This window comes from Myotis daubentonii, chromosome 17 (assembly GCF_963259705.1).
Source record: "Myotis daubentonii chromosome 17, mMyoDau2.1, whole genome shotgun sequence".
Lineage (NCBI taxonomy): Eukaryota > Metazoa > Chordata > Mammalia > Chiroptera > Vespertilionidae > Myotis > Myotis daubentonii.
The window spans coordinates 19,614,579-19,670,791 of NC_081856.1; the positions used below are offsets into that span (position 1 = coordinate 19,614,579).

Sequence of the window (56,213 nt, forward strand, 5' to 3'; positions counted from 1 at the left end):
GTTTAATCCCCAGTGGACGGTGTACAGAAGGCAGCTGATCAAAGATTCTCTCTCATCATTGATGTTTCTCTCTCTCCCTTCCTCTCTGAAATTAATAAAAATATATTTTAAAAAATAATCTCATCCAAAATTTAACATTTTACACAATTATTAACACAAAATTAATCATGGAGTTAATTGTAAAATATAAGATTATAAAACTCCTAGGTAAAAACCCCCCACAATTTATTGTTTAATACTTCAAAATTAATTTGGATGTATGAAGATGCTTCTTCCCTTGGGACCCTTTAAACAACTTGACTAATGGATTAATAAGAATAAACCATTATAAGACTAAGTTGTTAAAAACTTAGCATTTATTTAAGAGTTCATACAGAGTAAAGTTGTATTTATGTTCTGAAGGAGGCATTATGGTGGGACAAATAAAACAATTTAAATATATACATATATAATGTATATGTATTATATATGTATATATACATACATATATATTTAAATACGTGAAGTTGTGTCTCATTGGATACATGAGAAAGTAGATGGTTCCTGTGGAAAGTTTTTTTTTCCTCAATTACAGTGCTTGTTATCTGCATATCTAAAACTAGATTAGAAAAATGTCACAATAAATGTCCTAGACCTTCAGCCTTCTGGACTATGAACGTGTCACCAGAGTCAAAGAACATTTCTAGATATACGTCCAACAACATATATTATGGAAAGATGAAACCTTTGTGAAACATATCTTACCTTTGGTCAATGATTTACCTTTTGTCCATATATTGATAAATCAGTCACTTCTAAATTAATAGTGAATTTCACTAACCATATGCATTGTTAACAAGGAAAGAGAATAAGAGCTACTATTATATAATAACAAAAGCCAGTGCCTATTAGCGATAAGAGTATAGTGCCCACTTTTTTCAACACTTGCCACTTGTTACTGACACATGCTCACACATACCACACTGACACATCCTTCATACTGTTTCCCACACAAAAAAAGATTTGCATAAGATCAAGTTTCTTTTTCCCAGTGCTTTCTGCAGCTGTTTTCCCTTAATGTGTTAGATAAATCATCTGGAATTAAAGATTTGTCTTTTGTTGCAGAAATCTTGTTCCAAGGTCCCTTTCATCATTTACATCATATTAATTTCATCTAGGTTCCATTTCAGCCAGGCAGACAGAGGGGCAGCAGTTGGAATGAACATCATTCGTTCAGGGAGTTCAACCAGGAAAAGGAGAAGATATGGCGAGCTGGCTCAGAATCAGCTCCATTCCCACTCCCTGAAGCTGCAGCCTGTCCCTGGAGGGCAGGATCCTCAAATCCAATCTGCAACAGAAGAAAATCTGAATGAGAGGAGGAAGAGGCTAGTTCTTTTGGGGTTGGTCCAGCCACTTTTCTACTGAGGAGAAAGGATCATCATAATAATAATTATCTAGAACATAATTATTATTAGGGATGGAAAGCAAGCTCAGGTTATTTTGGCCATGGTCAAGAGCCATGAAAAATTCACACACATGATCCAAAAAGAGGCAAAAGTAATGCATGCAGTGGGAAGTTCTTGAGAAAGAGTCCAGGCTATCCATACTTTTATTTTATTTTATTCATTTTTTACAGAGAGGAAGGGAAAGGGATAGAGAGTTAGAAACATCGATGAGAGAGAAACATTGATCAGCTGCTCTTGATCCCACTGGGGATGTGCCCGCAACCAAGGTACATGCCCTTGACCTGAATCGAACCTGGGACCTTTCAGTCCACAGGACCAGGCTCTATCCACTGAGCCAAACCAGTTAGGGCGATCCTACTTTTTTTAAAGGCCACTTTTACATTATTTACTGAAAGGAAAGTTGCTATGAAGCTAATGGGAATTTGGATTTAGAAAAATCTGCAGAATAAATAAAATCCTGTTTTAAATGACATTGCTACATCACATGATATTGCAGGACAAATCTCTGCACTACTAAAGTAAGAATTTCTACTAGGATGTGAATATATATAGCATAATTTTTGCAAAAATGCAAGCTTAATTTTGAGCAAATCATGAATGAAAGGACTTGTTTTCTTTAGACCATAAAAATTTAATAACATCAATACTTCTAAAGAATTATCTGTCTTTTATAGATACCACTATAAAAAACACTTCTCTTTTATAGATAATTTTGAAGTAACTTTACAGTTATTTGTATGGAAGATAATACAATAATCAATAAATAATAATACAAGAATAAACTCCATATTTCACATATTTACAACTATAAACCTACTTTTGCCACACCCTGTATTTATCTTGTTTTGAGTTTAAACTATAACTTTGGTGAAATGAGAGACAATTATAAAGACTTCTTGTTGAGATGCAATTTGATGTATAAACTCAAACTCCTTACACTTAAAGGGACCATGACAAACTCAGGTCTTCCTAGGAGAACTACCAAAGACAGGCTTTAAAACACCATTGATTTCAAAGCAATGAGGTAGGCACATGCATTCAATTTAGATACTCCTTTTGATTTTATGAAGCTGCTATATGAATGGACAGTACCTATCATAGGCAAAGCAGAACTTGGATAAATACTACTATGTAGTAGTTTTGTTGCCACTCAAAATACTTTCAAGTGAAAAATGAGTGCTTGTCCTGCACTTTACCAGATTTTTACCCTAAATATATGTTTTTGGGTACTATTTCAAGTTCAGAAAAATTATCCCAGGTCCTTATGACTTTGGAATTATCAACCCATGGCTATGCTGATCCCTAAGATGATGAAATCTTATTAGCCACAGTAGAATAAAACGGAGGCATGTGGTTTTCTATGAAGGAACAGTTGAGACATCAAGTGCAGTTGGGCTTTTACAAAAAGGTTGCTATTGGATTCTTTTGGTATGAGCTGGCTACCTCAATGTGCTTGAAGCTGAGGTGGAATGAACATCATTTTGACAGAATCTGTGCCTATTTATACACATCAAATTCGTCTCCCCACCATAGTCACCTTATGCTCACAAATCCTTAAAAACAAACAAACAAAAAACACAACCACTAAGTAACCTGGGCATGTAATTGATGTGTAAAATACTTTTTCCTAATCATTCTGAAGGAGTGAATATGAATTCTGCCTGGAGGAACAGACCATCAAGTCCATTTTGTAGCTTCTTTTCCTCGACAATTTCTAATCTAAAAAACTACCACAGTAGCTTTTCTAAAATATCTAAAGGATGATGCTAGTTCGGTAAGGTATTTTCTGCAAAGGGATATAGTCTTTGAGAAACTGCTGGTTGCTAACAAACCATTTGGGACTGCTTTCAGAATTTCCATATATTTTTTGTGCTTTTCTGTACTCGAGTTTAAAATCTTTCATTTTAAATGTTGTTAGTTGCTAATACCCTACAGCCTTCAAAACTTGATACTAAACAGTTTGCTGCTTTCACACCCTCATGTTCTCAGTCAGTTAGGAGATTTCCTTCCAAACAATATGGACCTTATCTTTCAGATAAGCTGTCTTTCATGGAAGAGAGGCCAGGGCCAGAGTGGGGGCCAAGAGCATAGGTTATCCAGAATATCTTTGGGAGAAAAATATTTAAAAATCAGGGGCAAGGATGTGGAGAAAAAGAAACTCTTTTGCTGTTGATGGAAATGTAAAATGGTGTAGCTATGTGGAAAATAGTAAGATGGTTCCTCAAAAAATTCAACAGGAAATGACCATATCACCCAGCAATTCCATTTTTGGTTATATACTCAAAAGAAATGAAAGCAGGGGCTCACACACTTGTGTTTATAGCAGCCCTATTCACTATAGTTAGGAGGTGGTAGCAACCCAAGTGTCATCACTGGATGAATAAACAAAATGCGGCATGTACATATAATGGAATATTATTCAGCCTTAAAAAGAAGGGAAATTCTGGCACATGCTACCGAAACAGAAATTTTTAGGGGTGAAAAAAGACAGGTTTAGGAAATTTTAGAAATTAAGGTGACCATAGAAGAAGCACAGGGCTGCAGAGCAGCAGAAGGTATATTTCCATAGAATAGGAGAGCTGAAAAGCTGCAACGGGTACATTTCCATAGAATGAAGGAGCTGGAAACAGCAGAGGGTCTATATTTATAAAATAAAGGAAAGGAAACCCCTCATCCAGAAGAAGAAGAAGAAAGCCCAAAGGAAATAGGAAAACAATAAGGGAAGAGGGGAGGAAAACCTCACATGTCCCATGTGTGGTTTGACCTTGGAGCTCAGGAGTTACTAGAGTAACCAGTCTAAGGGGATAGTGACCAATCAGAGGGGATATCAAGGCACAAAGATGTACAGCCTTTATAAACTGTGGAAACAGGGACTCGGTGGGACTCTTCCCCCTCCCCATGTGGGAGTCTCTACTTGTTCTTTAATAAATTTCCACCGTTGCTATACCACCTTCTGTCCATGGACAATGAGCCCGGGAACCATCCTGCCCAGAGGAACACCGCGTGTTCTGGTCCAAAAATTCCGTTTCACTACAACATGGATGAACCTTGAGGACACTGGCTAAATAAAATAAGCCCATCAGAAAAAGACAAATACTGTATGATTCCACTTATATGAGATATCTAAAGAGGCAAATTCATAGAAACAGAAAGTAGAATGGTGGTTGACAGTGGCTAGGGGTAGAGGGCAATGAGGGGTTGTTTCAGTTTGGGTACAGACTTTCAGTTTTGCAGCATGAAAAAGTTCTGGCGATTAATTGTACAACAAAGAGAATATACTTAACACCACTGAAATGTAATTTAGAAATTGTTAAAATGGTAATCTTTATGTCATATATTTTACCACAATTATTTTAATTAGGAGACTTCACATTAAAATCTGAATTTGTAGGTTCTCTTGACAAAATGGAAATGTAGCACCCAGAAATAACCTGCATGGAGTGCTGAGCAGCGCTGCTCCTTTGAACAGAGTCTCTCTCTCTCTCTCTCTCTCTCTCTCTCTCTCTCTCTCTCTCTCCCTCTCCCTCTCTCCTGCTTTGCTTTCCTCAGTGCTCACAACCCCCTTTGCCTCCCCAATGCAAGCCTGGTTTCAGTGGCTACTTATCATTGTGCTTGTACAATTGCTGTGCTCAGATCAGAGTTAAGAGGAAAGCAAATTATATCTTGTATTATGCATCTGTCAGCATTTTCTTTTACTTGACCTGCTCTTCCATTAATGTTACCTTCTTAGTCAGAAGGGCAACACCAGCTTGTTGCTCTTAATAGAAGGCTAGGTTTAGTAGGAAGATGTCAAAGAAAAGAGAGTAAAATGCTCAGTGGAATATTTGACTTGATTTTTATGCTAAGTGTGATGAATTTTTTTTTAAAGCCAACATGTTTCTTGTGGCAAGATTCTTGAAAATCAAAGTATGAAATGCTTTCATTGTTCAATGAGGCCAGTTGTGTTCCTGGGCATTTAGCATAGGTGCAGATTGGTGAACATGCTCTTGCTTTGGCTTGTGGGCAATGCATTTACCTAAATGGTCCACCAACTGAACAAAAGTCAACAGATGCTTTCCTGACATTCATTCTGGCACAAGTCTGGGTAGCCACATTAGGAGGAGGATTATTATATTTTATATTTTTGACCAACCCAAAGTAAAAGGGTGAGCTCTGCCAGGTCATTTTGATCAGTAATCAGTGCCCTCAGGCTGCCTCTAAGCTTCCTAAGACTCCAGCCCTTCCCCTGAGGGCAAGCCTCAGCCCTTCCCCAAATGATCATCCCCTATATGACCCATGATCCTGATCCATTAAAATGTATCAGTCTTGTGTCCCCTTCCCTCAGGTTTATCCAAGTCTAGTAATTAATCTGACTGACTGAATTGCAAGTCACATATTAATGGGTGACAATGGCTTGATGTACACTCCGGCAAGATAACATTTTGCCTAGAAATGTCCATGTCTTATCCTATGAAACTCGTTACTTTGTCTTGTGCTAGACAAATAGGTCACACAGGTTCTCAAAAGCTGTGGGAGGTGATAGTATTATTATCCCCAATTTACAGGTGAGAAAACTCAGTCTCAGAAAGGTTGAAGAACTTGCTCCAAGTAATTCTAAGATAAAGTGCTGAGAGTTGTTAATAGTGACCACAAATTCAAAGAGAAAGGGGTTTCTGGTGTTGTTGAGCAGATGAGACTCAGGATGGCCCACTCCACCCTGGAAATCAGCTAGAGAGGCAGGATGGCCAGCAGCATGGGGTGCAACTACAGGATAGAAATGCTCTCATTTGCAATAGACAGTCCTATCCCTGCAAGCAGTGGAGGCCAGAAACGCCCTCTGCCCTCTGGAGGCTGTGCCAATGTGTCATGAATAGTGAATCAAAGCAAGGGAACCTTTAGTCACACTATTTTCGCTTCAGTCACATCAGCCCAGGTGAAGTGGGGATTCACCCACTTTCCCTAGATGTGGACTTGGCCTCTATTGTGCTGTACACACACACTCCATAGGGAAAGACGAGGCATCATTGCGCACCAAGCTCCAACTGCTCTGTGATCTTGAGCAAGTCACTCATCCTCTATGATCCCTCAATATAAAATGGAGAAGCTTAGCAATTCCTTATGCACAGGGTGGTTGAGAGGTTTAAGTGAGAGAATCTCTATGAAAGACTTTGTAAATGATAAAGCAATATGTACACACTAGTTTCAGCCATTGCCACACAGAATTGGCTTTTTAGATGCGTTAACAGTATGGTGGATTAATTCTTATTTTTGTGGGCTGTAGTGGGGACAAAGGCATTTCATAGAAATCACTGAGATACATAAATAAGGATAGGAAAAAATCCACAGGACATACAACACTGATATCGGTCTTAGATTTAATGAAAACAATAAAACAATTTAAAGACACAGGAAGCAAAACTCAATTAGCAATGTCATAACAACTTCCCCGGAGAGCTCTCTCTGGTACCTGTGTCACAGTTTTCATGGAATAGTACAGCTGTAAGCATAGGTTGCCAGGGGAAATGAATTCATTACATTGCTCACACATAATTTACATTATATTTTCCTTTTTAAAATGGATGCATCCATTTAGCTTCCTATTAGAGTGACATTTACTAAGGATGCTATTTGATCCTGAGAAATTTAGTCTATATTTTTAGTAAAGGTTTGTTGTTGTTTTTTTTGTCCTTCTAGAAAAGCCCCCAATTGACAATTATTAGGATGTCACTTTTCCAGCAAGGCTTAAAAAAAAATCCCAGAAAAAGAAAATTGCAATTATAGGATATAAATGAAAGAGCATTAATAATGTTAATGTAATGGCCTCACTAAAGCTTACTTGTTTAAGAAAAACCTTACTCTCTTCTATAATTTTTCTATGTAAAAATGCATGTATTTCATTATTATAATGTCTTATGATTTCCAGGGTTATTAAATCCAGGACAAAGTTAAGCAGTAAATGCAGGCCAGTCCTGACCACTAGTTAGTTTTCTATCTATTTTTTAAAGGTCTGAAATTCCAGCACAGTAAAGACACAGGGCGTATCAGTGAGTTGTAAGCTTGAATCTCCTAATTCAATCACTCTCAGTAGGGATTTCTATTAGAAAACAGTTCGACAACCTGAATTTCTCAATTAAATTTAGAGAACATAGTTACATTTTCATTCATTTCTGCTGTTCTGGAAAATTAAAGAGATCATTTCAAAAAACGCAGAACCTAGAGTCACACTCGTGGGAAATCATGTTTTTGATCTCCTGCTTTATTTTGTTAATGTTCTTATAATAACTTGTGAAATTAATCTTTCTCAGAAAAGAAGCCTTCCAGGCCTCTAGCCTCAGGGATCTGTCACCTCTCAGTCTCTGGTAGCAGCTGGAATTGATATTTGCCCTTGAAATCAAAGATCTGGTCTCAAAGGTTATTCGCATGAAAATGGTTTTATCTTTTTTGAGAGTGACACCTTGTGGAGACCCAGGGCTCCCCAAGGATACTTTGGCCTATTGCTCATTCTAATTTAGGAAAACATGAATATTTTCAAGGGGACTGAATCTTGGGATGATGAAAAATTTGATAAGGTCTTAGGTCTCTGGACACATTAGTTTCTGAGAGCCTAGGAACTAAACCCTGAGCTTCAAGAAGACTAAAGAATCTTTGTTAGCTCCCAAGTGTCTTTTTTAACCATTTAAACCATAGGTCTTTCTCTTTCCTTACCTTTCCTTTTCTTTTCTCCTTTCTTTCTAAATTGTTTAAAAAATTTTCCTCTGGAAGTACCTTTATAGAGCGTGGGTCAGGAACTAAGATGGCCATGGGCTAGTTTTCTTGGTGACATTTTTCATACTGGCCTTGATCTCCACACATCCTTCTGCTATTTTAGAATGAAGAGCTCACAGGTGTGGGTGACCCACATTGTTCCTCAGGTTCTGTCTCTGAGCTTATGATATGTAGAGAGGAACACTTAGGACAGAAGGGACAAACTGCACCTTCTTAGATTTGGAACCTTGGACCTTCTTCACTAAGAAAACAAGCCTGGTTCTGGATGTCCCTGGCTCTTGACAGGGTCACCTCTGTGGAACAGGTTTAGACAAGACAAGGAGTGAACTAGAGTGCAGGTGTGCCGTGAAAGTGTACAGAGACATTAGCTCATAATGCAATTTACATCAAAGCTAAAAATAGGAACCCACAGACCAGTGACAACTGATCACCAGATTGCAAAGTTCAGCCTAGTCACTTAAAAGCATCGGGAACCTCAGCCATCCCAGCCTTTGCTCTATTTGACTTTGTGCATGGCTGGAGGGGGAAGGGGAGACAGACTTGTTAGATTTAGGCCATGAGGCCTTCGCTATGGCCAACCATTGGGAATGCCTTGAGGATTGTCAGCACCTTCCTCCTCCAAGTTCCATTCCACCTGCCCCCTGTCTTTTCTAGCTGCCTTAAAAGATAGTATATGTGAATGAAGACCCCTCTTTATAGCCATTCAGGTAGGCAGATAGAAAAAGAGGAAAGGTAGAAAAGAAGTTATCTTTTTTTTTTTTCACATTTACCTAGGCATTAATTCTTTAAGAAAATATAACAATATAGCAATGCTAAATGTGAATACACCTAAACAGAGTTTCAAAATTGATAGAACTTAGAAGATAAGTGGATAAATCCACAATTATAGTCAGATATCTCAAAATCCCTCTCTCAGCAATTGATAAAACAAGTTAAATGGAAATCGGTAAGGTTATAATTCACTTGAACAACACTACAAATCAACTGACCTAATTGATATTTGTAGAACACACCACCCAACAACAGAAAATACAGTGTTTTCAATTGCACATGGAACATTCACTAAGTTAGATCATATTTTGGGCCATAAAACAAATCTTAATACATTTGAAAGGATTGGAATCATATAAAGAATACTCTTTCTTCACAACAGAATCAAAACAGAAATTAAACAGAAATATGTCTAAAAAATCACCCAATATCTAGAAATTAAATACTATTCATCTAAATAACACAGGGGTCAAAGAAGAAAGCAGAAGGTAAATTAGAAAATATTTTGAATTAAATAAAAATACAACATATTAAATCTTGTGGGATGATCTAAGCTGAAATTAGAAGAAAATTTATAGCATTATGTGGTTTTATTAGCAAAAAAGAAAGATATTTAAAATCAATAATCCAAGCTTTAACCCTAAGGAACTAGAATGAGAAAAGATAAATAAAGTTCAAAGTGAGCATAAGAATAAAAATTATAAAGAGCAAGAATGAATGCAGTAGGAAATATACCAAAAATAGAAGAAAAAAAAGCCAAATAAAACCAATCAAGTGGAGGACTTAACTTACCTGTTCTGGAGACTTCTATAAAGTTATACTAATCACAACAGTGTGATACTGGTAGATGGACAAGCATACAGGTCAATGGTACAAAATAGAGAGTCAAGAAGTAGATCCATACATATGTGGTCATTTAAATTTCTACAGTCATTAAGTGAGGAAACCATAGTCTTTTTAACCAATAGTGCTGAAACCAATGAATATCTATATGGAAAACAAACAAACACACAAAAACTGAAAACCTTTATTCTTACTCCACACATATGAAAATTAACTTAAAATGATCTTAGATCTAATTTAAGAGCTAAAACTATAAAAAATTCTAGAAGAAAACATAGGAGAAAATCTTTTGATTTTGAGGTAAGCCAAGATTTCTTAAATAGGATACAAAATGCATGAATCAAAAGGAGAAAAATGATAAATTGGACTTCATTAAAACTAAAGGTGTTTGATCTTCACAATACATTATTAAGAAAATTAAAAGGCAAGCCATAGACTGGGGAAAAATATTTGCATGCCGGGAGCCGATCCATCCTTGCTGTTTCAAGGGACCTGGCTTATATGGCATACTGTTCTTGATATGTTTGCTCACCTTCTTGGCACTATGTGTTTTAACCAAGGTCACCTCTCTGAGAAAGGTTGTTTCCCCAGGTAGGGATTTTCCCCTGAAGTTAGGGAGGGAATAAAACCTCTTAACTAAGTGCCAGGCAGGTAATTAATCACTTTAACTACGAGCAATCATGCTTAAGCTACATAATCTTTACTCCCTGGAATGGAGATAAGAAACGCCCTAACCTATGTAATAGAGATTGATAGGATTGAATCAACTGGTATAAATACAGATGTAACAAGACAGAAAGAGACAGAACTTAGAAGACAGAACCAAGAGAGACAGAACCTAGGCACAGAACCTACACAGAACGTTCTCTAGAGACAGAAGAACTTCGCTGGAGAGAACATGGCAAAAGATCCTGGACAGAAACTGGCCTCAGAACCTAGAGACAGAACCTAGCGAGAGAACATGGCAAAAGATCCTGGACTGAACCTGACTACAGAAATTGGCAAGAGAACCTGACTAGAACCTGGTGACTGAACCTGGCTGGAGAACCTGGACAGAACCTGGCTGGAGAACCTAGCGAGGGAACATGGCCACAGAACCTGGCTGGAGATCCTAAGCAGAACTTCGCTGGAGATCCAGACCAGAACTTGGCTGGAGATCCTGGCTAGAGATCCTGGCTAGGCTGCTGATCAACTGAACGCTGCCTCTGTGTCATTCCTTCTTCGCCTACTCCGTCCACACCTTTGGGGACCCCTGGACCCGCTGGGGCTGGACCCCAGCATTTGCAAAACATTTTTGGAAAGATAGTTTTATCCAAACTACATAAATGATTTTGTGAGGGCCCGGATAGCTCAGTCGGTAGAGCATCAAAATACATAAATGATTTTACAATTCTCCAAGATGACAAACACTGAATAAAAAAGTCAACAAAATATGGGAACAGATAGTTCATTAAAGTAAATTTAAAAATGACTTAGAAGCACATGAAAAGATTCTAAACATTTTTAGTCATCTGGAAAATGCAAATTAAAACTACAAGAAGATACCATACAGATCCATTAGAATGGCAAAAATGTAAAAGATTAGCACAATACCAAGTTCTGTCTAGGATGTGGAGTAACTAGAACTCTCTTACATTGCTGGGAGAAACACAAAATTGAATAGCCAGTATGGAAAAGTTTGACCGTTTCTGATGAAGTTAACCATGAATTTACCACATAATCCAGCAATTCCATTCCAAGGTATTTACTGAAAGACACATTCACAAAGACTTATATTCATAGAAGTGAATGTTCATAGAAGCCTTACCTATAAAGAGCAAAAATTGCTAACAACACAACAATCATGCATCAAGTGATGAATAAATAAATTGTGGTATATCCATTTGATAGAATATTGCACATGATAAAAAGAAATGAGCTTCTGATGATACATGCAACAAATGGAGAAATCTCAAAAGCATTATTTTTAGTGAAAGAAGCTAGTCACAGAAGTCTACAGAATGCATCTTTTCATTTATATGACTCTCTAGAATTGGCAAAACTATAATGACAAGCAAAAAATCAGCTGGGATACAGAGAGTTGACTAACTGCAAAGACACATGAGGGAGCTTTTTGGAATAACAGAAATATACTATATCTTAATTGTGGTAGTGGCTATACAATGCTACATATTTGTAAAAAGTTCTTTACATAAAATAGGTACATTTTAAAAAATCATATCTGTCATCTATTGATTCTCCTAATATTTTGTGACCGTCTCTAATGTGTACAGTCTGTCTTTGCTCTACTGGGCAATGGATTCTAAAAATGTCTTTTGGTGGACTGCAGAGTTGAGTCCTCACAGGCTTTTATGGAATTTATGGCATCTAAAGGGGGAGTAAGAGCTGTGTAAGCATTCTGTTAAATGGATGTTGGAAAAATAGTTTGGGAAATGGGGATTTATATAAGAGCTTCAAAACAAGAAATATATTTTAGAAAATGCAATGGGCTATAAATTTTAGTGAGAATCTTTTGTTATTATTGTCACTCAGAGTGATTTGTATCAGTCCTAAGTCCAGAATACTCCCAATAAAAACATCCTGAAATAATTTATTAAAATTTTTGTACTAACATTGTGTAAATAGATGAATTTTCTCATTGATAGTTACTTTATTTTCCTGGTTAGCAAACTGAGCTTCAAAGAAATACCCCAAGAGTCAGGTGTAGAAGCAGAAAGGCTGGGACCTAAACTCTTTTTCCTAATTTCATTGATCTTTTCAGTGCCTCATACCTTAGCAGAATGTCTGACCAACTTATTTGTCTATTTTCAGACTCGAAGAATGGAATGTAACAAATGGATATTCTATTCTTCAAAACAAAAAATAGCTATAAAGTTTTTTGGGACTTGTATGACTACAAATTCATGCTCTGGTAAAATATATGAGCTGTGGTTCTTTATAGAGGCAGAAGTTTTAATGTCAAAGTCCCTATTTCCAAAGTAATTAGCTGTTTGTGGAGTGTGTGTGTGTGTGTGTGTGTGTGTGTGTGTGTGTGTGTGTTTAGAGGGTGAGATGGGGTGGTCTTCTGACCTTGAGGTAGCTGCCATGGTCAAGCTCAAGTATCAGCCAGAGCAGCTGCAAAGTTAATCTACCAAATAAGGAAACATTTATTTGGAAATTCCTGCTCCCTAAACAGATCCTATTAAATGGTTTGGACAAATTCTTCCACCCAAGGCCACTAAACCTCCCTGAGAAGAAAGAAAGGGGAACAGAAACATTACTGCTCCCACTCTGAAAAAATCTAATTGCCATTGACATTCCCATAAAATACCCAATTGTCCATGGGGGTCGGATGGGAGTGGAGGCAGTCCCTGTGTTAACACCCAGGTGTAATTTTCATGTAAGTAGTGTAGGAAGAGGAAGGGCAGCAGATGGAAGCAGATTGAACCAGGCATCCCCAGGAAGTGAGGCTCATAGACACTGCTTTCCAAGAGAAGCCAACCTGTATCAAAAAGTCTTCCCCACCATATTATTGTCCTGTGTTCTGAGGTTAACTAGGCCCTGGGGTAATTTTTTTCAAAGTAAAATTTAAAATTAACACATGACATAGGTCAAATATCATTTCCACCAAATTCTTTGCATTGACTGAGTATATAGCAGTCATGGCCCAGAATGGTGGAACTTAGAGGGCAATTTTGTAGCTAAAGACCAGTTCATGTAAGAGGCTTTGCATAGTTCGACCTGTGACCTCCTTCACAAGATTTTCTGGGAGGAATGGGGAGTGAACAGTTTCAAAGTGAATCCTGCAGAAGGATGTCTTCTATGAGATCTAACTTGATATAGGGCTGAATTCAAACCTAGTAGAGAAATTATTTTTTCTTTGAGAATGAGAATGGGAAGGCAACAATGCTCTTCTAATCTATAAAAAGCAAAGTCCCCATTCCCTACTGGTGGAGGGAATTGATTTCTAGTTCTTGCCATGACCAGCTGCTAACACACAATCTGCCTATGTGATTAGGTGAAGAGAGAAGGTGCATGATAAAGTAGAGATTGCATGAAATCACAGGCAGCAAAAGTAAAGGCAGGTGAATGGCCATGAGGAAAGCACCTGGTAATAGAACACTGGTCTTAAAAGCTTTGCAGTCTGGCTGATGAGGTCTGAAGTGAGTTTACAGATGAGCAAGTGAGCTGACATGCTTCTGAGTTTCTGAGGCAACCTCATTCCCTGACATGGGACCAGTGAATCAAGGAGAACTTTATATCACACTGTAACTGTTCAGGGGAAGACTAATGATGAAGTATGAAATTCCAACAAGCTAACGTTGCATTGGACAAATACTAATTTAGTGAGGTGATGAAGGTGTATCAGGCCTGCAAAAAGTTCAGAGGACAGGAGTCTGATACTTTGATGAGGTCTCTATCGATCTGTTCATATCTTTTTTCATGGATCAGAGAGTGGTACTCCATCATAAAAAGATTTTCTTCTCTATGTGACAGGCCCTTTCTCAAACACCGAGAACTACACAAGCACGGTTCTTTACAAAACTGAATGTCAATTCACCCTACCTCCCCTCATCCCCACTTGCCTCACCCTCATCCCACCAAACAGGCACATGAATGTCAGTGTACATGACATGGGCTCAGTGGATGGCAGACAAGAAGCATGACTCTCCCCCTGCAGACTCAGAGAAGTATTACAAGGATGTATGGCAACCAAGCCCAAAACCTGACTTCTCAGAATGTAAGCTAGACTCTTCAGACAATTATTCAGATCCACATTAGATTATTCCAGTAACACATGGAGTTTTCTCTCTCCCCTTTTGCCCCACTGAGTCCATGGCTAATATGTCCTCCCACTACTCTTCCACATAAACAATGACAGCAGGAGGAGGTAAGCACCTGAGCAGACTATAGGGGCACAGGTTTCTGGCTAACTATTAACCAGTGGGGGCAGGTCCCACTCACACACAGTTAAAGACATGACAGGAATCCACAAAGATCCCACTGCCTTTGCTGAGAAGACAGCTAATGAGGCAAAAAGGAACTGTATGATGGGAACTTCCAGAAGAGTTGATGTCAACCCTGTAAAAAGTCAATGAGCCCGAAATAGCTGAGGCTTTTCAGCACAGTCACCCTGAATTGCTTCTGAGCTATAGGCACAGGGAGCTGGGTCTCAGGTCCAGCAGGGTCATTTACTAAAAGTTCATGGGGTTTGAATCTTTAAATATAATTAATTAAACTGGTAACATTTAAAGGAGTAAGATGTCAGTCCCTGAGCAAACCTCCCAACAGTAATCAAGAAAAGGATTGACTATGAGAGAGGTGTCTTAAAAATAACCTGCTGTTTGTTGGCTTTATGACTTTTCTCTGGTTCTAATTCTTTATGGCTGGTATGTGAACATTGATCTCTGACTCTTCACTCATTCAGATCTCCCCTGGCTGCAATCCCCCTGACATTGCTGTACCCAGGGAACCTTTATCTTAGGGCTCCCTCTCCCAGGACAGACTGTAGAGGCTGAGGGTTCAAAGACAACTGAGAAATCACCTAGTCCAACTGCCCACTAGACCACGAATTGCCTATGTATCCCCAACAAAAGTCATCTGGCCACCTCCTGGGCCCCTCTGGTGTAAGCAGATAAAATGCTGCTACTTAATCTATGGAAATTCCCACAGCATCATGGATGCCTTTTGAAACTGTTCCCCCCATTAATGGACATTTGGAGGGCCCATTGTTACTGGATTACTGAATAATTGCCCACGGAGTCACTTCTGAATCAGGATTCCCTCCATGCAGGATTAGATAATGGAGCAATTCTCCTCAGGAAGCTGCCATGGGGTGATTGCACTGTGGGAGCTCCATGCCACAGTATTGTCTAGGAACTTGGATCTTTTTAGGTGGCTGAGCCTCAAGGTGGGGAGAAATTCATCTCTGGGCCTACAGAAGAGAAACATGATAAAAGAAACTACATGAGATGTTAGTCAAGGGAAAAGAAAATGTTTCCTACCCATTAAAGTACAAATCAAGCACTGAATCTGACTCCAGATGTAGTGAAGTATAAGAAAAGCCAAAAGTGCTAGGCAGATTGCTAACTCCTGTGAGGAAACAAGAAGAAAAACTTCACTGATATTATCACAAATAGTTTTCCCAACATCATTCAGAAGGACTTTTCATTTTGGTTCAGAGCCCTATTTTGTGCTCCTCACAGGGTCTGTTCAGAAAACAGCTCCTCCTCACTCAACTTCCACTAAAGATGTAAGAATTCCCACAAACTTTCTAAGAATAATCAAAGTCCACTCCATTTTTTAAACCTGAAATCCACTTCAAAAGTTTTCCTCAAACCAAACATTTATTTTTGTAATTTTCATCTGTGAAAATAAATATATGGCACAAAAGCCTGTTTGTTACTTTTAATTTTCCAAACTCATTTGGTTTTTTATCTCATGAAATGAAGATTCACTTGAGCAGATACAGTCAAGATAGTAGCTAATTTTCTAATTTTTGAAAAAATGTTGTCTGTTGTTGGTAATCACCTGATGACCCAGGAGCATGGAACAAGAGAGTATTTGTTTGACAGCCCCCTTGTCTGGGTGACACTCCCATCCACACAGCATTTAAGAATGCCCAAGAGTATTGAGTAACCATGAACATTCTTCCTCACGAAGAAATTGTAGCTTTCTTCTGGGGAGTCTCTGAGCCATGCAAACATCTAACCAGTGTTAGGAAGAAGACACTGATGTCAATCTTTCATTATAAGAAAAAGGAAAAAAATAAGTAAGTGTCCCTTTTTATAAAATTCAATGGAAGAAAACCTGTGCTTTTCTGCTCCCAGGAGCACATGCTTAGGGAAAGCACTAGTTTAATCAAGCCAAGACTATCTTTGTCTAGCTGTAGCCAGCACACTCCCAGAATCCATGAATCACGGGTTATTTTCCAGAGCAGTCTTAGAACTCAATTCAAACATACTCTGTGAGGGTTGCTGGGAAGGGCACAAAAGCAGGTCATTAGTCTTTGGAAGCCCAAGGAGGACATAGAGTAAGCTGAGCAAGGGCAAGTGGCCTTGCAACGGGAACAGGGACACCAGCCAGTCACTGCAGGAAAGCAGCTTTCAACTGCATGCCTAAGGGCCAGGCTCTCTGGACACCCTCCCCTGGGAAGCCAGGTGTGAGGTCACCACTCATGCACAGAGTGAGGTCAAATTGATTTTTATTTTTTGTTTTATGTAAGGTTTAAAAAACAGGTCAACATGAGGCTTAAACAATACGCCAGGGTTGGGGCTGAGCTGTTCCTGAGACTTTCCCAAGGCCATGGTTTCTGTCTGCCCCTTTGGAAGCCCTGGTTACTAGCAGGACCCTGGGTGGCACAGGGGAGCATTCAGACACAAGAGCATCAACACTAACCTGAGAAGTAGCTGCAGGTGAACTAGTTTCCTTACCACTCACTGCTGCTCTCTCACTGGCTGCAGCTTCTGCCACTTCTGCCTTCTGCGCACTCGAATCCTCAGAACCAGGAGGCCCTATGTGCCCCAGACCTTCGCTCACTGGGGTAGAAGGTGGGTTGGTGGTAGCTTTCCGGGTTTGGCCTTTATACCAACTAGGGTAAAGCAAGGGATCCGCAGTGTCCGTGGCTGTAGGGACTGGAGTTTCAGACTCTGTGGCCTGCAGAGAGCCAGTGGATACAACCTCCCCCTTAATCAGGACAGATACATTCAGAAGTAAAACAAGAAAAAGAAGAAGAGGGGAAAAAGGCAGTCGATTTTAGTTCCCTTCAGGTTTTACAATTGTGAGCTATGTGTGCAGTGCGTGCTTCAGTGCATGCTTTAGTTCACCCCACCCTTGGCAAGCGCTAAGGGCAGAAACGCCAACAGTACCCTCTGCATAGCCTCTGCAGTTCCCCTCTTCTTTTCTGGGCTTGTCTTTCACAAGATGGTAGCCTGACCAGGAACCCTAAAATGAAGGTTACTTACAAAACATTTCATATGGGAGAAAGGTCAAACTATTGACCAAGTTAATTTTTAATATATGTGGGCCCCCAAACCTCTTTTCTAAAACCAGCCATTGAGCTTATTCCCATTTATCACCCCTCTTTCAGTTTCAGTGCAATTGGTATACTCAGGTTTTCAAAACTTTAGGAACTATAAATAACAGTATTTTAGCCTGGTGGTCTGTGGAGGCAGAGCATAGATGATATACTTCCACCCCCCAGTTCTCGCTCTAAGGTTTTGTTTATGTAGGTAATTTCAATCCACTGTGAAAGCAGGTGCAAAAACAGGGCTCATTTGTGATGAGTCTGCATTGTCCACAAACTCAGCAGGTTGGGACCTGTCTGCTGAAGGTATCATGCAGTCAGCATAAAGGCTGGCCAGTGACATCTTAGAAATTTAAGGTCAGCCAATCAGGTACAACATTTGGGATGAGCTAATTGGCTTAGAACATTTTTAAACAATTCTGTCAACACATAATCTTATTAAATGACATACAAGAAAAGGAGGCTTCATTTGCATACTGAACAAAAGTTGTATTTCAGGGTAAGGAAGAGGGACATAAACTACCATAGCTTCTCTATTCACTTTCTATATTATCCATAAAAAAATGCAGAGTTTCAAAAGTACCATCATTGTTATTTTTCACCCTAAATTACATATTTTCACCCTATACCTTATATCTATATTCAGAGCAGACCTAATCTTCATGAAATTGGCTCTCTATGAATATGTCACATATACATAATTTCCAGACAAAGATTGCCTCAAATTTGAGGGTGTTATTAATGGCAAACCATGTCAAACCAGTTATAACAACTGATCTGTTGAATAAGCTACAGGGGCTTTTCTCCCAGACATTGTGACTGTCCTGAAATCTTTTGTCTTCCACATACAAATGTCTGGCATAAAGTTATCTTTTCCTCAATGCAGAATAAGTTGTTTAGGCTGTTGGTCAAGGAAGCACATGGGCATGTCCTGTAGGGAAGAACTCATGAACGGTTACCTGTGTCAATTGGGCATCTGCAGCAGGTGGCAGGGCTGGAGGTGGCTCTGGAGAGGAAACAGGAAGTGCTGCTGGGGCAGCCTGGACCTCTGAGGCCAGCTGAGAGAGCTCCAAGGCTTTCTCCAGACTTTCATCTTCTTCTGATGGCTCTGTTCCAACATGTTCTACCTCTTCGATTTTTACTTCTTCTTCTTCTTCTTGTACTTCTTCCTCTCTGTCTCCTCCTCCTTCCTCTTCTCCTTCTCCCTCTCCTTCTCCTTCTTCTTCTTCCTCTTCATCTTCTGGTAAGGTAATATATTTTTAAATCATTACAATGACCACTACAGCCATGAAAACAATTAATGGCCAGGGCTAGGGAAATCGTCTCTAACAGAACTTGACTATCGCCCAAGTATGCCATCATGCTGGAGTTTTTTGCTTCTAGTTAAATGTGGACAGGACAAATGTGAAGGGGACCAAACCATCACCATCTTCCTTGCTCCCCTCCTCAGTATGATGTCTAGTCCTCACCACACCATGCACCATTCCCCTGACCCCCAGAGCCTGTTCACATTGTTACCACGCACTGTCACATCTACAAGCTCCTGAAAGGTTAGGATTGTCACTTATTTATCTCCATCAAATCAAATGAAAATGCAACTCTCTTCTTTATCTAGTCTTATTTTAATTTCTTACTTCCTTTGTACAGTGAATGCTGACTTTTGCCACAATTAATGTCATCTTTTCCTAACCTGTCACTCTTAATATTCCCTCAGACAATAAGGAGAGACGATATTAATTTTTCAAAAGATCCATTCGGAAAATTTGCTTCTAAAGTTATATCTGTGAACACTAATACAGCTTCCTGGCATTAACAGTAGTCTAGCTGAGGTGCCTCATCACCTAGATGGGCTAGGATGGGTGAAGGCCATCAAAGACTTGATCAGCTCCAAGGTTATTTTCCTCTTTTCAGTGATTTCATTAGGATGAATTTCAGGAGTGGGGTTTCTGGGCCAAATGGTAGGGATGCATTTATAACTCATGGAGTACATCTGGTCACGTGGTCCAAGTATTATTACCAGGTTGTGACTTATTCTTGACTTGCTACTATTCTTGCCCTTGAAAGTTTGATTAAGTGGATGAACTACACTATCTATCCATATGTCTTCTATGTTTTATTTTTATCTCATCTCTAACCTTGCACCTGACAACATCTTACATCATCGTGGCTAACACCTTGTGGAGGGTTGAAATTGAGATTTCATCATCAGCATCAACTATTAAGTGTTTGACTACCCAGAGTCAAATGCCCAATAATGGCATTATAATGGGCACTGTGATATGCAAAGCTAAATTAACACTGTCAATAAACTATATGATTTTGTAATGAAGTAGAGCTTCATATTAGATTATAATCCTTGTAAAATTGTCACCATCCATTCTGAAAGTGACTCTGAATCCACCTTTTCTCCCACTGAACTCTCTGCAGCTTTCACACACTTGCAATTTTGGCCAAATGGTCACAAGAATAACAAACCTCTGTAAAAATCAATTTCTCGTATTATTTTCTCTTCTCTATTGAGGTTGACTGTGAAGTGGTTCATGTTCTCATAACCATGCTCTATTTTCTCCATCTGAAATGCCTTCGATGCTTCAGAAATTCTGCAACAAAGACAAGTTGCTACTTTGTGTCACTGTTTACAGTTTTGATAGCCTTGGATAAAGATGAAAAATATTGCATTTTTCCTTAAAATGAAAATTACTTACTTTTGTAACAGGGTTTTGGCATTCTGTGAAAGCAAACAAAAGACAAGTTTACTTAAATTCTTTTCATCAAACATGATGTTGAGACTTAATTCTTTCCTTTGCTGACTCTGAAAATCTCATAGTTTAAATTTTAAATGCCATAAATAACTGCTCCGTTATACCAGAACCATCTTATATTTAAGCAATGTCATGGTCCCTTAAATATATGCTCATGAAATTGTTTCAGCAGATGGAGACTAAGCACACGATGAACTTATATTTTAGTTGGTAAAATAGATCAGAATGAGATGTACATAGCAAAAACGTGATGACAACCACTTCTCCAACACCCATCTGCTTGGTTAGTTTCCTCTGATGCAAAAGGAGACTTACCTGCAGAAACACTGCCATTTCTGGCTCATCCATGAACTGGATTCCTGACTCGACCAACTTTGATACATTCTCCAAATGATCAGAATACTTTTTGATCAGAGCACGGACATGTTCCAGTTTTTCCCCTTGAGTTCGGGTAATGACTTGGGTCATCTCATTCTTCCTCTCCTCCAGGATGCCATACAGGTAATCAAACTTCTCACAAAGTTCCTGTTTCTGTTTTTTGCAGCATTCCTATTAGTTGGGTTAGCTAATGTTAGAAAGTGTTTGAAAGAATGTCTATTTGGAAAAAGCACCTGGACATTTTGGGAGATAAGAAACTTTATTTATGTAGGATACTTTTCCCTTAAGCTATCACTTACAGATACCTACTGTGTTGATACTTTGAAAATCCCACTTTTATCCAATTATGTGGCCAATCCAAAAGTAATCAAATTGGCTAAATGGATCAATTATCTTTCCATATTCTGTTCTTTATAAATGGATAATTTTATAGAAATTAAGACAGGTTTTATTTTAAATTATATATTGGTTATATAGCTTATAGGTTTATATTTTGCTTTGGAGTGTGTGTGTGTGTGTGTGTGTGTGTGTGTGTGTGTGTGTGTGTATAAGGAAAAAACTATGGTACTTCCTAGTTTGTACCCTCAGTCTTTCTCTGTCCTGTCTATACTGCTGCTGTTGCAGTTCAGTCATCCCATGTAGATTCTGAAGCTTCCAATGGCCTCAGCATCTGGGATTTCCTCTTCAAGCCAACAAACATGCTGCTGTCAAATTCATTTTCCCAGGATATAGTGCTTTTTCTCTGTTATGACTCCCAATTGTCTAAAGAATAACACTTTAACTTTACAACTGGCTTTCAAATCTTTTTATTACCTGATTCCAGCTTTCCTTCACCATATATTACTCTTCTCCACCACATACCATGCCCGTGTCCAGCAAAAATGAATCACTCACTTTCTTTTCTCATATTCTCCATCTGTTTAGAATGTTCTGCCCCAATTCACAGTTGCAAATGCTAAACTATCTTGAAGACTTGTTGAAATACCACTTCTTCCTTGAAGCTTTCTTTGATCTCTATGGTTGAATGTCATTTTTTAATCTTCTGAAATTCCATAATACTTATCATTTGTGGCATATACTTGCATTCAGGTTCTCTATTTATCCAATATTGTCTTAAGAGAGTGAAATATTGAATCTAGTCTTGGATTCCTGGAGGGAAAGGCTGTACGGGAAGTCAGCCTTGTCCACTTGCACTGTGTGACTAAAGCATCTCCAGTACCAACCAGCTCCCTTTATACTCTGAGTCCGTGTTTAAATCCAGTTAGGCCTTTTGTTGTTTCAAACTCCAGTAAGCATGATGTGTGTGTGTGTGTGTGTGTGTGTGTACCTGTCTCCTTGGACCTGACCATCTGGGTCCAGGACCTTTATGGCTGAGAGCAGGTTTTGAGCCATGATGATCCAACCTAGCTCTCCTGCCTAGTGGGTGCTTCCTAGACCCAGTCAATTTATCTCTGATATATCCGACCTTTGTACGATCCTTATTACCTGTTCTTTTATTTTACTAAACATTATTCTTTTTGATATCGCATATTTCTTTCTTTACATGAGTTTCTTGAAAATCTAAATGATAATCTCCTTGGGAATAGAATCCGGGTCTTCCTAGGACACATACTACCTTGGACAGATGTTCAATAAATATCTGCTGAATAGATTTTTTAAAATCAAGTTTCATTTTCCCCCAATTTCTCTACTATTCTCAGACTAAGAGGAGAAAAGGAATGACGTAAAGCAAATGGTTAATTATGAAGATGCTCCACAAATGAGCAAGCAATACATCCTTCACTCCACTGCCTCCGTTGGATAATATAGTTAGTTCTCATAATAGTATTGCTGTCATCCACCCATCTATTCATTCATTTAACAAATGATTCTTAAGTATGTCATTTGTGCCAACCACTGTGCAAGGCTCTGGGGACCTAACAATGACTTAAACATAATTCCTGTTGTCAAGGAGCTCTCAGTTCACTGAATGAGAAAGACTATGGACCAATAATATAATATAACCTAGTAGGCTGAATAATTGAAATACATTAAGGATTTATATCAGGCTTCATAGAAGCATAGAGGTGGGGCTTTAATCAACCCTTTGTGTGGGTGGGGGATATCTGAGGGGAACAGGACGAGGGTGGTGATATTAGCTCAGGAAGTGATGCCCAAATTTGGCCAAAAAGATGAACAGGAGTACAGGAGGGGATGAAAATGTGTAGTCTTGGTAGCTGTCAAAGTAATAGTACAGGGGCCCACACAGCATGTCCAGACATGTAAATTGCTGGACTTACCAAATTCCCATCCATTTCCAGCCCTTTAGCTTAAGATTTAGACTATTATGCAGCCTAGGAACTGAAGCCTGTTAGTAGCTTCCCAATCAAACTTTCTTTCTCTGTCTTACCTCCTGTTCTAAGCTTACAAGCAACTATGTGCCCACTGCATTCCTGAAGTACACCTTTGATGTTCAGATGCTGTACTGCTTACTGTGACTATATGATGGTTTCTAGCTTATTTTTCTAAAGTGAATTGTGCACTTAAAACATTCAGAATAATGAGTATTATATTAGTATGTGATAGTAGCCGAATGTATTTGTTTCATAAAAGTTTTCTCCGATATGATTTAATATGTGTGAGAAATTTGTGGAAGCCGAATTCTTTTCAGTGAGGCTAATGAAGTCATGTGTCATGGCTAGTGTATTTGCTCAGGTCAAAGATTAGATCACTTAGTTGGCCCATATAATTGTTACTTAGTGGCTTAAGTGGAATACCATGTGTTATTTTATTTCTATTCTTGTTTTTAATGATTTTCACTTTATTGATTTTTTATAAAATTGCTATCATTTTAATAGCAACTACATTTGCTTATACTTTACAGTTTAGGAAATGCTACCGCATGGCTAGACTTTCAGCAGCTCACTTTTCCCCAGGCACTTATTGATGTCTAAATGATCTTGTTATTCATGTGTTTATTATCTATCTCTTCTACTAGAATAACATCTTCCTGAAAAGCAGGTGCCTCTTCCGTTTAGTTCACCAATATTTTCCCAGCATTACCTGTGCAGACAATGCCCACATGAGAAATATGGTGTGAATGATTGAGTGAATGAATGAAATCTAGGAATGGTCAATCCTCATTCAAAAGTTTCTATTTTGTTCTGTCCCAAAGAAATAGGAATTTAACTGGATATCCCAAGCCTCTTCTTAATTCAATGCTCAAAAGAAAAAAGCCAGAAATAGCTATGCAACCCCAAGGAAACCATTTTACCTCAGGATAATTTTTTTTCTTAATCTGTACATTAAAGGATGGGATTAAATAGTTGCTCAGATCCCTTCTTTCTCTACAGTTCCAGTATTTTACAGTTTATGAAATGCCTCTTTATATCTAAAATGCCTCTTTTGATTCCTGGCAAGTTTCAAAGTGGTCATTTACAGCACTGAGATATAAATTGCATGCTCTAGCCCTGCAATGTCAGCTTGGCAATGTGCCATGGTCACGAAAGGAAAAAACCTGAGACAGTTGTGACCACTGCTCTTACCATGTGAGAAGCATGGCTTTGTGACCAAAATAGAGCTGAAGATAAGCTTTTAGCCCCACCACTTGTCACTGAGCAACTGGCTCTGCCAAGCCTCCCAGTGTTCGTATGTCTGCCACGTTCCTCCATTCGAGATACACTGTTTGGAGCTGCAGCTCTGGGTCTATAAGTGCCCACTCAGCTTCACTTGAAATACAGAACTTCAAAATTCCCTTCAATAAGCAAAATTAAAGGTGTAAAAAGTAGACAGTAGATTAATAATACTAGAGAAAGAACTCTATTAAGGTAGGAAGATTCTCTCACGGAAATCAAACCCAACTCCTCACTTATAAAGGCCCATTGCAAGAACTTGGAAGAAGTCCCAAGAGTGCAGACCAGGATGAGAGCCCAGGTCTCTGCTAGGCTGCACTAGAAAAGAGACCAACACAGTAGAAAGACACTGTGTCTCCAGGCACATGGGCTGGATTTCACCCCCTCTCCAGCCATCTGGCCTCTGTGCTGTGTTCAGGGAAGAACTCGATTCAATGGCCTTGGGCCTCAGGACTCCTAAACTCATGCTTTTTTTTCTACCATATTGTATCACCCCCACTTCATGTTAGAAAAATAATGTTATAATTTATGAAAATTCTAATGCTTCCTCCTGGAGTTCTTGGCATTAGGGGTTTTGTGGATTAGTTCTGATCATTTAAAAGCTCCTTGAGTAAACTCCCTGAAGGCTGAGGGCCAGGTGAGCCCATCCTGACTCAAGCCCCATGGTTCAGTAAAAACCATGAGACCAAGGCAAGCTGAGCAGATTTCAATTCAGTCCCATGTGCTCTGGGTAGTCAGTATGTTTCCCGGAAGAGGTTCAGTCTCCCTTGCTTACCAATATTTCAAATTACCATAAAGCTTCCTAGATAAAGATAGAACTTCCATTCATTCTCAAATATTCCCTCTGCAGGGAGTTGCTTCACCCTCCTATCATAATTGGACTCATAGATAGAGAGCAGGCTGACAGCTGTACAGGATTGGGGAGTAGGGGCTGGTGGAGTAGAGAGATTGAACAAAAAAGAAAAAACTCGTGGACACCGATGTGTGGTGATTGCTGAGGGGAGGTTGGGATGTGGGGAGGTGTAGAAGAGTGTAATGAGGGATAAATGGTGATGGATGAATTGAGGTGGTGAACACACAATACAGTGTACGGATGATATGTTGTAGAATTGTGCATCTGAAACCTGTATAATTTTGTTAACCAGTGTCACCCTCCCCCCAAAAAATACAATAAAAATCAAACTCTGAAATCTGTTCTCTTAAGCACATGTTATATTGCTGTTTGAATACTGCCTTAAAAATTAGAGCATGCTTATCAAAATGATTCTTATTATAGTCATGGACAATGCTTAAAAGCTGTTTGGGTAAAATCACTATTTTGGAAATACAGTGGAATTTTCTCACTGCAAAATTATTAGAGAATTTTATTAAAGTTGACATTTTTCAGATATTGCAAATGCTCAAAATCAAGTATTTATTTTTCAATTTGTAGCTGTTTCCCCCAGACAGGTATCCAGGAAAACGGGATTATTTCTAGCCTGCCTGCCCACTATCCTCAGGAAGGCCAATATTAATTGTCTGCTCTCTTGGGGTCCAGTGATATAGGATAAGTGCCATTTACAAAGACTATATGGGGGAGGTTACATTTTCTAGAGATGAAGAATGAAAGTCAAGCACATTTTTCTGGAAGCAGAGAGCTCCTGAAGTACACTTCTCCACTCCCACTAGCAGCCCCCCTCCTCAGTCCCAGCCGGGTCCCACAGCATTTCAGGGGCTGGTAAGGTGAGGGAAGGTAGCCCCAGACCTTGCCCTTGCAATCCAGAGCTCTGGGAATGCCCCAGACTGAGCCACATCAGCCAGGATGGCTAGAAGGACAGAAGGTTCTTTCATCCGTCATCAGAACACAGCAACAGGGAAAATGCCACTCCCCTCACACAGCTCAGACTGCCCTTCTGTGACTATGCCACTCTCATCATCAATGGGAACTCACCTCAACTGAACACATTACTTTTAAAGGGCAACAAGGAGTCCACAATGTGATTTCTCCTAAGCTCAGCAGCTCGCCAGGACCAGTCCAGGGCCAGGTGCCTGGCCAGGCCAGCTCTGCAAGACACTGCATGATTAGGGACAGAATTAGACATGTAAAGGGAATGGACACTTGACCAAAGGGCAGATGTCAGGCTCCTCGTGGGGAGAGGCAAGTAATTAGGGAAGGACAGAGCCCACTCCAGGGGCTGCTCCATTTCCTGTCCCTCAGGGGTTCCTCACCAATCAGAAAGGGGAATTCTTTAACAACAGTTCCCCACCCCCTGGTCCACAGCCACCAAAGGCTTTCCAGCAGGTGGTGAGCACAGCCTGAAAGGGAAACAACAACCCCAGGCAGAACCAGGGACACAGGAGCTCTGGGACCCTGACCTGGGTACAGAATTCACCTGCTTGGCAAGGTAGGACAATTTCACTCTGAGCCAAGGACCCTGTGTGCTTCACTAGCTGGCTTCTGGGCCAGCAGGAAGTGAGCCGCTGGTGCTTTGCCCACTGATAAGGTCCTACCTGTACAGGAGAGCACCTTAGTGATTACAGGCGTACACAATGTGGCCATTTTGTGGCAGCATCTCTGTCCTCGGGCCCCTTCACAGGGGGATATTGGCATCAAGTGGGAATCCTAAAATCAGATATTTCCATGGGGCTCTGAGCCAATCCCTACATTTCCTGATAAGCCACCTAAACTGATCTGAAGGAACTGTGCTTATCTGAGCCATATTCACTCATTCATTCACTCACTCTTACTTATTTTATTGGATATTAAAATGTCAGGCTTGCTTTAGAAAAATGTAGAATGCAGAAATATATAAGGAAGGCATTGAAAATCATCTATGGTCCCATTATTCACTGCTCTTAACCTGGAGTTTTTCCCCCTATGGATGTGGGGTTATTTTTTAATGTATACATTCCATACTGTTTTATATACCACTTTTTCATTGGATTTTCTTAAGATAAAACTCCAGAGTTGAAATAAACAGGTAAAAGAGATGGGCACTTTTAAGACTCCTGCCCCCCTAGCCATTTTGGCTCAGTAGATAGTCTGCCTGTGGACTGAAGGGCCCCAGGCTTGATTCCAGTCAAGGGCATGTTCCTCAGTTGCAGACTAGATCCCGGGCTCAGGTGGGAGGCAGCCAATTGATGTGTCTCTCTCACATCTCTCTCTCTCTCTCTCTCTCTCTCTCTCTCTCTCTCTCTCTCTCTCTCTCTCTCTCTCTCTCTCTCTTCCACTCTCTCTAAAAAATTTTTTTTAAAAATCAATGGGAAAATATCCTCAGGTGAGGATTATTAACAACAAAGACTCCTGCCAATTTGCAGTCTCATCTTGAAGCCTTCCAGGAGACAATTATACACCCTCCTCTAGTAACCTGTGAAAGTACTCATAAAAGTACTATGTTCGAGGAATGCTTTTATCTGTAATTATAAAGATAATAATTCTGACTGTCACTTCCAGGAACTTATTCCTGATATCTGCACTAAATCCGTTCTGCTAACATAACTGCACACCTGTTCCTTCTAGTCTTGTTCTCAGTGGAAATAAAAACAGCTGCTTCCTATTGCACCTGAGCTCCCAGGAACAAAACTGTTGTCTAATCTCTCCACGCCCTCTCAGTGTCCTCTGACACTGGCTTTGCTCAAGGCCAACTGCGACTCACAGGACTTTTCTCCTGTATGTGTCCCCAACCTAACGTCCCTCACAGAAAGCCCTCCCATGATAGAGGTATCTCTGATGAAAGCCAAGCAGAGACAAGTATAGAGATTATCTCACTGGCCCACAAGCAACACACTCCTATTTATATACTCAAGACTCAATGTGGTACTACACTGGAGTGCTGATTCATGGCTTATTGGTTGAGTTGTACTGTAAATAAGTAAAAAGAAAAAAGTTAATATTGTCCACTTCAGAATCTTTTGGGCTTTTCACCAAGAGAAAATTTTTCTTCTATGAATGGATCCCAGATTTATGGGTTCTCATAGGAATATGAGTGTGGATAAGAGAAAAGATTGACTTTCATGATTTGTGAATCTAAAATGAGATGATTATGGCCAATATCTTGAAGTCATCACCTAGGAACTGGCCTTTGGCTTTTGATAGAATGTGCCTTTCTAATGATAAAATAATAAGACTATGGCATTTGCTGGGCACTCACCATATGCCAGGCACCATGCTAAGCATTTTGCTTATATTCCTTTAATTTCTGACAGTAACTATGAAGTAGGTACTATGATTACTCCAATTTTACAGAGAAGAAAACTGAATGACTGAATGTACATGTGCTTAGTTTTTTAAAAGTAAGAAGCAGAATGAGAAATACAACACAATGCCATTTATAAAATTAAAAGACATGCATATAAAACAATACATATTTTATAAGGATACAGGTAAATGGAACATCAAGCACGTTAGAGTGGTTATTTACGGAGAAGAGAACAGGAGTGCAAAATAGGGATAAAAGGAAATAAATAGATAACAAGAGGGGCCTTGCCCACAAATATGAAGACAATTAGCCATGAACTGAGCAGTACAATGCCTCAACACTCTGCACCTGAAGTCCAACTAAAAAACAAATTACCCTAAAACTTTGAGCAGGGAGGGAGGAATAAATGGCTCCAGGGTACAGGGCCAGAGACCTAGATGTCTTACCCCTGTCTCTCTGCAGCAGGGCTCAACCAGTCTGTGAATCTTCAAGTCTTGACAAGATATCTGCTACAAAGCTAAACCTTTTTAGGTTCCAGCATTTTGCCTTCAGCGATTACACTGTTTATCGTTGACCTTGGGGAAAAAGTGGATTTCCTATGTTTTTAACATGCCACACCTAAGTCTGAACTAAATAGCCAGCCATTCATCCATTTGTTCATCAAGTTTTCATTGAGTGTTTATTATGTACCAGGTACTGGGCCAGGCAGAGGGCAAACAGAGTTGAACAAACCAGAACTCAGGTCTCCATGAGCTCCCAGTTAATGAGCCATTCCCTAAGCACAATCAGGCAGATCTCTCTTCCTGCTGGCCTTTTGCAGCCCCACTGTCAGAGCACAGATATGCAGCTCAAACTAGAATAAGAATTTCTTACTAGCATTTCTTAATTAGATTTAGATTTCCACAAAGAAATTGTGTTATAAAGGCTGACAACACTCATTTTCATTATGGGGAATTACTTTCCCTGTAGCTAATCTTTCAAAATGGGTTGACCAAGAAGACCAATGCATATAACAAAACCCTAGTAAATGTGGTAAAATCACAGGAGGTGAATATTTTAGAGACATATCAGGAAGGAGGTCCTTCTATAAGATGAGATTGAAATGCTGAAATGGTTTTCTAGTGTGGTGTTAAGGAAGCCACATCCCTAGGAGTTCAGTTTTGGTTTACACTTCTGTGGAGTCTTACTTACCTCAATAGTTTTACAGGTGTCCTCCAACTGGCTGATCACTCCCTGGACTCGATCATTGCTTCCCACAAGGACAGCAATGCCATCACTGAGCTCAGACTAATGAAGAGAAAAGAGGGGTGCAAGATCTTAGGGGTTTTCTAGTCAGCACTGATTGTGAATTAATCATAGTGTTGTCCTCATGGGTTCTTAACCTAGGATCTATAAAACCCAAAGGAGGAACAGAGAGTCTCAGGAGTTCTGTGAACCTCCTAATCTTGTAAGTAAATTCTGTATGGATGAGGCTAGAAATACATTTGTGTGGGAAGAGGCTTCATATTTTTCATCAAATTCTTACCAGACTGTGACCCTGTTAAAAACATTAAGAATGCCGAAACTGGTTTGGCTCAGTGGATAGAGCGTCGGCCTGTGGACTGAAAGGTCCCAGGTTCGATTCTGGTGAAGGGCATGTACCTGGGTTGTGGGCACATCCCCAGTAGGAGATGTGCAGGAGGCAGCTGATCGATGTTTCTCTCTCATTGATAGTAGGAGATGTGCAGGAGGCAGCTGATCGATGTTTCTCTCTCATTGATGTTCCTAACTATCTCTCTCCCTTCCTCTCTGTAAAAAATCAATAAAATATATTTTAAAAAAAACATTAAGAATGCTAATTATAGGCCATAGGTAGAGAATAGCATATTCAAGCTAAAGAATTCTAAGTATTGTTTATAAATTGAATGGAGTCCAATATGTGACATCAGAAACAGAAAAGAAATGATTTGCCAAGTGCAGCTGAGGATTAGTTTTACTAGGGAAATATATATAGTGACTACTCATTCATCTATTCACTTATACTTATTCAACATATACTTATCATGCACCTTCTATGTGCTAGGTGTACACATACTCATGTACTAGACTAAGTCACTACAATGTAACTTGAAACTACTAACATTCAACTGGTTCTAGGGGAAATTCCTCTCAGACTCTTGACAAGAAGAGATTCCATTGTTTGTACTTAACTCCCTTCCCAAAGTTGGCTAAGGAGCACGAAGGAACACAGAATGGGGAAGTAGGAGATCTACCTGCTTGGTCCAACTCTGCCTTTAACTTCTCTATGATGTTGGGCAAAATGTGTAATCTAATTTTCTCATATTTTAAGTGGCAAGAACAGTGGTTGTAAAAACAATTTAAAGCTGCAGAATGCTTTCTTCAAATGGAAGAAATGGATGAGAGTGAAGCTATTTTGGCCAAACAGGAGTGGGGTAAAAGTCCTGCCATCTATCCTTCTGTTCATCCCACCTGAGTCTCCAGGGCACTGAGGGAAGCAGTGTGAAACTGGTACTAGTCAGTTCTAGTACACTAAGACTAGGGGTGGAAGGAAAGGAGGAATAAATCACAAGTAGATTAAAAAATAAATGTTATAGACATCTTATGAAATACTGCTTTTTTAGCAGTTAGTACTCACTGGTGGGAACCGGTGGTGTTTAAAAGTTTGGCTTCCAAATTTGATCCTCAGTAAAACACTGAGCAAATGTGGAATCTATGATTCTAACAGAAAAAAAAATCAAGGTGTGGAGCTGCTCAAATTCTAGGTGTCTAGAGTGGCTACACCTATTTGAGCACGTGACTCCACATTTATTTGGATCAAATGGATAAGTTCCTACTTGTCCATGGGTGAGACCATATTGGCAGGTTAGTGGTAAACTGGGGGAGATGCTGCATTTGGTCAGAATGAAAGGACTGAGCCTCAGGCCCTGGGGTGGGGACACTCAGAGGAGGCCTTTCATCAACTGGCCTAGGGCAAAAGGCTAGAAGGTGGGTTTCACCTACCTAGTATTGAGGGCCAGCCCAGCAATGTTTTATTTATTTTTTAAATATCTTTTTATTGATTTCAGAGAGGAAGGGAGAGAGAGAGAGAGAGAGAGAGAGAGAGAGAGAGAGAGAGAGAGAGAGAGAGAGAAACATCAGTGATAAGAGAGAATCATTGATCGGCCGCCTCCTGCATACCCCACACCGGGGATCAAGCCCACAACCCAGGCATGTGCCCTGGACTGAAATCGAACCCAGGACCTTTCATCCTGCAGGCCCACGCTCTATCCACTGAATCAAACCAGCTAGGGTCCAGCAATGTTTTAAATTGTTCTTAAAGAATCGCCATTCATTGTATCTCTCCTGTACTAAGAGTGGAGGAAACTGGGGGCGGGGTGAAGGCAGGGGGAGAAATCTTTTGTTGGTAAATGAAGAAAAACATTCTGTGACTGGAGTAAAAAGGTATCTTTTTCTTTTCTGTAGCCTGAACTTCAAATAATGTTTGAGCAGCTGGAGCTCAGATTCAGCTGGAGCACTGTTCATCTTCAGAAACCTCTAAAGGGCGCAAAAAACAGCAACCCTTCCCCCTCCAATCCCCTTCTTGACTGCCTCCCTCCCCTCTCTGGCCTTCCCCACCACCTCCAGAGACTCAAACGTGGGGTCATGTGCATGCAGCATCCCTTCCCCTGGACCCTCCATACTTCCTGTCTCAAGGGGCTGCAGAGGAGGGGCAGTGGAGAGTCCATTACCTTCTGCCTCTGGAACACGTGAGTGAGGGGAGCCACCTGGCAGTCCTTGTGTGCCCCAAAGATCTTGCACAGAGAGCAGGTGGGCACCTCGCAGTTTAGACAGTAGATGTTGATGCGCTCTTCTTCATGCTCCTCGCACCTGGGCTGGTCGGACTTCTTTTCTGGTCTGGGAGGAGGTAGCAGATAAATGTGTCAGCTCCCAATGGGGCAGAGCCGAGATGGGTGATCAGCATCGCAAATCCCAGCTAGCCCCTGTACTCAACAGCAACCCATTCCAGAAGGCTCCCAGAGCCCTCCAAATTCAGTTTCCTTACAGTGATGTGCCTGGGGTGGTGGAGACTCTGATCTGTAGCATTTGCCAACTTCCGTGGTGTTGAGTATTCCCAGCATGGCAAATTTTCAAGTTATAGGGTGTGTGTGTGTGTGTGTGTGTGTGTGTGTGTGTGTGTGTGTGTGTAAGAGATCAACCAACGGACTTGTATGCATGCATATAACCATACCAATGAACACAGACAGGAGGGGGTGAGGGCATGTGCTGGAGGGTGGGGGTGATGGGGAGAGGTCAATGGCAGGGGAAAAGGAGACATATGCAATACTATATGTAATACTTTAAACAATAAAGAATTAAAACAACAACAAAACTAGTGCAATTCCTGAAAGTTAACACTGGGCTCATGCATTAAGAACATGCTCCAGCACTGTCTCCACTGCCCACTATTTTCAAGAGAACTCCTGCCATTAACCCAGAAAGTTAAATGTAAATAACTTCCTGAAGACTTGGCAGTGGTTAGGAGTGGGCAGTGTGTGCTCAGGGAATGCAAACAATTATACTGAATAGGCAATAAGAAAAATGCAAAATGCTGTTCTGGGGCATGGTGAGCATTGGAAGTACAAATCTCACAGGTAATCCCCAAGTTTCAGTTTTCCCAACAGGTCAGCACCAGCTAAAACTTTTCGAGCTACAGCAGGTAATAATGGAGCATCGGATTTGTAAATGCTAGAGAGATGAACAAGCAATAAGGAAACCATGAGGGAGGGGTGACAAGTCATTGCTACTTATGGGTAACCTGTTAGCTATGGAATCACCTGTAGTGTCCCAAATTCACAGCGCATGATAGCACCCTGTATATTCCCCTAACCGTCAGCATGGCTTAGATGTTATGATCAAGATAAAAATTGCACCAAGTTGCCCTAGCTGGTTTGGTTCAGTGGACAGAGTGTTGGGCCACAGACTGAAGGATCCCAGGTTTGATTCCCGTTGAGGGCACATGCCCAGCTTGTGGGCTTGATCCTGGGGCAGGGGGGGCAGGGGTGTGTGTGCAAGAGGCAGCCAGTCAATGATTCTCTGTCATTATTGATGTTTCTCTCTCCCTCTCTCCCTTTTACTTTCTCTCTAAAATCGCTAAAAACATATTTTTTAAAAAATTACACCAAGTTGTAGTGCTTTAGGCTCCCTCTGGTGAGTATGGTGGGAGGTGTGGATGTAGCCAACTCACACAAAAATCTGGAATTTTTATATATCTTATCTAAAGACTAAGCCTGTTGATGGGTATTTGAAAAATTTAAATACAAACCCAAAACCTTGCCGAACATATGGTTATTTAGAAGCATGTCAGATTTGGAACTGAATATTTTTTAGCTGTTATCAAGATCTACTTTTAAAAAACTGCAGGTTTTGATGGGCCATGATATCAGTATAGGGGGTTATGACCAGCATTGTTAAAATAAAACAGAATAGCTGGGTTCATCTCATTCTGTACATCCCAGGTTATTCCAGAGTCACCTAATATATCCTAAGATTCAGGATTCTGAGCTGATAAGGCTTCCAGCTTCTAGGGAACAACTGGGTTTCTGCCCAAATATCTGTCTGAGCCCTTTGTGCAACCTGTGGTTTTGTTACCAAATAAAAATGTCCCAATGGCAAGTCTCAAGTTTAAGAAACAACAGCATAAAAAGAATTCAATAATCACAGAAATACCCTTAGTACACTCAGCTGTGAGTTTCATTGCTGGACATTTGGTTCATTGCTTTTATACAATTTGCTCACCTGGACACTATTTTTGACACATGTACCACACAGACTTTATAGTTAACTAATGTGTCTTGTAGTTTTACTAATGCTACAGGTTTTAACATCTCCTCTTCTCTGGACTTCATAACAACTATTGTTATTTCACATGTTTCAAGGTCTTGCTGTGGCAAGTAGAAAAATGGAAAATTATTGCAATAACTAGAACATGTAGGAAGGCACTGTAGTCGGCATGGAATCAGTTGTTATTATATAAACTTCCTTAATAACTGGTTGATAACTCATTGGCTAGTTAACTTTTTTAAAGAGATAGTGTGTGTATTTGCATTTTAAATTAATGAAATACAATGAAATCCAAGCAACAGCAACAATAGGACTTTCCTTCTTCTCAAGAGACTTTTGACTCAAGGGAAATAGTCGACTACGTATTTCTGCAATATGTCATCAGCAATCGTTCTTCTTCCCCAGTTCCATCTATATCCTGGTGCTATCGAATTTAGTTTTAAATCATAAGGAGAAACTAATAGCTATAGTGATTATACTAATTATATGTTAGATTTATAAAGCAGCTTTCCTTCTAAGAGTGCAAGGCTCTCAGAAGCATGCAGATGTTCCATAAATACATGCCTTCTAATTAGAATCACAATGAGGTCATTTATAAATGGTCTTAATATTGCTATCAAGCTTTGTGGACCCGCCTGACCTGCATACAATTGAAGGAGGGCTCTTCATACCATGCCTTCTAGGAATGAATTCTCACAGTGTTGTCTTTAGGAAAAGAACTCTGTAGCCAATGTGATTTGATGAAGAAGCCTCCGCCCCTTTAAATGATCATATATATATACTGCATATCAATCAATCAATAGGTAAATGTTAATAGTATGCAGTAAATATAATCTAGAGATAGGGAAACATAACCTGAACTCCATCTTTATTTTTCTCCCATGTCTCTACAAGTTGCATAAGGCCAGGACTATTATCTTGCCTTGCAATTTCCAGAGTCAATTCCATGACATGTTAGAGAATTTTGTTTTTATTATTATCTAGATAATTTTAAGATGAGACTGTCTGAACTAGGCATGGACTATTGGAAAGGTGCCATTTCTGTAATTTCCTATAAAGTTTTATGCTATAAATTTTTGGCTATGTTGAATCTGGAGCTACAAAGATCCTGTGAAGTACAGAAATGTCCACACTGAATGTAATGCAAGGCTTTGGGTGGAGCAGCATTATGCCTCTTTCAATGTCACCGTTTGGAGTGGATTGGTGTTGAATTACTTCATTCTTAAATTGATACAAAAGCATGGTCACTATCTCCCTCCTCTCTTCCCATGAGCAACTCTCAATCCCACTGGAAAAGACTGACTTGGAAAAACATTTTGCTATGAAGCAATTAGCCTGTGATTGCTAAACAAGCATTCAGTGTAATGACTCACTAAAACAATCAACCAAATAAATAAAAACAAGCTTCCAATGGGTTTGATACATGGAAGAACTATACCTGGTGGACTCCTGCTTGTAGATGTCAATGATATTTTCCACCAGCAGGTTCCTCTGAAGTCCATATATCCCATGTCTGTCCAAAACCACTTCATGCCTACAGGATGGGCAGCGGAATCGGCCTCCTGATGCCACCGTGGTGCCTCCTCTTGTGGGCAAGTACGGGTTAGAGGCCTGTTCTTGCCAAGCAAGAAAAGAGGAATTGAGTAATGCCATGGGTAGCTTTTCTGAGACGCCTCTTCATTCTCTGTTACTACAAACATCAACTTCTACTTTAAGCTTGCCATAAGATAATCCCTTAGGGCCTTATCGGCAAGTAGGCCTAAAAGACAGGCCCAGCTCCCATCCACAGTCAACTGCAATGTATCATTTTCACCGTGAGGTTATTTTCCATCCAGTGTTTTCATAACCAAAAGTTCCTAGCCAGAAACTCCAACATTAATGTATTGGATAGTAATTCATTTACAAATTTGAAACAGATTCCATTTAAAACACACACACACACACAAATTTGATTCGTAGCATTGAAATAAGAGGAGGCTAACAGCAAAGCACAAAGCAAATCATTAATTTTTTTTTTTTTGAAAATGAATGCAGCCTTTTAAAGTTTTCTAAAGGAATTCACCTCAAAGTTAAGCACTTGATTCCAAGGAATCTATCCACCCCGACATTCCAAACAAACCTACCTGAAAGATATCACTGGCACATTTCCTACATAGGTTATGCTGACAGGGAAGAATGACCACAGGCTTCGTGAACATCTCCAAGCAGATGGGACAGATGAGTTGCTTCTCCAAGTTGTCCATGGTCTGCTGCTCTTTGGAAAAAGACTTATAATTCAAAGATGCGCTCATCTCCTAGCCGTCACGGTGTGCACCGCCAGGGAAGGGGTGCTCCGAATGGTCTCTACAAGGGTTTCCTGGAAATAATTCCAAGGATTGTGTGATCAAGTGTCCTTCATGTTTCTTTTGGTGGAGGACATTGTTTCAGGCCCAGGTTTGGAGTGGGAGCTGGGGCTGTTTTTAGCAGCTGGGGTCACGTGACAGAAGGCTGACTTGTCCATATAAGCCAGTGACAGGAGGACAGATTCTGACAGGTGACAGAGAACAGGAGCCAACATTCCTATCCCTGGGAGTGAAAAGAGTGAGTGGGAAGGAGGATTACACACTCCATTTAGACGGGGTTGTGAGGAGAAGGAGGTCGAAGCAGACAGTTGTCAACAACAAATGCGAATGAGTATGCCGAGGAGTCACAGAGCCCTGCCCTCTGTGAGTCTTTGGTAAGGACATGGTGATGGGTTTCTCCAGGACCGGGAAAAATGCAGCCCAGGCAAGAGTATAACTGTATAATGAATGCAATTTCTGTCTTGAGAATTTAGAAAGTGAGTTATCCAAGTAGCATGATCATATCATCTCAGGTGAAAATATACCTTGAAAATCATTATCTCAGCTTCACAAGGACAATCATTGAAAATACTTGCTCAGTGTTAAATATTACATCTTCACAAGGGTTGTGGTATGGAAAACGTTCTAACTTAAAAACTGATTTCAAATCTTTTCACTATAAGTGTCTCCAAAGTAAAAAAAATCAAATAACAGTGGATGTTTCCATTATTTTTAAAAGCTGTGTAATAAAACTCCAGTGTGTTCTTTTCTGTTTTACATTGCTTTTCCTCTTCCTTAACCTTTTGTCATCCTGTACCCTCACTCTCACCCCTATACACACCCCAAAATACAAAGAAAATGGAACAATCTTTAAAAGGTTAAAACAGTTTGCAATGACTGTCAGTAATGAGGTAGTAACTGGCACCTGGGGTAGACCCATTATCTCATTTTGATATATGACGGGTGACAGATATGAGTGCCATGGCCAACTGAAGGGAAAATGAAGTCCTGCTTCCATACCTGTTTCTTATCTGGTCTGAAATACCTACACCTCTGCATTTGCTTTGTCCTCCAAGTTGATTTTTTAAATGCTAGTTTCCTGGTGGTTTCTGATATTCTTGGTCTGTTCTGTTATTTGCCAAGATTTTGTGAAACAACTGTTTCATTAATATATATTTCATTAAAAATTTTAAATTATATTAAAAATGAAAAAGAAATACATGTCTATTTTTTATGTGATGAATTTGTAGATTCATTCCTCTTTGATTTTAAAAACCTCAAAATGAAGATACTTTGTTAACATATCCCTGATGTGCACTTAATTACTGGTAGAGACTATGTAGGTGTGACTGGTTAAGTGTGGTCTTAATGCTGTGTTTACTGAGAGCTTATTAAGAATCTAAAAAGCTCCATTAACTAATAATAAGTTATATATATTCATAAACATATCAGGGATCTTTGGAGAATTTTGTTATTCTTTTCAATATCTACTTAGCAACTATAGTGAAGAAGGGAATTGGTAGAATCCTTTTACTGTTTTAATTCAGTTCAGTCAGCCTGGGCAGTTAATTGTGTTTATTATTGTGTGAGCTATGAACGTCTGAGCACAATAAAAGAAAGTTTCTACTCTAAAAGCCCTTACAACCTAAAAAAAAGCACTTAGCCCAGCTGGCATGGCTTAGTGGTTGAACATCGATTTATGAACCAGGAGGTCATGGTTTGATTCCTGGTCAGGGCACATGCCCAGGTTGTGGGCTCAATCCCCAGTGAGGGGAGAGGTAGGGGTTATAGGAGGCAGCCAATCAATGATTCTCTCTCATCATTGATGTTTCTATCTCTCCCTCTCCCTTCTTCTCTGAAATCAATAAAAATATATTTTAAAAATAATAATAAAGAAAAGCACTTAAACTAATAATATACTATAGTATAGCAGAGTCTATTCTTATAAGAGGAATTCATTCTTTCAAAAAAACATTCATTGAGTGTTTATCATGTGATTCCATTGTGCTGGGCTCTGGGGATTGAAAGACAAGTAGACACAGGTCATTGTCCTCAAGGAGCTCAGTCTAACAGTAGAGATGAGGCATGCATATGCAGAACCACAGTATAAGACAACATGTTATAAAGAGCTACAGAATTTCAGAGCTGGAGGAGTTAGGAAGACTTCATGGGTGGGGTAGCATTTGAATTGATCCACTGAGGAATTTAGGTGGGTCATAGGTGGGGCTTCCTAAGAGAAGGCACAGAAGCAGACTGTGAGCACAGGAGAGCTGGGAATGCCCAGAGTTGTATGGTGCTTTGGGCTGGAGTGCAGAACATAGTGCTGGCTCGTTGGCAGGCCAGGCACACCAGGCTAAAGAGTTTTCAACACTTAATAAATTAGACAACAGGAAGTGTTAAAAGTTTCTCAGAGGGATGTTTCCATGAGAGCTGTGCATTGGCTAGATTATAATCTCACAGTGGTGGTTGGAACAGATAAAAGTGACAGTGACCTGGCTAAAGACCAGATGGGAGGTTGTTGCCAATAGCCTGGGTGAAAGGTCACAAAGCCCTGGCACCAGGCGATGGCAGTGGGGAAGGAAAGGAGGAAATGGACTCTGGGTTGACTACAAAAGTAGAACTCACAGAGATGACTCAGATGCCCTGAGTCTGAGCAACGAGCAATGAAATGGGAAGCTGCACAGTGAGTCAGAGACAGGCCTATGCAGCGCTGATGGCCTCCTCGCTTTGTGATCTCAGGGAACTGACCTCACCTAGCTGGATTTCAGTTCTCTTAGCGGTAAGTGAGAGTACTTCAGAACCTAATTTAGCAGAATGAGTAAGGAAACCCCCCTCCCCTCTGAAACAGTATTAATTTTGACATAGAGAATCCCCAATTTGATTATTTAACATAGAGTTGATCCCTATCCTCTCCTCTTTTTCCCTCTGCTCCTTCTTGCTCTCTGCCTTTTACTGTTTCTTAGAATTGCCTCTGGAGGCTACACAGGAAACTAGAAAGAATCCCATAGGAATATGAGTGAAGTTGATGGGTAATTATTTCCTTTTCCTCCTCATCTGCTTTTCTCCATTCCTCCATCCTCTCTACTCTCAGAGACCAGCAATCTATACGGTGGGCATGTGAGCTGAGAATGGGACATGGCAGTAGCACTCTATTCTAGGGAGGAACCAAAAAATTTTAGTCCACTCCCAAATCATTCACAGAGTCTAAGAGACAGGTAGAATTCCGGAACTGAATCAGAATTAAAGTCTGGTTCAAGTCATTGGGATTTGGAGTGGACTTGGGCCTCCACAGAGACATGAAAACCAGCCTAATCTCCTGAAGGTATCCTGGACTCTATAGGAGTTGGTGCATGACATCCTCCCCTTTTCCTACCCCATCCCTCCCCACACTAGGACAAGGAGTTGAAGCCAAATGGGAGCAATTAGTTGAAACCCCAACTGCCCCTCATGCCTGAGTCTCACTAGACTGGGCAGGAGTATGTTTAGACATTTAGAAGCTGAAGCAAAACCACCACTGTTCTCACCTCCTCCAGCAGTTTCCCAATCCCCAGGTTAAGTCAGAGGACGAAAATTGGGTCTCTAAGAACCTGAGTAATTTATCAAACAAAACAGAGAACTTATGGTCAGATAGAGCTAAAGGGAAGTAAAACATAGATACAGTTTGAAGTAAAGCAGTGAGGCAGAGAGGCCCTGGTGGAAGAGAAAACAAGAATTGCCTTAATAACACGGACTCAACTCATGGCATCTAGAAAATACTTAACATGTTCCTCTGTCTACATTGTCAGTCTTTTCAGTTTAGCTGTCGATCTGCCAATAGACAGTTTGGATATGTGGTTTTTAAATTTTTAATGAAAAAAATTTACAAAATCTAAAATTAAAGAGAAATGAACTACTTTGAAAAGGACTTAGCAGAAGCCAACACTATGGCATTTCTTTCATTAGATAGTTTGCAGACTTCTGGCTGAAAGCTTTTTTTTTTTTTTTTTTTTTATCATTTTGATAATTACTCCTTTTCCAAATCTGTTGTTTATAAATTTTACTTCATCATAAATATCTCTGAGGAAATGTTTGAAAGCCAACATATTGTACTTCCCTCTGAATATTCCTTGGCATAATCCACATGCCAGAAATAAACAGTGACTACCAAAAAGGAGCAAATATTTTAGCTAAGGCTTTCCATTGGCCATGTCTGAACTCCTCACCTTGGCTCCAGGCCCTCCTTGACTCCATCCTCAGCATATACAATTCCCCGCTACCTCCCTTTCAACCCCAGTGTCCTAATTGATTTCTCTGAATTCACTCTTGCCTTCTGCAATCTATTTCTCATATGTCACTCCCTATTTAAATCCAATTAATGGTCTTATTACCCCTAGGATAAAGATATTAATCTTCCCTGTGGTCCCTAAGGCCTGATCTGGCCCTTACTTGTCTCTCCGACCTAACTACCCAATAGAAATAAGATCTGAGTGATATATATGAGCTATATATATGATTTAAATTTCTAGTAGCCACATTGAAAATCAGAAACAAATAGAATTATTGCATTAATATATTCTATTTAACCCCCAAACATATAAACTATTATCATTTCAACATGTGATCAATATTTTTTTTAAAATGAGATATCTGTAGAGATAGTTTTACTTCTTCCTTTCCAATCTAGACATGTTCTACTTCATTTTTCTTGCCTTATTACACTCACTAGAAACCCTAGAATGGACATCCTTGCTTTGTTCCTGATCTTAGGAGAAAAGCATTCATACTGTGAAGTATAGTGTTAGCTGTGTTTTTCATTGATGCCCCTTATCAGTTTGAAGAAGTTCCCTTCCCTTCTAAGTCTACTGACAGTTTTTAAAAATCTGGAATGGATGTTGAATTTTGTCAAATACTTTTCAGCATCTATTGAAATGATCATGTGGGTTTTCTTCTTTAGTCTGTTTAGTATGATGAATTAATGTTGATTTTGGAATGTTGAACCACTTTTATATTCTTGGAATAAATCCCACTTTGTCATGAATTCCATTCCACGTCCAAGTTACTGATCCTGAGATCTTGTTTGAATTCTTGCTCACTCATCTGCCCTAAACATGTGTTGTCCACCTGGATTTTGGGTGCATACCTTCCCATTCTTTTGACTTATTGCTCATTTTTTGTTCTTTTAGTAATCTATAGTTTCACTGCCAGCTCCTCCTGTCAGCCATCTAGAACACCCAAAACTTGGGACATATCATCTGATAAAATGATACCCTACTTTGTAATTTGTTTCCCCCAAAATGATGAGAGTATATTTTAAGTGAATCACTATGCATTTTATTGAAAGACTTTATTGAAAAGAATAAAATGAGATAAACACACACACACACACACACACACACACACACACACACACACACTGTCCTAGAAAATGAAAGATATACCAATAAAATACAACAGATTGTACACATTGGTAACAAAAATGTACAGGTCGCCTAGAACCCTAAAATGGACATTGGATAAAAGAATGATCATTTGTTAATTGTAATCCTCAAAAAAAAAAAATAATACCTCCTCCTTTGTCTAGAAGATTTATTTTTGTGTTTAGAACTACAGTATGAGTTCAACAGCTTTTTCTGTGGTTGTAGTCTAGAAAATTAGGGTATGGAGAACTTACTGCCAGAAGAGCCTTTGTGTGTATTCTGCTCAATCTCTGAACCTTTCAGTGAGTGTATGTGTTTTTGTTTAACTTTCCTCTAATTAATCCCCTTGGTGCTGATCTCTCTCTAACTCTCCACAGTTATTTCCCAGGAGAAAAATGGCATTAGAACTCTCCTCCATCAGCAAGCGCTGGGTTCAGGCGGGTCTCCATTTGGTCACCTCTCCTAGGTATACATTATCTTATATTCAGATTTGCCCAGAGCCAGCCACCTCACTGTACACAGTTGAGATGGAGCAGAATAGTCCTCGCTTCCACAGCTCAACCTAAATTTAAAGTAGTCAGCGCACTTTTCCAAGTTCCCTGTTTTTTGTTTGTTTTTGTTAGTGTTTATTTTCCATCTGTCAGCTATTCTAACTACGGGCAGCTTAGTCCTGGATGAATCCCTGGAAGTGCAGCCATCAATCGCAAAGGAATTGAAATGGCAAGATGTGACTGCAATCTGTCACCATTTTAAGAGAGAAAAAACAAAAAAACGATTTCGTGAATTTCCCAAATAAGTGGGTCTAAACTTTTAAAACTTGAAGGATAAACTTGCACCCATAACCCTCGTCTGAAAGTTTTATAGAGCGGTAACTTCAAACCAGCTGTACCCTTCACTTGCCCTATGGCTGACTTTCAGCAACATTTTAATTGAGAATCGAGAGGAAAAAAACGAGGTTACAGGGGAAAAATAAAAAACTGGAGGATGCGGGCATCGATCCCGCTACCTCTCGCATGCTAAGCGAGCGCTCTACCATTTGAGCTAATCCCCCACCGCTGGCTAAGGCGCCTTATCTCTTCCCCTAGAGAGAGGTCAGCATACGTAGTCACGAAGATAAACATATCTCGATCACATTCCTGACCTTCCTCACCACCGAGGCCAAAGAAACAAAACACAAGCACCTCTCCTTCGAGCCGGAATCGAACCAGCGACCTAAGGATGACAGCGGGCTCGCACCTACAGTCCTCCGCTCTACCAGCTGAGCTATCGAAGGGAGCGAAGGAACTCTGTCCTGACTCTTCCCATAACTTTCAGATATTTCCTGGCTTTAGTGTACTTTCTACCACGTTTCCTTCCTGATTTCCAGGTCGCTGGAGCGTAAAACCTTCCACGCAGCCCTCCCACCTCCTCCGGCAGCCGGAGGCCGCTGGCAGGCGCTCGGGCACCCGCCCTACGGGGGACGCAGAGGAGGCGGTCCGCGGCCCCGGGAGCCGGCGGCGTGACCGCGCTGGCTTTCTCCGCGAGGCTCAGGGGCCCGGACACGCCCAGGACGACCTGGACACACGCAGAAGGCTGCGTCCTGGCACCTCCGGCCGAGCGCAGACTCACTGCCGCGCTCGGAACTCGGACAGCAGGGCGCGCTTCCGGGGTTCGCAAAAGGCTTCACAAAGGAGCCGCTGCCGTGGGCCCAAACTGGAGCGCAAGTGGTAGAAACTCCAAATGTTCTTTGTAATGTCATGTATATTAGAGAAATGTAACCACGGAAAGGACTTGAACCACAGAAAGTTGGTGGAGGGAATAAAAAGCGCACTTGTCTCCTTCGAGCCGGAATCGAACCAGCGACCTAAGGATGACTCATGATTCGGAAACCAACTACAGTCCTCCGCTCTACCAGCTGAGCTATCGAAGGGACGGGCGACGGAGGTCCGCCTCCTGAGATTCAATATAAAAAGGAGAGCGCGCCCAACCCGCGACGGAGGCGGATCTGCGCAGGCGCAACACGATGCGGAGCGGGACGTGCTGCGTGGTTGTGCGCGTGCGCAGAAAGGTAGTACAGCTTTGCTGGCGGGAGCTCTGTACCTGGGGTGTCCAACTCGGGTGTCCGAGACGTGTGGTGCCAGGACTCAGGGACCCCGACGCCAGCCCCGCTGGCCTGGCGCCCTTTTCCTTTACTGCCGCCGATCGGGCGGCGACGCCTGATAAGGCTCACGACTCTATGGTCTCTATGACCCCCCCACCCTTCCCCGGCACAAGGGGCCAGTGGCGCAATGGATAACGCGTCTGACTACGGATCAGAAGATTGTAGGTTCGACTCCTGCCTGGCTCGGCGTTTTGTTACCTCCCGTTTTAAAACCACAGATGATCACAACAATCCCCACACTGTGTCCCCCTCCCCGACAGCATGACTTTCTCTGGCTCCTCCAAACCACAAATGCCCGGAGTGGTTTACGGCACTTTGGCCCTTCGCACCGTCGGCCTGGGGAGATGCTGAGAGCTGGGGCACTGACGCGACCCCGAGGCCAGCCGCCCCGCGGGCGGTGGAGGACAGAGGGCCGCCCCGCGGGCCCAGGTGGGAAGCCGCAAGGTGAGGCCCGCGCACACTTCCCGGGACGAGCGGTCCCGGTTCCAGGCCGGCTCCCGCCGGGGCCAGGGCTCGGGTCGGTAAAGGTAGTTGAAGACTTCACAGCCCCTACGTCACCAGAGGCACCCCCCACCCCCCCCAACCCCCCCTTCCCGCTGTGCGGAGGCCAGAAGTTAAGCTTCTTTAAATGACTTTCTGACCCGGGGCCTGTTTTACTTGGTTGGTTGTTAAGGGCACTGAGCCCTCCTCGGTTGTAAGCACAACGTGAAACTCACTGAAGGGCTTCGCCTCTGCTCTCAAGAGTCCTTGAACCAAGAGGGCCTTGTATTGGTTTGAGCAAACAGTGTTCTTTTTTTTTTTTTTTAATTGTATTCATCTTATTTGTGGAGAGGAGTTTAGAATTCTTTCTTAAGAGTCTCCAAGTAAGATAGCAATTCCTAAAAATCAAAGCTTTAATAAAAAGCGAAGTTCGGGAAGAGATGAGGAAAGGGCTGGTTTTTAAGTGGGAAGACGACTTCCTTAAGGCCACACAAATATGGTGAAAAGCAGTTAAAAATGTAGGGCTTGGGGGACACGCACAGGTTTACTTGAACAAAATAATGGTGGGTTTTGTTTGTTTCCTACTGAACATTTTGCCATTTTTTGACAAATCATTGAAGTTAATAGTGTTTCTGAGAGTTTTAAAACAGTATTATCTCTGCGGGAAGTTGAGAGATCCCTCCTCTCTTCGTCTATGTGAGGACACGGAAGTTAAAAAGTTTGCAGGTGGGAAGAGGGTTACACCCCTCCCCTCAATTTGTGGACAGAAACTTGTAAGCTTGGGCCAAGAGAAAAGCGCCTCCGCCTGATTGGTACCTTTTCACTTCCCAAGGGTGGCGTTTGTTACCTGCCGAGGCCGCTGCCATGGCCTCTGTGCCCTCCCAGAAGCCCCTTTGATGCCCCCTTTCCTCCATCAGCGGCCTGACCACATTCCTGGGGGCAAAGACGGTGCAGGATGCCTGGCTCTCCTACTTGTGACAGAAACTCGCACAGTCAGTGTCAGCAAGGGAGACACTGCTTGTAAAGATGCAGGGTGTCCCCGGAAAACCAAGGATGAGATGAACCTGGGCCGTCGTAAGGTTTTTCTCCCAGTGCCTCTCAGCTCCTCTGGAACTTCTCTAGTGCAGCCATTTTCAACAGGGTGCCTCGAGAATTTGTAAGACATGCAGCACCCGACTGTTTAGTCAGGGGCCCTGACCTCTTTTCCCTTATATTATCAAATAAAAATACAACAACAGCCAACAACAATAGCCGTCAATGTGAATGAATCTAGTTATACCTATTTTTTTTTTTGTCAGATTAGCAAAAATGTATTTTTTGGTATGCCACAGAATTTTAGTAATTTTAGTTTAGGTGTACCAGGAGATGAAAAAGGTTGAAAGTCGCTGCTCTAGTGCAGAGTTGAAAACATGGTGCTGCCTCCCTCCGAAAAGTTCCTGACCTTTCTCTCTCACAGTCTGTTGCTGTAGACTGAATACTTGTGTCTCCTCAAATTCATGTGTTGAAAACCAAACGCTCAATAAGAGGTGGGGGCCTATGGGAGGTGATTAGGTCATGAGGACAGAGCCCTTACAAACAGGATTAGTGCACTTATAAAAGAGGTTCCGGATGGGGGTGGGCCAAAAGGGGTCAATAAGAGAAAAAAGGAGACATATGGTAATACTTTCAACAATATAGATTTTAAAAATAAAAATTTAAAAAAATAAAAGAGGTTCCAGAGAGATCCCTCCTCTCTTCCACTATGTGGGGACACAGACGTTAAAAAGTTTGCAAGTGGGAAGAGGGTCTTCACCAGAACCTGACCATGCTGGCAGCCTGATCGTGGACTTACAGCCTCCAGAACTGTGAGAAATAAATTGTTTATAAGCCACCCAGTCTGTGGTGTCTATTTTGTTATAGCAACCCAAACGGACTAAGACCTTTATCAACTAGAGTCTCACTTCTCTTTTTCAGTCCTGACTGCAAAACGCTTCATCATCTGGCCTCCATTAGCTGCACACCCCTGTCCCATGAAATGTGTCCAAGGTCAAAATCATATGCAACCATCAGGGCAGCTCACCTCTAGGCTTATGGTTGGGGATAAATGAGTGTACCCCCTCCTTCCTAGGATCCCAGTGAAAAGATAATAAAGATATGCAAAAAGAAAAAAGACTGTTGTAGTATGGAAAACAACAAAGTACAATTAACAAACCTGAGATTTTGATTTCTGTGATTATATACTAAAATACTACATCAAAAGATCTTGATGAAATGAATCTCCAGCCCCTCACCTCCATTAAGGAGGTTAACAGGAGCCATTTGTTATGTACAAATAGGTAATTGTAAAGATAGCTAGAGGCCCGGTGCACAAAAATTTGTGCACTCGGGGGAGGAGGGTTCCTCAGCCCAGCCTGCACACTTTCGCAGTCCAGGACCCTTCAGGGGATGTCCGCCGAGCAGGCCTACGCTGGCAGTCAGACATCTCCCGAGCGGTCCTTAGCACTGCGTCGGAGGCAGGAGAGGCTCCCACTGAAGTATGGTACCTATTTGCTTTGTTTAACAATGGACAGGTTACTTTGATTTTCTAAATTGTATAAGTCATCCCATTCAATTGAATGCCTTATCAATTGAATGACTATTCCATTGATTGTTATCATACTGATCTTAGAGAGCACATTCTACTGTACCTGGAAACAGGACAGCACAATTACCCTAAATTGTTTTAGTGGCCACAGGTGGTGCGTTCCAGCTAACTCAGTGGTCCCGAGACCAGGACAGCACAATTACTCTAAATTGTCCTGACAACTCAGTGGTCAGGAGACCCGAGGGCTCTAGATAATGTGTTTCTATCAACTCAGTGATCCGGAGACCCAAAACTGTAATTTAGATAACATGCCTAAGTTTAACCCAGGTTACCCAAGGACTCTAGATAATGTATTTCTGTCAATTCAGTGACCCCGAGACCCGAAACTGTAATTAACATGCTTAATTCTGCTTCTGTAATCTGCTTTTTTGGGAGCCAGGTGCCACATTCTAAACCCTGAGATGTAATCAATACCTTTGTGATTTTTGCCTATATAAGTCTGGTTTTGCCACCATCTTATTGCTATGAGATTTGGGAATGGCCCCTCATAGTCCTGGATTGCAATAAATGTGACTCTTTAATTCGACTTCTTGAGTCGTCCTTCTGTGATTCACAAGATACATTACAACACCACCACTGCCACTGTGCTCGCCAGCTGTGACCTGGCTTCTGGCTGAATGGCGCTCTCTCGTGGGAGCGCACTGACCACCAGGGGGTAGCTCCTGCGTTGAGCATCTGCCTCCTGGTGGTCAGTGAACCATAGTGACCAGTCGTTCCACCATTCGGTCAATTTACATATTAGGGTTTTATATAGGATTAGGAATTTCTAAAAAACAAACAAAAAAGAAACAAAACAAAGAGCTTTATGAAGAACTCATGGTCCAAATGAAAGCAAACTGAAATTGGGCACAATTGATGGCATGTGTTACAGGCTAATTTGCATCCCCCCTTCCCCCAAATTCGAATATTAAAGCCCTAGCCCTCAATACCTCATAATGTGACTGTATTTGGAGACATGGCCTTTAAAGAGGTAAAGAGAGTTAATTTGGTCGGCCATAAACCAATGTGATTAGTGTTTTCATAAAAAGAGATTAGGACACAGAGAAAGAGACACCAAACATGTGCACACAGAGAGAGAAGGCTATGTGAACACATGGCAGGAAGATGACCATCTGCAAGCCAAGGAGAGAGACCTCATAAGAAATCAACCCCCCGACATCTTGATCTTCCACTTCTGGCCTCTGCAACTATGAGAAAATAAATTTCTATTGTTTAGCTACTCAGTCCGGTATTTTGTTATGGAAATCCTAGCAAACTAATATAGGGGTGGTGAGGAAAAAGAAATTTGCTTCTTTCCTGCATTCTTTGGCATTGTTTGCATGTAGTAAAAATTGTTTAAAAATAGAGGAACTGATACCCAGAGATGTAAAATGACTTACCTTCAATAACAGTGCACAATGGCAGATGAGGTCTCAGATCTCCTGAGTCACCAGCCAGGACCCTCTCCTTAGTATTACTTGGTCTCCCTGTCCCCAGTTGAACACTTGAATTACAGAGAGTGGACTGCTTCCTAGGAGCAAGGAGGTTGGAAGGTGGCTTTTGAGGCTAGGCTTGGTCAGACGATGACCAGGACGTTCTGGGAGTAAAAGAATGTTCCATTTATTAAAGTGAACTCTCTTACCTCTAGAACCCAAAAATAAAATCCCTAGAATTTGTTAACAGTGGTGCTTCACAGAAGTTATGACAAGGTACAGCTTAAAAAGTACCTGACGCGTATGCATAAGAAAGCATTCTCAAGGAAACTGTTTTATAGATCAGGAAGCTCTACCAAGAAATAATAATAAATAATTTCTTCAGGATGACCCCTAAGATTGAGGGAGTGGGGCTGAAGTCAGATTTACTGAATTCTCATCTGTGGCTTTCTGTAAATATGTACTGTGTCCAAGAAAGCTACTTGTGAGAAACCACAGATTGTTTCTGAGATCAGAAAGGAAGCCATTCTGGAGAACTCTAGGGGAGATGTAGTTGATTCTTGTTACTTGAAGTTAGGTTTTATAAAATCACCACAAATATTGATTTAGTGAATACTGAACTATTGCTGCTAGAGGAATATAGGGTTAAGTACACAACATTTTCTGTACACAACATTTTCTGTACACAACATTTTCATTAAGTGATCAATACATGCATTGTTTTATATGTGTTTCTGTTTAGACGCTGTATTTAGTGTATTATTGATTCATTAACATTGAACTTACAGCCAACAGAGGCTTATCTAACATACGTTATTTTCTCCATAAGGTACATTATAACTTCTTACACTTAGGAACACTAGGCAACACTTCTGCACTATGCCTTTAAACATTTTATTTTTTAAAATATATCTTTATTGATTTCAGAGAGGGAGGGAGGAGAGAGAGAAAGAAACATCAATGATGAGAGAGAATTGATCAGCTATCTCCTGCATGCCCTATACTGGGAATCGAGCCCACAACCCGGGCATATGTTCTGACCAGGAATCATGACTTCCTAGTTCACAGGCCAACACTCAACCACCGAGCCACACTAGCTGGGCTGCCTTTAAACATTTTAAATAATGAAATCACCAACAAAAAGCACAAAAATGAAAAAAAATGTGGCACTTATTTACAGTAAGAGAGCTGAGCTAAGAAGGCAGAACATTGCCTTGTTCAACCTCAGCTGGTCAACTGAAGTTTCTTGTCATTCTGTGTATGTCTGTGCATGATCATGAAATGAATTTTGGCAAGCAGGCAAATTTGCAAATATGGAATCTGTGAATGAAGAAGATTGACTGTATTATTAAGTCAAACTAAATCCTGAATTATATACCAAATCACTACATCAAAAGATTTTGATGAAACCAACCCCCAGCCCCTCACCTCCATTAAGGAGGTTCACAGGAGCCATTTGTTAACAGAGAGATGGGTGACCTTTGCCAAGCTACTCAACTCTTCCGTGTTTTAGTTTCTTAGTCTGAAAAATGGGGAATGATGATAACGGTGATAGTCCTTTTCTCATAGGTTGTTGTATTAAGCGAATGGGCTTATATAAAGCCAATACAAATTTATTATGGTAGTGTCAGATACAAAGCACTACAATTATTGGTAATTATTATTCATTTGACAGATTTATTTTTAATTTATGAAAGAATGAATCATCTTTTTCAAATACAAAAGCACCTGTGATCCTAAAAGCCATCACTTTCCACCTCCTTTCAAATCCTTTAGTTTGGGAAAAGGGATGTGCTGAGAAGGAGGTAAGAGAACTAAGAAAAGTGGAAGCTAAGCAGGGAAATGAATCATTTTTCTCTTCTATTAAAACTTTATCTTTTGCCGTGTCTTTCAGGTAATTTTTTTGTGGCTAAAAATTAATTTCCTTATATGCTATATGTTGTGTTTACAAATAAATTCCATCCTAAATACAATAAACTTTATTTTTTTTTCTAAATATATATATATTTTTTTATTGATTTCAGAGAGGAAGGGAGAGAGTCAGAAACATCAATGATGAGAGAGAATCATTGATCGGCTGCCTCCTGCATGCCCCCTACTGGGGATCGAGCCCGAAACCCAGGCATCTGCTCTTGACCAGAACCCAGGACCCTTCAGTTCTCAGGCCAACATTCTATCCACTGTAACAAACCAGCTAGGGCACAATAAACTTTTTAAATGAAGGCATTTTACATAGAACTGTTATGCTAATAAGTTAATATATCAACAATATTTTTATTGTCTGATGGCTTTCATTTGTTACTTTTAAACCTAGATTAGCTTTAAAATGTTACTTTCTGCAATTATAATAAATACCCCTGAAAAATGACAGTTTAATAAATAGTTAACATATATATGTACAAATAGATAAAAACGTTAAATGTTGGAATTTCATCACTGAAGTAAAAATCTGCCCTAAAAATTTTCCCCAATTCTTCTTCACCAGGAAAAATGAAACTTTATCTGACAAAAATGAATTTGGACATCTCAGGAGTGGAGATACTTGGATACCAGAGCAGATTACTCAGAAGTAAAGGGAAAACCCCTCACAAGGTAAGATCCCTTCTTTCGAGCCCTGAGAACAAAGATGTGTCTGGTGGGCTCTCAGGCATTAGAGAAGCTGATAACTGGATTTTCAACTATTAGAAAGCTCAGTTGACAGCCCAGTGGTGAGCAGAATGTGTTAACATCTGTCCTGTAACTGCTGATATATGATTCTAGGAATTTAGTTTTGCTTCTTGAGGACAGCCCTGGAACAGCATGAAAATTTCAAAAAGTTGTGTCACACTTCTACCCATTCATCTGGCACCGAAGATGTTTAAGTCTCCTTTTAGGAAAAAAGCTTTTCTCAGAAATAGTATATTTCTGAGAAAATTAATCAATTAATTAACAGATACTTATTAGTTTTCTACTTTGTTTTTAGCACCGTGCAAAATACAGGTGTAAGATGTAGTTCTGGAAATGAATGGTAATTTGAGCCATCTACAATTTGGAAATGGATGTGTTTAACAGAAACTGGATCCAAATAAGTATAATCTAAATTTTTGGTGCTCCATAGTCTAGAACTGCTCAGGAACAATATGAAGATTAATGTGACTTAGGTGCGTAGGAGGGCTACAGACGGAAAGGGGGGCTTTTGGAAAGCAGGAGGAGGTTTCTCTGCTTGGAGGACTGCTACCCTGGAAAGGGACATTTGTCTTTATATCAGTGAGAAGGGAGGGCAGGGTGCTGAACTTTAAAAAACAACTCTGTAATTGGATCAGAGCCTTGATTGGCTGCCGAGCTAACATATTTAATGTTCGCATTAATTTAATGCTAAGCCTCCCTTATAAACTAAGGATTCTGGAAGCTTTTGTGTTTCTAGCAGTAGGGACTTCTCTGTTCTATGACACAGGTTAACTTAGTTGTTTTACAAAATGTCCCTGGCTGTCTGTCCTATGTCAGGCACTGTTTTAAGTACTGGGGATTCAGCAGGACACAAAACAGACAAAAACCTTTGCCCTTGTGGTGTGGGAGACAGACAATAATCAAGATAAAAAGTATGTTGGTGGAAGGTACTAAGGAGAAAAACATAGAGAAGAATGGGTGAGGTGGGGTGTTATAATTCTAAGCAGGGTGGTCCAGGAAAGCCTATGGAGAGTGATATTTAAGAAAAAGTCTGGGGAAGTCTCCATGATCTAAGTACATTACATTTCTAAATTAATCTAACTCTGACTCAGAGCTGCAGTTAAACACTGTAGCAAGAAATTTACCTCAGCCAGGTTTTGAGAGTCCCTCCCCATCCTTTGGTTGTAGGGGTTCAGCAGAGGGTTATGTCTCTATCCTCCAAGTGAGTTTCAAGCCCCTAATCTTGCCTCAGTCTGGTTTTTTGTTTGTTCATTTGTTTGTTTGTTTCCTGAGGTCTCAGTGTCCAATCCTGTGTGGTTCCCTGGAGGAGCCAGATGTTGGCACAGGAATCTTTCATTTGACTGCAAAGCCATGGCTTAATTTTGTCACCCAGGCATCCAAGTGTTACCTCATCATAGAGGCTCTCCCCTGTAGGCACACAAGTGTGGGCTACTCTGGGAACACACACACACCCGTCAAAACTCCCAAACCCATCTTTAATCTAGAGGCCATTCATGATGAGGGTATTTCTCTTCCTCAAATATCAGTACACACCTTTCTAATAGACCTTCTAACAAACCAAGCTCCCAAACAAGAGCCTACGTATTGTTTTCCAGGTGTCTGGCTACCTTTTTTAAAAAACCTCTAACGCTGTGGTAACAAGAGTGACTTTTAAAGATGAATCTCACTAGTAGAACCCTTATTCCTTTGACTCTGCTAAAGCACTAAAGATAAAAAAACAACAATGTTTCAATAAATTACCTTTCTATACATTCAAATAATGAATGTGGTCATTATAAATTATTTCTATTGGTCAGTACACTCAGAGAATTGTTTGAAAAGTAATTTTGTTCTCCCTTTCCCTATTAGCATTGTGATTATTTGTGCTTGAAGTTGGGGGGAGGGGGAAGACATTTCTTTAAGAATATTCCGTTACCCAGACTATTTCCAATCTCTCCCTCCCCCACCAGTTGTGTTATATTTATAATAGTTCAGTTTATCTAAAAGACCAGTAAATGCCTTTGAGACAGCATGGAGAGACCTAGAGAGTATCATGCTCAGTGAAATTAGTCAGAGAAAGACAAATATCACATGATCTCACTCATATGTGGAATCTAAGTAACAAAATAAACTGATGAACGGAGTGGATCCAGAGACATGGAAGCATGGAACAGAGTGTGGAATCTCAGAGGGAAGATGGGGGAGGATGGGTGAGTGGGAGGTAATCAACCAAGGACCTTGTATGCATATATGTATGGCCCATGGACACAGACAATGGAGTGGTGAGAGCCTGGGGCAGGGGGTGGGGGGGGGGGGCTGGAGGAGGTCAATGGGGGGTGGGGGTGGGGAAGGGGATATATGTAATAGTTGCAACAATAAAAAATTATTAAAAATAAATAAATAAAAGACCAGTAAATGTTAAGGTGGAGAGTTGGCAGTGGTGAGCAGAGAGATTAGGAGATAAAAAAGAGAAATGTTTAGGGGACAATGGGGGTATAAAGACACATATGTAATACCTTAATCCAGGGGTTCTCAACCTATGGGTCGCGACCCCTTTGGCGGTCAAACGACCTTTTCACAGGGATCGCCTAAGACCATCCTGCATATCAGATATTTACATCACGATTCATAACAGTGGCAACATTACAGTTATGAAGTAGCAACGAAAATAATTTTATGGTTGGGTCACAACATGAGGAACTGTATTTAAAGGGCCAGAAGGTTGAGAACCAATAAAAAATTTAAAAAAAAAAAAAAGGAGAGAGAGAAATGAAGGTCAAACGGAAGAAAGGTAGAAATGGGAGAGGGAGAGGGACAGGGAAGGGGATAGAGTACTGAGAAATGGGGAAGAGAAAGGACAAGGAGAGAATGAAGAAACAAGTGAGGAGCACTGACCCATTACTAAACTTCTGAAGGTCAGAAGTTTGACAGTGTCACTGGGCTAAAATCAAGGTGGTAACAGGGTTGTGTTTCTTTCTGGGGGCTCTAGAGGAGAATCCATTTCCTTGACTTTTTCAGCTTTTAGAGCTGCCTGTATACCTTGACTCATGGCCCCATCCTCTTCCCCCTTGAAATCATATCTCTGACCATTCTCTGATCTTCAAGTGCATTTTTCTGACCATTCCTCTATAGTCACACCTCTCCCACTCCATAGCCAGGAAAGGTTCTCCATTTTTAAGGACCCATGAGATTGAGCCTGCTTTCATAACCCAGGATAATCACCCCATCTCAAGGTTCTTAATAATCACATTTACAAGGTTCTTTTTACCATGAGAGGTGATATATTCACAGGTTCTGGGAATTAGGACATGCGTATTTTGGGAGGCCATTATTGTGCCTACCACAGAGATCATGTAGCCTTCATTGGAACTCTCTGTAGGTCAGATGATCATGTATATCCAGGCTAGGCCATACCAACTGTGTTTTAGCCTGCATGTCATTTGAAATGTAGAAATAGAATGTCATTTATTCTCAAAGAATTAAGAAATGCATATTTTGGTGAAGAAAAAAATGCATATTTTTATTATGTTCTAATGTAAGACAGCAAAAATAAATGGATGAACTATAAAACTTTATATGAAATCCCCTACTCAGGTAGCCTGGAGACCAGGATTAGGTAGTGAGCCACTAAAGTGGGTAGTTCATTTGACCCTGCATGAACCAGGGCCATGCAACCATTGCTGAGGATCATGGTCAGCGTATCCCTTCTTTCCTTGATGTTTCTCTGTTAAGATGTTTGTGGATTCAGAATAACTGCTGGTGATTCCAGATGGCAGCTGTTGCCCCTTGACTCCCAAAAGATGTTTAAGTGGCCCCTCCTCAGTTTAAGAGTTGTTGATCCTTGTGTCTGTAGCTAAGGGACATTTTGTGTAATTCATTTCCTCATTCATAGGTATTTATGTGCTTGCATTTGCCACACATCACTGTAACTAAAAACTAGCCTTTGTGAGAAATATTTGGTCAGGACCCCTTTAGGAATTTAATTTCACTATTTGATTCTGATTCTGATTCATGTCCTTTTCTCATCTTAACCATTCTTGTACCAGCTCCCTGAGCAATCTGGGAGTGGAAGTAAAAAACTCCGTGTGAGAGAGAAAAATGAGGTCTGAGAGAGAAAGAGAAGCCGAGCTTTGTTATGTGCAGGCCTGGTGCATGAAATTCATGCACTCAGGGGGTCCCTCGGTCTGGCCTGCTCCCTCTCGCAGTCCGGGAGCCCTCAGGGGATGTCCAGCTGACAGCTGGCCTAAGCCATCGGTCGGATATCCTTAGCGCTGCCACGGAGGCGGGAGAGGCTCCCACCACCACTGCTGCACTCACCAGCCATGAGCCCGGCTTCTGGCTGAGCAGCGCTCCCCCTGTGGGAGCACACTGACCACCAGGGGGCAGCTCCTGTGTTGAGCATCTGCCCCCTGGTTGTTAGTGCACATCATAGCAACCAGTCATTCCACCATTTGATCGACTTGCATATTAGCCTTTTATTATATAGGATAGTCTTGACCTTTGCAGTCCTCAGGAAGGAAATATAATGACTCAAATTACCCACAGGTAGAGCTATTTATCTCAGAGTTCTGAGCTCATCACTTGGGCTATTAGTATTTGGTATGTTCATAGGTCTTGTTGAGAGTTTATATATAGAAG

The 56,213-nt window shown here is 40.8% G+C and overlaps 1 protein-coding gene and 4 non-coding genes across 12 annotated transcripts; 1 reads left to right on the plus strand and 4 right to left on the minus strand.

Annotated features, from left to right (window-relative positions):
• Positions 1–338: 338 nt before the first annotated feature.
• On the minus strand, positions 339–37,351 carry TRIM55 (tripartite motif containing 55). 8 transcript variants are annotated; one of them, XM_059673016.1, is made up of 12 exons: positions 36,681–37,351; positions 35,996–36,168; positions 32,466–32,631; positions 29,929–30,024; positions 26,490–26,612; positions 20,886–21,119; positions 20,514–20,536; positions 20,284–20,408; positions 18,768–19,048; positions 17,181–17,468; positions 15,788–15,875; positions 339–1,327 (listed from the first exon to the last, which is right to left on the minus strand). In XM_059673016.1, exons 1-12 carry the CDS (start codon positions 36,846–36,848, stop codon positions 1,317–1,319), a joined length of 1,776 nt encoding a protein of 591 aa, XP_059528999.1. In that variant the 5' UTR covers positions 36,849–37,351; the 3' UTR covers positions 339–1,316. The 8 variants fall into 8 exon arrangements, with proteins under 8 accessions (XP_059528999.1, XP_059528998.1, XP_059529003.1 ...); XM_059673015.1 differs by lacking the exon at positions 15,788–15,875 and having other exon boundaries at positions 36,681–37,349; XM_059673020.1 differs by lacking the exon at positions 15,788–15,875 and having other exon boundaries at positions 17,216–17,468; positions 36,681–37,348.
• Positions 37,352–43,252: 5,901 nt separating this feature from the next.
• On the minus strand, positions 43,253–43,325 carry TRNAA-AGC (transfer RNA alanine (anticodon AGC)). Its single transcript has one exon. It is a non-coding gene; the product is annotated as a tRNA-Ala (tRNA).
• A 133-nt stretch (positions 43,326–43,458) lies between these two features.
• TRNAY-GUA (transfer RNA tyrosine (anticodon GUA)) lies at positions 43,459–43,547 on the minus strand. Its single transcript is given in 2 exon segments — positions 43,459–43,494; positions 43,511–43,547. It is a non-coding gene; the product is annotated as a tRNA-Tyr (tRNA).
• A 542-nt stretch (positions 43,548–44,089) lies between these two features.
• Positions 44,090–44,183, minus strand: TRNAY-GUA (transfer RNA tyrosine (anticodon GUA)). Its single transcript has 2 exons — positions 44,147–44,183; positions 44,090–44,125 (listed from the first exon to the last, which is right to left on the minus strand). It is a non-coding gene; the product is annotated as a tRNA-Tyr (tRNA).
• A 344-nt stretch (positions 44,184–44,527) lies between these two features.
• On the plus strand, positions 44,528–44,600 carry TRNAR-ACG (transfer RNA arginine (anticodon ACG)). Its single transcript has one exon. It is a non-coding gene; the product is annotated as a tRNA-Arg (tRNA).
• The last annotated feature ends 11,613 nt before the right edge of the window (positions 44,601–56,213 follow it).

Coding starts and splice junctions, on each gene's coding strand:
- TRIM55 (XM_059673015.1), bottom strand. CDS start 36,848: ATGAGCGCATCTTTGAATTATAAGTCTTTTTCCAAAGAGCAGCAGACC. Junction 21,120..26,489: donor AAGTAATGTGTTCAGTTGAG/GTGAGTTCCCAT, acceptor CCCAACTAATAG/GAATGCTGCAAAAAACAGAA. Junction 19,049..20,283: donor AGAAATTGATTTTTACAGAG/GTTTGTTATTCT, acceptor TTACCTTACCAG/AAGATGAAGAGGAAGAAGAA.